This window comes from Salmo salar, chromosome 03 (assembly GCF_965601325.2).
Source record: "Salmo salar chromosome 03, fSalSal1, whole genome shotgun sequence".
In the NCBI taxonomy this organism is placed as follows: domain Eukaryota; kingdom Metazoa; phylum Chordata; class Actinopteri; order Salmoniformes; family Salmonidae; genus Salmo; species Salmo salar.
In genome coordinates, this window is record NC_138293.1 from 38,556,108 (window position 1) to 38,627,086 (window position 70,979).

Here is a 70,979-nt window from a genome sequence, read left to right on the forward strand (position 1 = left end):
GGGCCGGGCCGGGACGGCCGCACAGATTGCCTGCTCCCGAACACAAAACCAGTAATGAAGTGGAAGGCAGAAGGGAGTGGCTGGGGACAGATTTCTTTGGGTTAGCTATACTGGCCCTAAAGTTCCCCTCAGTCTGTGTGGGTGTAAAGAAAGCTGTATTCATGAGGTGTTAACCATTTTGTTTATCTGATGGCTGAATTTATTCAAAGTGTTGCAGCTATGAGTGACAGATGGCTGCGATGTGATGGATCTGAGCAGAAGTTGACACCTCGGTGGAAAAAAACAGGAGAAAAGGAGAGAAACGAGAACCCAGTAGAGAGAAACAATGTTTAATGTGTTGCCCTGCCCCAGTATCTGTGCGTTACCGATATCGATAATGAGAAGGCCTATTATATGTCTCCTACAGGAAGCTCTGATTTAAACTCCCATTACACAGCTCTGAGAGCGCTATAATGTCAAAATATGTTAATTACTCGCCAAATATGGAGTTTCGCTGAACAACTATATTCAGTTACTCCCGTTATGGCCGGTATGTACTTCCAAAAAAAGGCTAAATAAACATGTCAAAACAACCGAAAAAAATGCCGATTCGGCACCTCCACTCATTAGCCCACTGCCACGCACAGGTCAGAAGTCTACAACAGCTCAATACATTGGAGGTGCTGAAGAGGCAATTTTTTTTGGTTTGCTTGTAAATTAGTATTTAGACATTTTTTGGAAGTACATACTGGCGGTAGTGGGAGTAAATGAAGATAGCTGATCAGCTAAACTCCATATTTGGTGAGTAACTAATGTATTTTGACATGATAGCGCTTGCAGAGTTGTCAAATTGCAGTGAATCGGGGGCTTCCTGTGCGTTAAAGAGACATGTCATACGCATCGGTGACATCTCTAATGCACAGATACTGGGGCAGTGTTGCCCATGCTATTTCGATGTTACCAATCTGGTGGTAATTAGAGGCTATCTGAGCTCACCGCTCCAACTGTTTCCCGGATCGTATGCGCATAGGAAATGTGATTGGAAAATAGCTGTGGTGAACACTGATAATACATTTTTCATTCGAACACGTTGTGATTTTATAATTGGTTTCGACCTGCATGAAGGATGGTCTGGAATCGGTCCATGATGTAGCCTAGGCCTAAAACTATTCCATGGTAGAGTTGTCCGTGATGAGATTTGAACTCGCAACCTTTAGGTTACTAGACGATTGTGTTGTAGGCCCACCCTACTTTCCTTTATGCCTTATTAAGTAACCATATGTCTTATGTAAGTATATCAAACATAACGTATCATACTAATTTGAGTGTCCGGACTTACATTCACTATGCTAAGTCTAGTCTAAGAGACCAGGTTGGCCACCCATGGAGGATCATGTTCAAAATATCCCGTGTGGCTTAGTTGGTAGAGCATGGTATTTGCAACGCCAGGGTTGTGGGTTTGATTCCCACGGGGGACCAGTATGGAGCAAAAAAAAAAATGAAATGTATGCATTCACTACTGTAAGTTGCTCTGGATAAGAGTGTCTACTAAAATATATAAAATGTCCCTTTTGATTATTAAATCAAACACTTTAAAAGCCTTCAACAAGGTCCCTGAAACAGTCTCATAATATATATTATTCTCGCATTCTGTGTCCTGATTCCTCAATTCACACGACATCTGAAGCCTAAACAATGTCAATTAGAGAACACGACTCAATACTCTCTAAAATGCCCCTCAATTTATCCTGGTTAAGCCGACTGCTAACTGTTGAGCTTGATGATGTATTCACACATTTATATCTATTAATGGTGGGGAGGTATACATTTTTTTTTAAATGGGCCCTTTGAGTCTCCTCTCTCCATTGGTGAGGCGATAATTGGATAATTAGTGGCGAATTGCATTATGAAATAATTAGTATATGTGCGTGTGATGGCACGTGAGTTAAGCAAAGGTTAGCGGGGTGCGAGAGAGGGGCTCGACTGCCTGCCTCAACAGCTGAGGATCGATTATCTTGGACAGGCCTCTGTACCCCTCCTCTCCTAACCCTCTCACCCCTCCTTTCCTCCTCTGCCTCGATTATCTTGGACAGCCCTCTGTACCCCTCCTCTCCTAAACCTCTCACCCCTCCTTTCCTCCTCTGCCTCCATTCACTACCGCTTATCTGACGGACAATAGATCCTAAATCGCCTCGTTTCCATCTCAATGAGTTAAGCCCAACAAGAGGCGAGGATCAGGAGACCAACTCCACACCACAAATGTCGGGCGATCACTAGAGCAAATGGGACGTCAAGGACAGGAAGAGAGGGAGGAAAGAGAGGGGAGGTGTGGGTCTCCTAAAATATATTTTTTAGGAAAATGCTAATACGTCTCGTGAAGAATAGATGGGATTTGCGAGGCTCGCTCTAATTCTGCTATTGTTGAACTCGCGTGCAGACGGGCGAGATTGACACACCAATCACGTGAGGGAATGAGTTGTGTGTGTGAGTGTGTCAGAGCTGGAGTAGTGAAAGCATGCTCACACAATAGGTAGCTTCGGGTTGGCCGAAAGTCTGGCCAGCAGTTGAAAGAGAATCAAAAGAGGTCTTAAGAGCAAACCTCTCTCTCTCTCACTCTCTCTCTCTCTCTCTCTCTCTCTCACTCATACATAATCGGTAATGCGAGACTACACAGTGTAATTTGCCTTTGATTGCTCTCGCTCTCTCTCTCTCTGTGAGAACACTGAGCTGTATTAGAATATGCAGACCTGTGTATTCACAGCCTAATAGAGAATAAACAGAACAATTCTCACTGCATAGAATAGAATAGCCTGCAGTGAACAGGCTATATAGGCCTAATACAGCTATAGAATCAGTCTATAGAATGTATTGAGTTACATTAGAATGGATTATAAGAGGTATTAAACTGTTTTTTTAAAAGAATGTTTCAGATTAAGGATGTTTCCACAATCGCAGCCTATTTGATGTTGATTGTTGCAAACACTTTGCCCAAGTGTATTTTCTCACAGGCTGTTGCTTATCTGGTAGGCCCCTACTATAGCCAACAGATCGTGTTCACAGGTAGAACTGAGTTCATAGGTCTTAGAATATTTGACATTCTGCGACAGATGGGTCTTTTGAAGGTGCCAACTAATATTAGTTCCTTCTGGAAAGGCAAGTGTTCCCTAAGAGTTGTGTGTGTGTGTGTGTCCGTTTTACTTTCGGAAAGAAGAGAAAATCTCTTAAAGATCTGTGACGAGGCCCAGGCCGCCTTCTAAATGTATTTTAATACCCCGTCCGATTCATCCACCATCTCTTGTTTTATGAAAGGAGTTGTGGCCGGGTCTGGCTGGGGCAGGCTCATTATGCTGCAGTTAGGTAAAGGGCTGTGTGAGAGCAGCGGAGCTTAGGGTCCCTACAGGCCGGCTCACAGGCACAATACACCAGGCGCTGCCTCCAAAGGGAGGCCCTGCCATGCCATTATACTGCCTTTGCTAACGAGCGCTTCATACGCCTTTGATATAATATAACCATTGAAATCTGGATAAATCTCCCCGCGCTAACAGCCAAATCCCATTTGATACGGGTGTGTGTATGTGACTGTGTGTGACTGTGCTGGTGAGTGTGTTGTCTCTTCACCTGGGCAGCTCTGTTCTGGCAGACGAGGTTATGGAGGCGCGCGACGCGCTGACACGCATGTTAAAACGGCCCCGGCACACCGGATTTCATTAACGAATCCCCGCTCACATGACATCTCGTGAGCCGATCCGAGCTGAGTCGGAATTAGAATAAAATCTATGTTTAAGTAGATAAAGTGGATATAGCCGTTTCTATTGAGTCAAATCTGATCTGATAACAGTTATTGGATTAAGCCACACACGGGGGGGATTAGTCAAAATATCTAGACAGGTCTTGGTGAATAGAGTTATGGAATTATGAATGACAATGAAACTGGTGCACTTTTTGGGTTTGTAGTCCAATATCTCATACATTTGTGAAGCATGGCTGTAGGCCGACACAAGATTTGGACAGACCTTTCAAGTTTGTATTGTCACGTGCGCTACTATGGGCGGCAGGTAGCATGTCGCTAAAGAGCGTTGGGCCAGTAACCAAAAGGCCGGTGGTTCGAATCTCCGAGCTGGCAAGGTGGGGGAAAAATCTGCCGTTCTGCCCTTAAGCAAGGCAGTTAACCCCCAACAACTGCTCCCCTGGCTCCGATGAAGTAGACGTCGATTCAGAATGGTTGGGTTGAATGCAGAAGACACATTTCAGTTGGAATGCATTCAGTTGTGCAACTGCCGTTCTGGCTTGCTCTTTCCCAACGGTGGTGTAATCATTATCAGTAGTACTATATATTTTTTTAAGTCAAGGAGAACAAAAACACACGAAAAATAGAAATAAGAAGAACATGAGATAGTAAAGTAAGCTACATACAGGGTCAGTGCCAATACCATATTTACAATGTGAAGGTATACTGGAGTGGTAGGGTTAGATACAGTGCCTTCGGAAAGTATTCAGACCAGTTGACTTTTTCCACATTATGTTACGTTACAGCCTTATTCTAAAATGGATTAAATAATAAAAAATATTCTCAGCAATCTACACACAATACCCCACAATGACAAAACAAAAACAGTTTTTTAGAGATTTTTGCTAATGAATAAACTTTAAAAACCGGAAACATTACATTTACATAAGTATTCAGACCCTTTACTCAGTACTTTGTTGAAGCACATTTGGCAGTGATTACAGCCTTGATTCTTCTTGGGTATGACGCTACAAGCTTGGCACACCTGCATTTGGAAAGCTTCTCCCATTCCTCTCTGCAGATCCTCCCAAGCTCTGTCAGGTTGGATGGGGAGCATCGTTGCACAGCTATTTTCAGGTCTCTCCAGAGATGTTCGATAGGGTTTAGGTCCGGGCTCTGGCTGGGCCACTCAAGGACATTCAGAGACTTGTCCCGAAGCCACTACTGCATTGTCTGGGCTGTGTGCTTAGGGTTGTTGTCCTGTTGTTGTCCTGTTGGAAGGTGAACCTTCACCCCAGTCTGGAGGTCCTGAGCGCTCTGGAGCAGGTTTTCATCAAGGATCTCTCTGTACTTTGCTCCATTTATCTTTCCCTCGATCCTGACTAGTCTCCCAGTTCATGCCACTGAAAAACATTCCCACAGCATGATGCTGCCACCACCATGCTTCACCGTAGAGATGGTGCCAGATTTACTCCAGAGGTGACGGTTGCCATTCAGGCCAAAGAATTCAATCTTGGTTTCATCAGATCAGAGAATCTTGTTTCTCATGGTCTGAGAGTCTTTAGATGCCTTTTGGCAAACTCCAAGCGGGCTGTCATGTGCCTTTTACTGAAGAGTGGCTTCCGTATGGACACTCTACCGTAAAGGCCTGATTGGTGGATGGCTGCAGAGATGGTTGTCCTTCTGAAAGTTTCTCCCATCTCCACAGAGGAATTAGACCTCTGTCAGAATGACCATCAAGTACTTGGTCACCTCCCTGACCAAGGCCCTTCTCCCCCGATTGCTCAGTTTGGCCGGGCGGCCAGCTCTAGGAAGAGTCTTGGTGGTTCCAAACTTCTTCTATTGAAGAATGATGGAGGCCACTGTGTTCTTGTGGACCTTCAATGCTGCAGACATTTTTTCGTACCCTTCCCCAGATCTGTGCCTCAACACAATGCCGTCTCGGAGCTCTATTGACAATTCCTTCGACCTCATGGCTTGGTTTTGGTCTGACATGCACTGTCAACTGTGGGACCTTATATAGACAGGTATGTGCCTTTCCAAATCATGTCCAATCAATTAAATTTACTACAGGTGGACTACAATCAAGTTGTAGAAACATCTCAAGGATGATTAATGGAAACAGGATACACCTGAACTCAACTTCGAGTCTCATAGCAAAGGGTTTGAATGCTTATAAATAAGGTATTTCTGTTTTCTATTTCTAATAAATTCGCAAAAATTCATAACAACCTGTTATCGCTTTGTCATTATGGAGTATTGTGTGCAGATTGCTGAGGATTTTTATTTTATTTCATCCATTTTAGAATAAGGCTGTAACGTAACAAAATGTGGAAAAAGTCAAGGGGTCTAAATACTTTACGAATGCACTGTATATGATGATTGCATGCACGTGTGTGTAGAATGTGCATAGAGTGAGTGTATAAGCATCCTTTACAGTGGTGCCGTGACCCGGATCTACAGTTGCGCTGGGCTTGCTGTTGAGTACATTCGAGGGGTGAATGTAGCACATGGGGATGTGTGAAACTTATTCCTCAGCCTGAAGTATCCCCACTTGCGGCAGCGAGGCGCCAACTGCTAAGATGCTTCAGGAGGGCTGTCACGTGTGCTAGCAGAGGTCCCGAGTTCGTGCCAGGTATTGGCCGAATTGGGAGGAAGTGTTACTCGCTACGCAAGCAACGTCCTTTACACATAGAGAAGATATAAGGTTCAATGCAGATAGTCCGTGTCGCCATTTTGTTCGCTACTTAGCAGTCTTATGGCTTGGGGATAGAAGCTGTTCAGAAGCCTGTTGGTGTCAGACTTAATTCTCCGGTACCACTTGCTGTGCACAAACAGCGAAAAAAGTCTATGGCTTGGGTGGCTGGAGTCTTTCCTTTCACACCACCTGATATGATATGTGGCGTCCTGGATGGCAGGGAGCTTGGCCCCAGTAATGTACTGGGCTGTCCACACCACCCTCTGTAGCGCCATGCAATCGAGGGCGGTGCAGTTGCCATAGCAAGCAGTGCTGCGGCCAGTCAAGGTGCTCTCAATGGTGCAGCTGTATAACTTTTTAGGATTTGAGGGCCCATGCCAAATTATTAAACCTCCTGAGGGGGAAGAGGCGCTGTTGTGCCTTCTTCAAGACTGTTTTTTTGTGTGTGTGTGTGAAGCTCTCGACCCGCTCCACTGCAGCCCCGCCAATGTGGTTGGGGGCGTCCTCACCCTCCTGTTTCCTGTAGTCCACGATCAGTTCCTTAGTCTTACTGACGTTGACGGAGAGGTTGTTGTCCTGGTGTAACAGTGTAGGTTCCGTCCCTCTCTTCGCCCCAACCTGGGCTCGAACCAGGGACCCTTGCACACATCAACAACTGACACCCACGAAGCATCGTTACCCATCGCGCCACAAAAGCCGCGGCCCTTGCGACGCAAGGGGAACAACCACTTCAGGTCTCAGAGCGAGTGACGTCACTGATTGAAACGCTATTAGCGCGCACCACCGCTAACTAACTAGCCATTTCACATCGGTTACACTGGCACCACACTGCAAGGTCCCTGACATCCTCTCTGTAGGCTGTCTCATCGTCACCAGTGATCAGGCCTACGAACTTTGTGTCTCCAGCAAACTTGAAGATGGTGTTGGCGTCGTGCATGGCCATGGAGTCGTGGGTGAACAGGGAGTACAGGAGGGGACTAAACACACACCCTCGTGGGGCCCCCTTGTTGAGGGTCAGCGTGGCGGCAGTAATGTTGCATACCCTCACTACCTGGGGTCGGCCCGCCAGGAAGTCCAAGATCCATTTGCAGAGGGAGGTGTTCAGTCCCAGGTGTTCAGTCCCAGGCATTTTCACTTTTGTTAGCAAAATTTGAATGTATATTACACGTTTTAATTTACAGGATAGCTAGGCTCACAGTGGTAGGCCTACCCTTTCTTCAGGGTTTGGGTTATTGGGGGAAAGAGATGCTGATCTGTCAAGGACAAACAAATGTGCCCTCTTAAAGGGTTGTGGGGCTTTTGGGGTTGGGACAGGGCTACGGAATACAATTTCCCCTCATAATTGGTGCTTTACGAAAGCTTCAAAGCTTCCCAACCAAACATATCAGCCTGATCTCATAGATTAGATGTAACATGGTAAAAGTAAATCCGTAACACTCAAATTAGTATGATATGTTAGGTTTGGTATAGTTACATAAGACAGAAGGTTACTTAAGGCAAAACAAAAGAAGGGTGGTTGGTGGAGGTGGATGGGTAGGCATATAATGAAAATGTTTAGCGACCCAAAAGTTGCGTGTTCAAATCTCTTCACGGACAACTTTAACATTTTAGCTAATTAGAAACTTTTCAACTACTTACTACTTTTTAGCTACTTAGCATGTTAGCAAACCCTTCCCCTAACCCTAACCTTGACCCTTTAACCTAACTCCTAACCTTAACCTTAAACTTAACCCTAACCCATAGCCTAGCTAAAGTTAGCCAGCTAGCTAAAGTTAGACACTTAGCTAAAGTTAGCCACAAAAAAATGAGAATTCGGAGCATGAGTGACGTCACGTAATTGCAAACGCTATTAGCAGCTTGCACCACCTGCAAATTCTAAACATATTGCTCGTTTGGCACATCGGTTACACTGGCACTACGAATTGTAGTACGTAACATATCATCCTTAATGGATGATGGACATCCACAAATGAATACATACCATACGAAACTTAACATATCATACTAAATGGAGTGATTTGGGATTAGGTACAGAATAATACAAAATACTCTGAGACCAGGTTGAACATATCAATCTTCTGGTAAAGAACCTGATATGACCCTGTGGATAATGAATCAATAGCCTAATGATCCAGTAAATTGTAGGCTGCCTGGCATACAGCAGAGAACAATAAAAGTCCCGTAGCCTATACATTGTCCATAATGACCAATATTTGTCTTCATATGCGACTGTAGCTATACTGTCTGTTATCCGAGTGCTTTGTCCTCTAGCTCAGGGGCACTGCGCATCACAGCGCCCCGCGTGTGTTTGTGCGCAGACTCATTTAACAGACCAACACACATAAATAATCAACGGAAACGAAACATATTAAATCAAGCCTTGCCTTTAGACCACATATCTGTGCCAAGTTTTTCCGACACAGTCCAGGAATCTCTAAGCAGGCTTAGAGGTCTTTTAGAAGTCCCCTTTCCGTTTTCAACGCGCGGATTGGTTACGGTGCAGCTCATTTGCATGCACCGCCGTATAAACCCTCCCGCCACTGCAGCCCTCTCGCGCTGGGAGAGCACACCTCAGAGCGAGCACAGCAGAGAGAGTTAGCTTATCACTTCGTCATCCTAAAACGATCACTGTCGTACCCAACGAGACTCGGAAAGTGCTTTTGTTTGAATAAATAGTTGAGCTAAGTGCAGCCAGTTTAGTGGATTTTTTGTTTTTGTTATTTCAATTTGGCAGGATGGGTATGAGAGGGTGGAATTGGTGGGTGCTGGTGTTCACCTCACTGGCTGTCCTGCCCGCTCTCACGGAGGGAAAGACAGTGAAGTATGAGACATTTGAGGAGGACGCCCCGGCGACTGTCATCGGAAACTTGGCCAAGGACATTTCAATCAGCCCCTCCTCGGGCTCCAAGACAAATTTCAGGATGATGAAGCAGTTCAACTCCTCTTTTATCCGTTTGAGGGAGGGCGACGGACAGCTGACTATCGGAGAGAGAATTGACAGAGAGAGAATTTGCAAACACACCCTTCACTGCCTCATCGCATTTGATGTGGTCAGCTTCTCCAAAGAGCAGTTCAAACTCATCCACGTCGAGGTGGAGGTCAAGGACATCAACGACAATTCCCCCGAGTTCCCCCGGAAAGAGTCGAGTCTGGAGATCTCCGAAAACACAGCTGTGGGCACGCGGATCCCGTTAGACTTCGCTGTGGATGAGGACGTGGGTTTGAATTACATCCAGAGCTACCAGATATCCGTTAACAGTCACTTCACCATAGATGTGCTTAGCAGAGCCGACGGGGTTAAATATGCGGAGCTTGTGCTCATGAAGGAGCTGGACCGCGAGACACAGGCTTCCTATGCGCTGGAGCTGGTTGCTATGGATGGTGGCAACCCGTCCCGCACGGGAACGACTCGCATCAACGTCAAGGTGAAAGACTACAATGACAACAGCCCAGTATTCGACAGGAACAATTTCTCAGTGGACCTCCCTGAGGACGCACCGGTAGGGTTTCTCTTACTGGACCTGAACGCAGAAGACCCGGATGAGGGGCTGAATGGGGAGGTGGTGTATGGGTTCGGTAACCAGGTGCCATCAGAGATTCGACAACTTTTCAGAGTGGACCGCAAAACGGGACGCCTCACCCTTGAGAGCCCCATTGACTTTGAAAGCAAAAAAACGTACGAATTCGACGTCCAGGCGACTGACCTGGGTCCAAACCCGAGTCCGGCTATCTGTAAGATAGTGGTGCAGGTGCAGGACGTTAACGACAACGCGCCAGAGATCTCCATCACGCCTATGACCTCCATCACGGCGGGAATCGCCTATATCACGGAGTCTGCGGCACGCGAGAGTTTTGTGGCTCTGGTCAGCACCTCGGACAGGGACTTTGGTGCTAACGGACAGGTGCACTGCACGCTCTACGGCCACGACCACTTCAGGTTGCAGCAGGCGTATGAGGACAGCTTCATGATCGTGAGCACGAGCCCGTTGGACCGGGAGAAAATCCCTGAGTATAATCTAACAGTGGTGGCAGAGGACCTGGGTTCCCCACCATTCAGAACCATCACCCAGTACACCATCCGGTTAACGGATGAGAATGACAATGCCCCTGTGTTCAGTAAGCCGGTGTATGAAGTGGCTGTGGTGGAGAATAATGCCCCGGGTGCTTACATCACCACGGTAGTCGCCAGGGACATGGACTTGGGCCACAACGGTAAGGTGAGCTACAAGCTCGCTGACACCTATGTCATGGGCTCTCCGGTGTCCGCTTTTGTCTCACTGGACCCCGCGAGTGGCTCCCTTTATGCACTCAGGAGCTTCAACTATGAAGTCATGAAACAGCTCGAGCTCCGCATCACAGCCAGCGACGGTGGGTCCCCGCCCCTCACCGGAACCACGACCGTTAACATTAGGATAGTGGACCAAAACGACAACGCACCTGTCATCAACCAGCCCGTGCTCAATAATGGGTCCGCGGAGGTTCTGCTTCCCCGGGATGCGCCCTCGGGCTATGTTATCACCCGGGTGGAGGCGCGAGATGCTGATGAGGGCTTGAATGCAGAGCTGTCCTACAGACTTGCCTTTGGAGAGGCATCTGTGTTCTCCGTTAACAAAGCCACTGGAGAGGTCTACCTCAACCGCGTGCTCAGTCACGGCGTGGACGAGACCCTGCGCGTGACCGTCACGGTGAGTGACAACGGGAGACCTGCGCTCACCACCGCCGCCACGCTTCACTTCCTCATCATTGCGGGCGCCCCTCCGAGCGACAGGACCGTGTACCGGGCAGGCAGCAGGGAGGCAGGGGAGCACGCACAGTGGGACCTGTCAGTGGTGATTATCATCGTCCTCGCGGGGAGCTGCACGCTCCTGCTGTTAGCCATCATCTTCATCGCCACCACCTGCAACCGGCGGAAACGGGAGAAGACTGGAGATGACACCGACTCGTACGGGGAGAAGGAGACTCTGGAAAGAGGCAAAAACAACAGCGACAACCCGCTGCTGCCGCTCCACGGAGTCGTGGGAGGGTTTGAAGCCCACACCTTCTCGAGCCAGCCCGGTTTTGCCGGGGAACACACTGGTAGCAGTGACCTGTGCTCCGCCTCAGAAGACGGGAGCGAGGCCCCGTGCGTCTACGAACCGGACAGCAAACCCAAGGTGAGATTCTGCTCCCTCTCCCCCTTCCCCTCACTCTCTTTCTCTGTATGTGCCCTCAGCCTCACACAGTGATCTTGTAATGTGTTACTGTCCATGGTGCTGAACTGTGCTGTTTCTATCTCTTTTCCGCAGGGCTACTCCACTCTGCCTGGCTACGGAAACGGCTACAATAACGGTAAAGAAGTGGTCAGACCAATCACCATCTGGAAGGGCAACTCCTACACCACCATCTCCGCAAGAGACCCTGCATTCAGCGGGAAGGACAGCGGGAAAGGCGACAGTGACTTTAACGACAGCGATAGTGACATCAGTGGCACCGACCTGAAGAAGGAGGGAGTACCGGTACCCCCCATGGGCGGCCAGAGTGGTAAGAGATACTTCTATTTCTTTATCATAACCATTACAGTCATTCGAAAGAAGTCAATGTGTACGGGGTTTTGCTTTTCTATTTGGTCGCACAAGAAGACTAACCTCAAACCCCTCCCTTCTCTATCTCTCTCTCTCTCTCTCTCTCTCTCTCTCTCTCTCTCAGGTCTATGGGCGTGTACCAGTGAGTGTAAGATTCTGGGTCACTCTGACCGCTGCTGGAGCCCTTCCACCGTCCACGCTAACACCGGTCCCTCGCCCGTCCCCACCCCTACCGGCCAGACCCTCTCCTCCTTCAACAGTCTCTCCAAGACGGCCTCGCTGCCCCGAGACTCGCTCCGACGGGACAATTATTACCAGGCGCACATCCCCAAAACAACCGGCCTGCAGAGTGTGTACGAGAAGGTTCTGCATAGAGAATATGACTATGTCCTGGTCACTCCTCCCTTACCCATGAGAGTTCAGGAGATTAGTGAAATCACTATCCCAGTCTACGGTCCGACCACAACACGGTGTCCCAGCAATGAAGTCTAAAGAATAACCTAAATAACAGCATTCAAAAATGTGTTTCATTTAATTTATAAAACCATGACAAGGAGAATTACATGTTGCTTACAAACGGTTGAGATTATTTGTCATGTAAATGAGTTTGTATATCCTAAAGAATATTTGTGTATTTTGAATTTTTAAGTGTTTCAATGTAAAAGTCACATTTGGACTCTATATCCAATCACTGTTAAGACTTTGTTGGACATATACTGTGTAACTTATGCAAGGATTTGTACATAAAGAGAGTTTATTTTTTATAAAAATCATAATTCAACACCGACGATGTGTACATATGAATTGTAGTTATACTGATTCTAAGGCATGCCTACTATTCAAATGGCCCAGAAACCACGGTTTGATGCCGGAGACCCAATGTATCAAGTTGATAACTATGTATGAATTTATTTAAATGCAATGATGTAATAATTGTTTCGATTTTCTATCACCATATTCGAAAGAAAATAAACGTTGAAATACCGTTTTGAAACCTTAATCTTGTCCCCGACTTATTTCTGTTCACTCACTCCTACATCAACCTATTTAAGACATGCTACTCTTAGTCCTGGAGGAATATGGGAGCGCAATAAAAAGTGCTTCTATGCTATTAAACAGAGGCATAATCCTTAATCAAGGCACTTTGCCCCTTTGACAATGAAATAATAGCCCTAATCTGTTGTACCTATTGGATCCCGAGAGGTGTCACTATTGAAAAAAACTGTGCGCTCTGACAGGGGAGTGAATGATGACATTTCACCTACAACCGAATATAAACGACGAACCTCGTCTCGTCTACATTTGATTGATAATTTAGTTTGACTATTGGCAACAAAACGATCTTGCGGTCTAGTCATTCTCGCTAGAGGCAGCAGTCGGAGCCAATCAAGCTCATCAATAAGATTAACATACTCATCCGTGTATATTATAGTCTCCAGGGGTTTCTGCATGTCTAAAGAGTCTAATACAGTCTGTAGACCGACCTCCTCAAGGCACAGAATAATAAAGAGTTGCGCACACCACTCAATTAAAACGCATATGCCCAATGGGCGCCTATGCGTAAAAGCACGCCTGATACGTTCGGATAGAGAACTGTTTACGCATCGATTGACTATTGCCTTTAACCACAGGATGTAATTAATGTGTTTGGTAATAAAACATGTACTGATAACTCAATCAGCGCACATACAGCTGGGAACTAGATATCCCACGTCTCCACTGAGATAAGCATTTTGGATGGATATTTGTTCCCATGGGGTCTTCACTGAGTGGCGGGGGGCTGTATCGTTAGCTCGAAATAGGAAGCCACACATTCCACAGGATCCACCTCGGACCTTGGGCCGGTTAGAACTGAGGGAGGAAGAGAGAGAGAGAGAGCGAGAGAGAGAGGGAGAGAGAGAGAGAGAGAGGGGGGAAGAGAGAGAGAGAGAGAGAGAGAGAGAGGAAGAGAGAGAGGGAGAGAGAGAGAGAGACTACTGTAAGAGCAGCTCATATCCTCTCTGACTGAACGTATTGTATGTTCTAGGGTGATTTAAGGAAAGGCTTCCTTACTGCCTCTGCATCAGCTGTGCACGTTCACATCATTTGTGTTCCACCTACGGAACAATCCGCGTTCCCGTTTGAATAGGATTCCCAAAGAAATGTTGGAGAAATACATGAATATAAACCAGACTTTCCCATTGCGCATCATATATGCCTGTCAAATGTAAATACACACATTTTGACAAAGGCTTTCTTAGGTTGTGTAGGTCTACGCTGTCTGGACGTGTTTTGCACAGAAGGTAGCGCACTTGCCCTGTTGTTGTTTCAATATCCGAACAGCCTGTTCTCTCTGTCTTCCAAAGCCATAACATCGTTCTACTCTGCATTCCTTGATCGACCCCTGTCCTGAGGCAGGGCGCCAAGCCAACATAGTGACCATTTTAAAAGATTCCCGGTGTGGCACGCCGCACGCGCATACTTTCCACCGGGTTTTTGGGGGATTTATTTCTCCAGGCAGGTAATATAACAATCATCGCGCATGAATAGGCAGTTTGGTTAGCCCTGCCCTGTCCCAGAGAGAGAGAGAGAGAGAGAGAGGGAGAGAGAGAGAGAGAGAGAGAGAGAGGAGAGAGAGAGAGAGAGAGAGAGAGAGAGAGAGAGAGAGAGAGAGAGAGAGAGAGAGAGAGAGAGAGAGAGAGAGAGAGAGAGAGAGAGAGAGTGAAGGAGGATTAGTGGACACCTTTGCTCGGGCTCTCAGACCCACTCGCAGCCATGGCCGAGAGTTCAGATAAAGTGCCCATCGCTTTAGCGGGACCCGAGGACCTGCAACAGTTTATGCCACCTGTAAGTAGACTATCATATATCGTTGCTTGAGTTTCTAAATGATATACCTGTGCCAGATAGCCTAGGCTAGGGTCAGGGACTTTGTGTGGTCATTCCACGAAGACACCTGCTAATTTTTATGGAGGTGTTGATGTTGAGTTGGACTTTATGAAGGCAACGCATTATAAATGCTTTAGAAACCATTTTTACAAACAATTTTCAACTTTCGAACCCAGTATAGGTGGCATTCATGTAAATGATTGATGTGTTCATCACAGGCATACACTGCCGTGGCAGTTAAACCGGTGGCCACCGGCCGCCTGCTGAAGTCCGGGATTGTGGTTTTGATCGCCGGGGCAATACTGCTGCTGTTCGGGGCTATCGGAGCTTTTTACTTCTGGAATAATAACGACAAACATGTAAGAGTTTTAACATGAGTCCTTCTGTAATAATGGACTACAGCGAATTCAAGAGGCATTAGGCCTTGAACCAGCGACTCTTGTCTCTCCATGCTAGGCCTAATGTTAAAATCTGATAAATCATAGCATTGTGTTGAGCTATGCCATTTAGGTGTTGGAGCGCTTGGTAGAAGTCAAGAGCGTATAATGAATGGAAGCCTTGTTGTGTTTCTGAGACTTGGGAGGGGGGTGGAGGGGGGCTCATAGGGTCCTGCTGATGTCCCGGGGACGAGAGGTGTAATCGAGGTAAGCCCAGGCTACTGCCGAATAATAAAACGATGATGTATATGATTTGAATACATTTGGTAGCTATAGGCCTGCATGAGTTCTGAGCGAGAATAGGATAATCATTTGGTTGTTTTTCTAGCTGCTTCTAGGATGGAAGCAGGGCAAGTGCACCCCCCCCCCCCCCCCCCCCCCCCCACAACGCACACACACCTCACTCCTTACAGGTGTGACAACATTCCCTGTGTATGCATGTGTGTGTGGCAGGTCTACAACGTCCACTACAGCATGAGTATTAATGGTAACGTGGAGGAGGGCTCTATGGAGATTGATGCCACCAACAACATGGAGAGGTTCCGTACTGGGAGTGGAAATGAGGAGGCAGTGGAGGTCCACGACTTCCAGATTGTACGTTTGAAACAACAACAAGAATAATTCCAATTCCAATTGGTACATTGGAGGCTAAATCAATTTTGTAACATGTTAGATGCACATTGTTATTTTCTTACAAGCTATTTCCTCTCCTCGCTCTCTCCCCAGGGTATAACTGGTATCCGTTTTGCTGGAGGAGAGAAGTGTTACATTAAGACCCAGGTCAAAGCTCATCTGCCTGACGTGGAAACACTCAACAAAGAGTCTCTTCTGTTCGACCTGGTAGGAATGACCTCCTCTCTCTCTCTCTCTCTCTCTCTCTCTCTCTCTCTCTCTCTGTCTGTCTGTCTGTCTGTCTGTCTGTCTGTCTGTCTGTCTGTCTGTCTGTCTGTCTGTCTGTCTGTCTGTCTGTCTGTCTGTCTGTCTCTCTCTCTCTCTCTCTCTCTCTCTCGCTCTCTCATCTGTGTTTGTCTTTCTGTCTGTGTGTATTTCTGGGTTACCTATGACCGCAACACACCTATGTACTGTCAGACACAGTTAACATTGGTTGTGTGTTGTGGGGGGGTTGGGGTAGATATAGGGACTGAGCTAATTTAAGCGATTACAGGAGAGCTGTATGATGAACTGAGCGGTTTACTAGCTGGGTTGGTTGTGTGTGTGTGTGTGTGTGTGTGTGTGTGTGTGTGTGTGTGTGTGTGTGTGTGTGTGTGTGTGTGTGTGTGTGTGTGTGTGTGTGTGTGTGTGTGTGTGTGTGTGTGGTTAGTTGGCTTGGTTAGTTGGCTTTAGCCCGAGGGTAAGGGCTTGTACAAGTAAATGAAGAGATTGTAGCAGATTGGTATCCAGCCCCAAACATGAGCTCTCTCTGGCTCTGATCTGGAGGATCTCTTCTGCCACAAACTATCCACAAACCAGACCTGTGATCTGGGCTCACCTGACATACATAACTCCCCCACCACCCATACCCAAGTCATGTGTGATAACCCTAACTGTCATGTTGTCCATTTCTCTCAAAGTTAAGTCAGTTTAGAAGTATTCGATGGGACGGTGAGCCGAGAGGACATCCACACACCTACACCCACACACCCACACACGCACACACACACGCACGCGTGCCGCTCAGAGAGAGGGATTGCTTTCACTCGTGAGTCATGTGTTCACACTCTCTCTCTGGCCAAACTGAAACGAGGCGGGTTGGATCAACACGCTGATCTTAACAACATCTGAACAAGCCTGTCAAGCTGTCACAGTGCTGCAAGATGTCTGTGTTTCTGTGTGCGTGTTTGTGAGGGTGTGTAAGCTCTCCCACTGCCGAAATGAGGCTTTCTGCTTATTTAAATCAGTTAGCGCTGTGTATGCTCCATGCACACATCATTAAACATCACGCAGGCCATCGCAGGCCATCGCACGCATGCGCGCGCACACACACACACACACACACACACACACACACACACACACACACACACACACACACACACACACACACACACACACACACACACACACACACACACACACACACACACACACACACACACACACACACACACACACACGCCTCTCTGCCTCGTCAACAGCCGTTTATTTATTCCACGGTGTGTGCTAGACAGTGTATGTTTGTGTGTATGTTGGGCTCAGATAGTGAGATGTGGTTATAATAGTAGCTGCCGGCTGGTCATCCAACAATATCTCAGTATTCAAATTTTGTCCAGGAGGTGGCATAAATGTCTATGGGTGAAGTGAAAGTACAATACATGACCAAAAGTACTTGGACACCTGCTTGTCGAACATCTCATTCCAAAATCAAGGGCATTAATATGGAGTTTGTCCCCCCTTTGCTGCTATTACAGCCCCCACTCTTTTGGGAAGGCTTTCATTTCATGAAGCTCCCGATGAACAGTTATTGTGCTGACGTTGTTTCCAGAGGCAGTGTGGAACTCGGTAGTGAGTGTTGCAACCGAGGACAGACAATTTTTACGTGCATGCGCTTCAGCACTCGGTGGTCCCGTTTTGTGAGCTTGTGTGGCCTACCACTTTGTGGCTGAACCGTTGTTTCTCCTAGACGTTTTCACTTCACAATAACAGCACTTACAGTTAACCGGGGCAGCTCTAGCAGGGCAGAAATTTGACGAAATTTGACAAACTGACTTGTTGGAAAGGTGCCAGGTTGAGTGTCACTGAGCTCTTCAGCAAGGCCATTCTACTGCCAATGTTTGTCTATGGAGATTGCATGGCTGTGTGATCGATTTTATACACCTGTCAGAAATGGGTGTGGATGAAATAACAGAATCCACAAATTTGAAGGGGTGTCCACATACTTTTGTATGTATAGTGTAAGTAAGGGTTAAGGTTGGTAACAGAAAAAACTTGACATTTAAGCATAAAAAAACTTGACTGTTAAGTTTAGGCAATAACTCTGACTTGTTAAGGTAAGGGTTAAGGTTTGTGACAGGGTGAAAACAGAAACAATCAAAACAATTGCCTAGCACTGGGATTGAACCCGCGATCCTCGCCAAGCAAGCCGCTAGAGAGTAATATGTGCTCACGTTGCCCCTATTGGACGGTAATTGAAGGCATCTCCCAACGTCCTCGGGACATGGACAAACGTTGAATACGGAAGTCTATCCGGTGTGATCTTGCTGGGTTATCTGTTGTGATTTAGTGATGGGAAATATGGGTACGATAAACTCTTATCAGTGGCAACACACACACACACACACACACACACACACACACACACACACACACACACACACACACACACACACACACACACACACACACACACACACACACACACACACACACACACACACACACACACACAGACAAACACAGACAAACACAGACAAACACAGACAAACACAGACAGAGAGAATGGGTTAGATAAACTCGTCAGTCCTGCACTGGAGAACGCTTGCTGTTGTTTGTCCCCCAAGCTAATAATTTCAAATGAAAAATAAAAGTGTGCCCATGTAGGTTAGATGATAGCATTCCCCTAACTATCTATTACCTGTTTAGTATCCAGTAACACGGGTATATTACTCTAGTAATACCATGTTATCATTAGTGTTAGCAGTGTGTGTCTGCATGTTTGATCTACACATCAGCAGGGAGACTTTATAAAATGTTGCCCATCCTGCTTTTCCGTCAGCTTGTTGACTTGATGTGAATGATTCTCGACGTTGTTTAATGAAACCCAGCAAAGTACATAACACAAAAGGGATATCCCTCAAGCCTTCTGTAAATATATAGTTCCTGACCTAGTGTTCATTAGACAGACAGATTGGATCTGGGTTAGAAACATACTTTATTAATCCCCAAGGGTAGATTCAGTCGAAGGCACAGTAGCTCTCCTGTCTATGAGAAGCCCTCAGATTCTCTCCAGCGTTTAGGCATTTAAGAAAACATGCAAAGGATTAAAACAGAAAATGAGGAACGAGATAGGAAACCACATCAAAACAAACAAGGGGTCAAAAGAGTCGTAAGAATATTGCAATTATACAGGAAAATAATTACAATATCAGTCAGGTAGTGTAAGCCCAGGGACATTCCTTAAAAGCTTGTCTGTCTGTCTGTATGTCTGTCTGCCAACACTGTCGAGTCGAGAGCTACTTTTTTTGTTTATTTTTGTTTTTATTGTCACATCCACTGGTGCAGTGAAATGGGTTGTTTTAATTGGGCTAGATTCAATCTGTAGTGCTGAAGATCTGCACGGTTGAAATTTAAACACAATGTTCCCGCGTTCGCGGAGACTGCATTCACGCCACGGTCAACTGCATATGTTGGCTCAAATGGAAATGACCTTTAAACTTCAATCGCGCCTCAGCGCAGATTTTCAACGCTGTAGATTGAATATAGGCCTTATAGGATACACATTTTAATCTTCGTCCTGTAATTACATAACCCACCCCCTCCCTATCTCTCTCTCCAGGAGGATGAGGTGATGCCTGCTAAGTTTGAGGAGGACTCTCTGATCTGGGTGGCGGCTGACATGCCTCTCTCTGACCCCACCTTCCTCAGCTCCAAGATCCGCGATTTGTGTGGAGACCTGCCAATCTTCTGGCTCCGCCCTACCTACCCCAACGGTACCCAATTAGCACCTTTATATTCTCACACACAAGTCCTTATATGGGAGTAGTAAAGTGTGTATTTGAAGGTCAACAATAAGTTGCGAAAGTGACTGGTCATCTCGAAACAATGCACATAGCAACATGATGCACTGGAGATAAGCAAAACAGTACGATTAGTATTTTCTTTTCACAATTAGTGTATAAAACATTAAAAACACCTTCCTAATATTGAGTTGCACCCCCTCCCTTTTCCCTCAGAATAGCCTCAATTTGTCGGGGAATGAACTCTACAAGGTGCTGAAAGCGTTCCACAGGGATGCTGGCCCATGTTGACTCCAATGCTTCCCACAGTTGTGTCAAGTTGGCTGGATGTCCTTTGGCTGGTGGACCATTCTTGATACACACAGGAAACTGTTGAGCGTGAAAACAGCAGCGTTGCAGTTCTTGACACAAACCGGTGCGCCTCGCACCTACTACCAAACCCTGTTCAAAGGCACTTCAATCTTTTGTCTTGCCCATTCACCCTCTGAATGGCACACATACACAATCCATGTCTCAATTGTCTCAAGGCTTGAAAATCCTTCTTTAACCCGTCTCCTCCCCTTCATCTACACTGATTTAAGTGGATTTAACAAGTGACATCAATAAGGGATCATAGCTTTCACCTGGTCAGTCTGTCATGGAAAGAGCCGGTGTTCTTAATGTTTTGTACACTCAGCGTAGGCGCGGTGCTTCCAAAGGTGGCTCCAATAATGCCCGGATGTCAACGTATGTTGGCCTAGATAGCATATTGACGGTCTTTGTGCTCTCCCCAGGTGGACAGAGGAAGAGGAGGGCAGCCCCTCGGCAGCGCCGCCAGGCACCCGGGGCAGAGGAGGAAGTGGATCCGGAAGCAGAATTTAACCCTGAGAACCCCTATCATGTGAGTGCCTTCGCACACTCAATCAGTGTGCTGTGTAACTTCAAATTCCAGCAGCCCAGCTCTAATATTTGGCCTTCATAGACAGTGTTTGTTGTGTCACCACAGGCTTGTTCTAACAACCAGACTACATATCCTCTTAGAGATACAGTATAATGTTATGCTCTCACGCCCATGTTGAGCGTCTGACACCGGGTCAAATGGTCCCTGTCCCGTCTCTCTCCCAGCATGCACAGCTGTGTGAGCAGGAACAGACGTTGGGTTCACGGTATCACCCTGAGCGGCCACGCTTGTCACCCCAACTGTGTGTGGGTGTGTGTGTGCACGCCTGTCCCTCAGAGCATGTGTGTGTGTGTGTGTGTGTGTGTGTGTGTGTGAGAGAGATCGCTGTCACCCTGAGTCTGTCTGCGCCTCAGAGACTCCTTTAGAATACCAAACTAAAGTTCCATTGAGGCTCTGTGTGAATAGCTCCACTATGAATCTCCCCACGCCCTGTTCCCCCTCCATGTCTAGGCCTCTAGACTCCCCCTAATCCCAACTGCTCCTCCTCCAGACATCCCCAGACCACCACAGACATAGAACCAGACTCAGTGTTTGCATTTGAGATAAACCATTGAATAAGAAATATATTTCTTAGTTCTTCAGAGATGCATTTCTACATATGCTGCTACTACCAGTATTTAACACGCGACTTCTCCCCTCTGACTCAACATGTAGCGTGGTCTGGAGGGCGAGGAGGGCACGATGACCTTTGATCCCATGCTGGACCACCAGGGCGTGTGCTGTACGGAGTGCCGGAGGAGCCACACCCAGTGCCAGAGGATCTGTGAGCCCCTGGGCGGGTTCCACCCCTGGCCCTACCACTACCGTGGGTGCAGGGTGGCCTGCAGAGTCATCATGCCCTGCCGCTGGTGGGTGGGACGCATCCTGGGCATCCTCTAAACACTCCCTGCCTAGACCTGGAGTGGTAGAATCCAGAGAAAGACAGGTGGTGGAGCGAGAGAGAGAGAGGAAAGAAAAACAGAGGAGAGGGGGAAGGGGGTAGAGAGGGGAGCAGGGAAGAAAGAGAGATAGGTCAACACCAAATTGAGTAATTAGCTTGGCTAGGTATAGTGCAGTTCACTTAGGATTTGGGCAAGGGAGAACGAGATTTATTTGTATTTTTTTTTTTAAAAGGGGAGCGAGCAAACAATCAATCAAGGATATTCAGTTTTCAACCATAACAGAGAAATATGTATGCTGTAACACATACGGTAGGTAGGCTACAATACCATATGACAGAAGTTGTATATCATTATTCATACCATACTCTTAAGAGTACTTGCATACTATATACCCTGTGATGACATCAACCTGTCTGATCTTGTCACCTGAAACCAAACATTAAAGATTTTATATATTTTATATCAATAGTTATCTTATTAATGACTGACATGACGAATAGTGATGTGTAAACTTACCTTTCAGTTTTTCCTTTGCCTTTTGACAGAAATAAACGTAAGAAATAACAAGTATTCTGTAGGCAGAAGTTAAAGTAAATGAGTCGGACTAGACGGTCAACTGTGTGTCTGTAGCTACTCATCATGCTAGTGAGAAATGTTTCTGTCCTCCCGACCGCTGTTACTCATTTCCCAACAGCTTCTCCAGAAATAGGGCCTACTAACATCTACTGTACACTGTCTGGTATTCTCCATCAGCATTAAATAACTATTTCAAAGTGCAAATTCAATGAATAAATGGTATTTTAAGTAATCATATAATGCATCATTTTTTCATCACTATATCGTAGTAGCGCATTAGTTCAGTAATGTACTGACCTCAAAAGATAAGACAATCCATACTGTACAAAGCAAATTAGTCTACTGTAGAATATGGTTCAACAGCAGAGTTCAATGATACTATACATACTGTACGCATGCAGGCACACTTACACAAGCAGCCGTATGTACATGCAAACACACACTGGAGTTTATACCAAACGCAGAAGTTGATCAATAAGGTAAAAAAAACTGGAGCGCAGCAGAGAGTTTGAGAGGTCTGGGAGGCTATAATGAGACTAAAAGACTATGCAGCCGTCACGCTCTGATCTTACCCACGATGCAAAGTGCTTTGCTCCTTTTGATGTCAGGAGAGCAGCTTCAGGCAGGGGTATGGGAGGGGGGCAGCGTGTGTGTGTGTGATGCAGTTATATCCGAAGCCACAAACAGTTTTGGATTGTCACGAGAGATGAAACGATGTGCAATGAATCTAACACAAGTCAGTGAGGAAGGGGTGTGTGAGTGAGTATGAGTTTAAAACTTAACTAGGTGTGAGAGTTGATGATGCGGATAGCAGGCAGGCAGATGCATATTAATGCTCCCCTGCTTCTTTTACGCAACGCCCACTCGTAGCAGAGAGAAGCGGAGCGTGTGTGAGAGGATGAGGTCTATGCCTTCTCTAATACAGTAGATCAAAACGGTACGAGAAGCGTGTTTGGGGATTGGCGATGCTAGCTTTCTTCAGGTCTCAACACTAAACACAGTAAAACTCAAAATTGTGATCCAGAAAATAAACCATTTATTTACATTGAAGTTTGAATCACATTGAGGAAAAGGAAATTAAGACTCCAGACTTCCATTTCATGACTGTATTGCTGCTGATGTGGAAAAAGAAATTATTCTACGAGTGAACAGAAAAAAAAAAAAAAAAGGTTATTCATTTTTCATAAAAGCAGTGAATGAGACGATAGAAACATTTCCAACCTCCAATCCACCCCAGAAAAACGACAGGCTTTGAAAACAAGAACCGGCCATTGCTGAGACACAAGAAGAGGTGAAAAGGGTTTCTGTTTCAACTCATCACCGCCTTTAACCAGGTTAACCATCAAACAGCCAGAACTGACCATGCGGATGATTCCTACTGTTTCTATGAGATCTAGGAAAGACAGATTGATATATCTATGACAGTCTTCATTGAATGTGAGAATGGTTTAATGAGGGTAAATAGTGGTTTCTGGATTGCTGCTGAGAATCACCAAAGCTCTAAAAACCAATATTGACAGACAGACTGGAAGGGGGAGGTGTTGGAAAAGGTGGGTTTTGGCGGCAAAGAGAGAACGGAGAGAGTTGGCCGGGAGAAAGCAATATTGACAGACTGCCTGGGATGAGGAGTGTGTGTGTGTTGGGGTAGAGGAGATATGGGGCAGTCCATGAGGCAGAGAGGGGGAGCGTAGGACTGTGTAGTACAGAGAGAGCGAGAGAGACACCCCTCTGGTTCTTCAGTATTTCTTAAACTCCACGTCGTCTGGAGGGCTCATCTCCACCGTTCTCTTCCCCACGTCCGTCCAGTTGGTGCTCAGGACTGTACCACCTGACTCCATCTACAGGGGGAGGAGTGTAAGTCAGTGATAGTGCAATAAAAAAATAAAATAAAAAAATAAAAAAATAAACTACATTTCTCTCCGTGTGCAAGAGTGTGTATATATAAACACTCACAAAGGACTTGTTCATGGCCCGTTTGACCTCGTCGGTGCCGTCCCCGTAGATCTGTTGGAAGAGTTTGTTGAGCGCTGCGTCTCCCTCCAGTTTCTCCTTCTTCTCCTCCTCACTGATGTCGACCACCACCTTGTCCCAGTTACGGCTGGAGTGGGACGAAGACGGGTACTGGTCTGAACAGGAACACATGTTTAGAGGGAGAGGCGGTTATCATGGGTACTGGTCAACACAGGAGAGGGGGCTTTCAGTAGTACAAACCAAATGCTGTAAAAATAAATATTGTTAAAAATGTATTTATTTAGCGGTATGACTGGTATATGTGTAAAGGAGAGAGAGCAGAGGAAACTGTGTGTGTGTGCACGTGTGAGAGAGAGAGGTACTCACTGGGGGTGAAGTGTTTGACGCTGGGCTCCTGTCCTTCACCCTCCAGTTTCTCCCACCTGATCCCCTCCGTCTTCTTCATTTTAATCTCCACCTGAGAAAAAGAGAAGGGGGAAGAGAGAGGAGAGTGGAGGAAGAGGGCGTGGAGAGCAAGGAGAGAGAGAGAGAGAGCGAAGCCAATGTCTTTAGTTATCGTTACGTCTATATAGGGCTCAACACATGAGATCAGAAGACGCTAGCTCAGCGCTCACCAGTCTCTTTTAATGGTGGGATCAGCTCACGGCAGAGAGAGACAGTGATATGCGGGGGCACAGCTCACTCCCAAATCTTCCTGACAGACAGAGTGCTAACGAGACATCTGTCAGCTCGAGGGGTCGGATAGTGTGTGATCAGATCAGCTCAACGTACGTGTGTGTGTGTGTGTGTGTGTGTGTGTGTGTGTGTGTGTGGGGGTGAGAGCTATCTGTCTGTCGACCAGTGGCAGGAACACACATTTCTGGATGGATCATTACATCGGAGGAGAGGAGACGAGAAGAAGAGAGAGGACAGCCGCCACCACATGCGAGCTGCAGTGACAGGCCTCATACCAGTGGGACACTTAAGCTGCCGAGTTCTCCAGTACCCCCCCCCCCCCCCCATCATCTTGTGTGTGTGTGTGTGTGTATGTATTTAAGTGTGTGTGCGCAGAGAGAGAGAGAGAGAGCATGTGTGTGTGTGTGTGTGTTTAGAGACAGAAGTTTGACAGAGTTATAGCGTGGGGGGGGGGGGGCGCTGGCATGACGCAATTAAAATACAATTTCTGCTCTGTTGCGTTAAGGGATGTTTCATTCATGAACGAATCAGGAGCAGACGCCAGAGCATCAAGAGGCTTGCTCGCTCACACACACACACACACACACACACACACACACACACACACACACACGACTAATAGATGAGCTCAATACTAACCCAAGACTAAACACCTGAAATCTTAGGACTGAATGCTCAACCATGCTTAACTGATGTTCACATGGAGCCCTTCTTCATTGAATATTTAAAACCCAACACCTGCCTGCAGACACCGACCTAGTCAACCTTGGTGTACAGTGTAGGGGAATGGGCTGGGAGACAAGGCAGACACACACAGACCCCTTGCAGTGCCAGGGAGGTTTTTATGCTCTTATGTGCACACAGAGAGTGAGTGAGTGTGGTGATAACTGGTGCAGTCTGTGCCCATGCAGAGTGTGTGCTGGGGGGCTATACAACATTAATCTGCTGCCACATCTGTGTCTCTGCGTGTTAAAGGGACGTGGCAGGCGAGGGGCTGGGTCTTAAAGGGATGTGACAGCACCGTCACATACAGGACCACCACCCACAGCTCCCAGGGGCCATACTGAGCAACACACACACACACACGCCTGTCAGTCTCTCAGAGGGGGAGTTGAGTCCCTGTGTCCCATGTCACCAGTCCCACGTGCTTTTACCCCCACCGAAGTCCCCCCCTGTCCTACACTCACCCGCCCCCGTCTTATACAACATATGCACACACACACACACCCCCTCCCCTCCACATACAAATCCACATACAAAGAGTCTCCCATCTCAGCCCTTCACAAAGTAGCCCCTACTTTAGATTACAGCAGAGAAGATTTTAAAAAGCAACTTAACAAATAAATAAATAAAAATAGGAACAGTCTGGCGAGGGAGGCTGACAGGCATGGAAATTACAGAGGGAGGCTGTATGTTATCTATTCACAGAGAAGAGAGGAGTTCGGAGCAGAGCGAGTGTGCGGGCGCGTGTGTGTTTACCCTTCCGTTCTGATCAAACACTCTGGTGTGTAATTGGCTCCCTGTTGTCATGGCGACCCCGCGGGTTAGAATGCCTCATAGCCGACGACGGGAGGAGGTCAGAGAGGGTAGCACTGACGAGGGCGTGTGTGCACGACACACACACACACACACACACAGAATGAACCAACACACATACAGCACCAAGCATTACCGATACTACGTGAAGACGGCACAACGGCACAAGAGTGTTAAGTGTGTTTCCTGTACGCGCAACTGTGCATAGTACAGCCTAGTATCCCTTCCTAAGTGTCCTCTGAAGAAAGCAGTGAAAGTAAACCACCATTGGGGAAAGGGAAAAAAAACACAGTGAGTACTGCAGTTGGTGTCATTAGTCTGACTAGTGCAAAGCCCTTGGACTCACACAGAGTAGTTAGTTAGGGACAGGTTCGCCCTGGGTCTCTTCTGGTGGGTCTCTGTGACGCTTGCTCATACCAGGATGCTGCATGGCTAAAATGAAGTCAGAGAAGCGTCAAATCATCTCAGCTCACTCGCACACACACACACACACACACACTCGCGCACACACACACACACACACACACACACACACACACACACACACACACACACACACACACACACAGTTCACCTGTTCAGAGACCAGCTAAAGTCTCTCAGTGTGCCTAGTGGAAAGGAATGCAACCATCGACTGATGTGTTTAGTGTGCGCATTTGTCCTCGTGTCATGTCTGAGTGTGAATACTGTGTATAAGAAAAGTTATACATATACAGTAAGTGACATTGTGTTTGACATGTGTACATTCTCTATATTTCTCTGTGTGTGTAGGACCATGAGAGCCTGTGGAGCCCTGTGGACCAGGGAACAGACAGGGCTTTGTGGGAGTGGAGGGGGCCTAAACTCACTTCTCTCCCTCCCCAAACTCCATCCCCTTCTCTTCCTTTAAGACTGACTTGTGTGCGGGGGGGGGGGGGGGGGGGGGTGTGTGTGTGTGTGTGTGTGTGTATTACGCACAAGATTAAGTTTGTGTGCATGTACGACGACCATTTAAAAAAAGACAAGTAGTTGAATTTTGGAATGTATTTGGAAAGAATTTGAAAATGCTCAAACACACCGACTCAAATACACTCCCATGGATATAACCCAGGCATTTGAAAAAAGTATTTTAAAATACTTTCAAACAGTAGGCTATTTATAGGAAATTATTTTTTAAATACTTCCAACAGAAGTAGTTGATTCGGGCCACATTATCAGAATATACTCAAATACACATAAGTTTTAAATAACAAAATAGACATGGATTTGAACCCAGGTCCGATGACAACCGGGGGGGGGTGTGTGTGTGGTGTGTGTGTGTGTGTGTGTGTGTGTGTGTGTGTGTGTGTGTGTCTCTTAGGCAGTCATCTGCCCCTCTTTTCCCCTCCTCTTCCTGTTCTAAGACTGGGTCTTTGTTTGAGCTTCAACACACGTGCACCTCTGGTATGCAGTGCCTGATGTTGCCATGGCGAACTGCGAATGAGCGTATGTATGGGAGTATGGAGAGGGGCTACGTCCTCTCTCGATGGTGGAAACTAGTTTTGGCATTGGGTGGCAGGAACTCTCAGCAATAACCTCTTCTCTTCCTCACCTTACTATATTCTATTCCTCCTCTCCCTCTCTTTCTGTGTCCCTCCATCTCCTTTACTCTCTGCTTAGCTAGAGGCTGCATGTCTTGTCGGACTACCAAATCATCTCCTCTTCACTCGGGTCTCTGTCAACCTCCCCCTGTTGTGCCGTGGGTGGGGCATGTCCCGCCGTCTCGTTAGACTGAGCACCATCTCACGGCCCAAACGAGTCCCAACAGACTGCACCCATGCCCAGATTCCCAACGCACACTAGATGGATGAGTTGAGTGCCTCTCTCACACGCACAGGATGAGTCTCTCTCACACACACGCACAGGATGAGTCTCTCTCACACACACGCACAGGATGAGTCGCTCTCACACACACGCACAGGATGAGTCTCTCACACACACGCACAGGATGAGTCTCTCACACACACGCACAGGATGAGTCTCTCACACACACACACACACACACACACTTCGTTTCAAAACAGCCACACTCACTGTATCCATTTCAAGCTTGTGCCACACATGCAGAGACCTTTTCAAACTTGTCATGAATACACAATAACAATAGTGCATTTTCACATTCTGAAGGATTTGACCACAGGCTTCTGTGTCGCTTCCAACATAATAAAGTGGGAGTGAGTAAGAAAAAGCATGGAGAGATGCCTACGCACTAATTACTATACACTACATACTCCCTAATTTGTGAACAATAAGACGTGCCCTTCCCACTCATTATCAGCCATAATTAGTTACAACTGCAGAGCTTGTTAATTCTCACAGGGCAGAGTTCTAGTGTGTGTGTGTGTTGACCCAGTCAGGGCTGTATTAAAGAGGATTCTCCTCCTCCTAGTCTTTCTGCGCCACTAATGGTTAATTATCACATTCCAGTCTGGTCATTCTCTGGTTAACCTGCTGTGTTTAAATCACATTTCTAAGGGTTCCTGGGGACTGCATAGAACCTTGAGGACTGTGGTTTTACACACATTTCACCTGTGGGAACATTTTCTCAGTTCTTGAGGCAAATGATATGACAGGCTGAGGAGTATGGAGTTTTACCTTAGTGGAGAGGACCTTGAAGGTGCTGTGTTGGGGGACGATGGGATGCAGCAGGTTCACAGTCAGGCTGAAGTCCCCCCCCGACGGAAGCTTCACCACCGCCGACAACTACAGATAGAAACACACGTTACACACACACACACACACACACACACATCCTCCACTGCAGACCATTATAAAGGAGTGGGGATAGGATGTTCAAATTCACCCCGAGGGGGTTTAGTGCTGGTCTTAGATCAGTTGGGCTTTCTTTCTTCGATTGAGGATTTAGACTTGGGGAGGGTAAACTGTTCCTAGATCTGAGCTTACAGGCACCCCTGGGGGCATAGCTGGGCCCAAAGGGAGTGAGTGTGTGTGTGTGTGATACCCCTTACAGCAGTGGTTCTCAAACTTTTTAATAGTCCCGTACACCTTCAAACATTCAACCTTCAGCTGCGTACCCCCTCTAGCACCAGGGTCAGCGCACTCTCAAATGTTTTTTTTTGCCATCATTGTAAGCCTGCCCCACACACACACACACACACACACACACACACACACACACACACACACACACACACACACACACACACACACACACACACACACACACACACACACACACTACATTTATTCAACATAAGAATGAGTGTGTTGTCACAACCAGGCTTGTGGGAAGTGACTAAGAGCTCTTATAGGACCAGGGCACAAATAATAATAATCAATAATTTTACATATAAAACCTTCGTTGTTCATTGAAAATTGTGAATAACTCACAGGAGAAGGGTGTGCTTGAAAGGATGCACATAACTCTGCAATGTTGGTTTGTATTGGAGAGAGTCTGTCTTAAATCATTTTCCACACACAGTCTGTGCCTGTATTTAGTTGTCATGCTAGTGAAGGCCGAGAATCCACTCTGACATAGGTACGTGGTTGCAAAGGGCATCAGTGTCTGAACATGGGCGATTGCCAAGGCAGGATACTCTGAGCGCAGCCCAATCCAGAAATCTGGCAGTGGTTTCTGATTAAATTACATTTTCACAGGACTGCTTGTTTGCAATTTCGATGAGGCTCTCTTGTTCAGATATCGGTAAGTGGACTGGAGGCAGGGCATGAAAGGGATAACCAATCCAGTTGTTTGTCATCCATTTCGGGAAAGTAGCTGCATAAATGGGCACCCAACTCACTCAGGTCCTTCGTTATATCACATTTGACATTGTCCTTAAGCTTGAGTTCATTTGCACACACAAAATCATACAACGATGGAAAGACCTGTGTGTTGTCCTTGTTAATGCAGACAGAGAAGAGCTCCAACTTCTTAATCATAGCCTCAATTTTGTCCCGCACATTGAATATAGTTGGAGTCCCTGTAATCCTAGGTTCAGATCGCCCAGTCGTGTGAGAAACTCGTCATCATGCAAGCGGTCAGACAAGTGAAAATTATGGCCAGTAAAAGAAAACTAAGCTCGTATCTCTCAATTAAAAAAACGTGTCAATACTTTGCCCCTTGATAACCAGCGCACTTCAGTATGTTGTAAAATGGTCGCTGCCCATATTATTGCATAGTGCAGAAAATATACAAGTTCAGGGGCCTTGCTTTAACAAAGATAACAATTTTCACTGTAGTGTCCAAAACGTCTTTCAAGCTGTCAGGCATTCCTTTGGCAGCAAGAGCCTCTCGTGGATGTTGCAGTGTACCCAAGTGGTGTCGGGAGCAACTGCTTGCACGCGATTTACCACTCCAATATGTCTCCCTGTCATGGCTTTTGAGCCATCAGTACAGATACCAACATGAGCAGCAGCTAAGTTTGGCTACATACGGACCGTTAGTGGAATTCCCGTGAGAGAGTAACGGTTAATGTGACTGGATGTTAATTATTTGACTAGGCTACCTGGATTTGACATTGTGTAATTTCGCTGAACACTAGATGGTTTAAATTAGATTTTTTTTTGCCAGTGAAACGAGGCTACTCCGACGAGAAAAAAAAAATCTCACCCAAATGTATAGCCCCGTTGGAAAATATAAAATTGACTGTTTGAAAATGTGAAGAATAATAAAAAAAAGTAAGTGACTCATTTTTATTTGGCGTATCCCTTACAGCATCCCTGCCATACATCCTCTGGAGGGCAAGCCTCCTAGCTATCTCATTAGCCCTAATAACACCTCCCCAACTATTCTCAGAACAGAAAGAGTGGGCGAGGGCAGAGGAAGGGAACAGGATGAGGAACTGGAATCAGGCATCTCTCTGTGTGTATCAGAGAGAGCTGCTCTCCTGTAGGGGGACCTCAGCAGAGAGAACTAGGCTTGGGCGGTATACCGGGGTATTGGAAAGCGCCACAGGATGGCTTTTCAATACTGTCAAAACTATTTTTCAGTACATTTTAATATGTAGCTACTGTTTCAGTTAATACCTGCAGTCAACTTCAGCAATACGTTAGGAGATAAAGCAGATTGCGTTCTTCATTTCACAGGTCACATTATGGAGCTTACCGTAGTTCCCCCAGAACAGTTGAACCAGTGACGTGTTTGTTTGTAAATAGCACAATGGGAGAAAGCGGGAGCTGGTGGGTCCATAGCACATATATCAGCGAGTCTGTTGTGTGGCGCACAGTTGCCATTTTTTCCCCCTGTGCTTCCTACTAGTGTTTTTTCCCCCCTCTGTTCTTCTCCCCTATGTACACATCCTGCACTTCCTTCAGAAAAGCATGCATCACAATTTTGTTCATTTGCACAATTCCTCTCGATCACTGTCGCTTGTAAACGTCCACACTCACCGGAAATGACATTCACTAGCTATTCTTGTATAACTTTATGAGCTGATTTGATTGTCTTTGCAATTAGTTTACGTTTGTTTCCCGCTTATTAGCTTTTAGCATCTATGTGATTTTGCTATTAGTTTGTGCTAATATTGTTAGCATTCTGGTAATAGACTTCTTGCCTTTTTAGCAAGAAAAGTGCTATGCCGGTAATATTGTAAATCATAGGATGAGAAAAAAAATCTGGATACCGCCCAAGCCTAACAACCTTCCATTGTTACTAATCTACCCCCACACCCCACCTCTGGGAAGACGACTCTCCCGCCTTTCCTCTCTGTCATTCCATAATCCTCCTCATCAGCCTTTTTATATGCCACACCTGTCAGTTGGATGGATTATCTTGGCAAAGGAGAAATGCTCACTAACTGGGATGTAAACTCATTAATGCACAACATTTGAGAGAAATAAGCTTTTATGTGCGTACGGAACATTTATTGGATCTATTATTTCAGCTCACGAAACATGGAACCAAGACATTACATGTTGAGTTTATATTTCTAAAGTCGGTGTAAATAAGATGAGAAATAGACATGTCTAGAGTTAGCTTCCTCAGTGACTACAGTACTGGGCAGCTGATACTCTGGCAGCACTTCTGACAGTTTAGAACTGTCATGCTCCCTCTCCTCAAGAGATTCTTACACTGACCTGTGTGTGTGTGTGTGTGTGTGTGTGTGTGTGTGTGTGTGTGTGTGTGTGTGTGTGTGTGTGTGTGTGTGTGTACCTGTCTCTCGTCGAAGTTGATGTTGACCCCATCCTTAGGCACATTTTTCACCATGATGGTGACGATGACCTGAGACTCTGTCTGGTACCAGTCATGCCTGAGGACATAAACACTTAGTACAGGTTGGCCCTGAAGAGTAGGAACAAGTTATCCACCTTCCTGCACACGTAGCGTGCATCCCAAATGGCCCCCTATTCCCAATATAGTACACTACTTTTGACCAGGGTCATAGGTATTCCAAATGTAGTGCACTATGTAGAGAATATGGTGCCATTTGCGACTCAGCATGAACTGTACTTACTTAATGTGTGGCGTCGGTGTCTGCTGGGGAATCCAGTCATCCCAGGAAGAGAGAGAAAGTTTAAACAAAACACACAAAACAAGCGAGAGAGAGAAGAAAAAAAAAAGAGGGTTTAATGATGAGCTTTAGCCGTTAGACCAGACGGAATACGGTCTGAAATACTGAGTGTAACACTGCCCCCATGAGGCGGAGAGTGGAACTGAAAGCCAGAAGGCAGGGGGGTGTCAACCTTTTTCCATGGAGGGCCTAGTGTCTGTGGGTTTTTGGTTTTACCTTTCAATTAAGACAGACAACCAGGTGAGGGGAGTCCCTTACTAATTAGTGACCTTATTTCGTCGAATTAAGTACAAGGGAGGAGCGAAAACCAGCAGACACTCAGCCCCCCCCCCATGGAATGAGTTTGGCACATGTGGTCTAAAGGTATGTGGACATTAGAGAGAATGATAGAGGCCTCTAGTGGCCAAAAGGGTGTTTTGGCATTGGGCAGCGCAACTGAGGGCTTCCACCATTTGAATGTCGTGAACTGGGTGGGACTTCCAACTTCATTGGCTGATCCCTCCTGGTGACCCTGTTGGGAGTCATGTCCAACGGGTCATCAGGACGGATCAGCCAATCGTGAAGAAGAAAAATGTACTACCTCAAAATGGAGATCGCTTGGGCAGTGCCATTGAGGCTGTCACAGATGGCATAATGGAACAGATATAGAATAATGGTAGCAACGTCCAAAGTCGTCATTAGCACTTACCTTGTTCTCCTTTCCATTCTGATTGGCCACTGCAAAGGAGAGGAAAAGGAATAGTATAGTCAGCCAGTTTCCACTTACTCATAGATTAACAGGCCAGAAAAAACACACACATCTCCCTGTGAGATCTCAGAGGCAGTTTGTTTACCCTCTGAGGCTAAACAGGCCTGATCTGTATTTACCAGTTATGTCTGTTACATTATGCACTGCTTTCATTAGAGGGAGGTGGCAGAGGGAGGCCAGTAGAGGGGGAGGGAGAAAAATAAATAGCGAGAGAGGGAGAAGGAGAGAAAAGGAAAGAGGAGATAAAAGGGGAAGAGGGCAGGGATGAGACGGAGCATTAATGTTGTCTAAATGAGGTCGCGTTTGAAAAGGGAACAGGGAGGGGGGGGGGGTGTGTGTGTGTGTGTGATATCACCAGATGCACACCCCGTTTTGATGTGTGGGGGCGTCAAGCTGAAGCGCCTAGCGGTAAACACTGTCACTTCACACATGAAAGAGACATGAGAGAACTCACAGGGTAAGGCCAGGGTATGGCAACGGAGGACTGAGGTGTGTTGGTGCACTTGTGCAACAATGTGCGTGAATTGAATGTGCTTTTGAATCTGTATTATACATCTGTATGTGCGTGCGTCTGTATTTTGGTATGCATGGGTGGGGTGGGGGGGGGTCACATGGGCTGTTTAGAATGAGAGCCCAACACGCAATGGATGCGTGTGTGTTTGGATGTTTACTGGGGTTGATCCGAGGCAAGGCCTCCCCCCCCACCCCAGAGAGACCTAAATTATTCATGCGATTCAAACAGGTTCAATTTAAACCCTCAGACGATGACAACCACACACACATTCGCTAACGAAGAGTTTGGCTAGTACAGGGTTAGAGTTTTGATGTTGGAGATGCATTCCCCTCCCTCTCTATTTGAACAGTGAAGCTGAAATCACCAGCATTTTGGATTTAGATAAAATGTTTCACGAGGTGACAGTACATAAACCCCCCCCCCCATTTTTACCAATAACAGGGGAGGTCAGCAATTTGAGGGGTATGATCTTTAACTTTCTCATTATTCACAACTCATTCATGATTATTCATAATCGAGGTAGCACCCACATTAATGAAGTGTTCAGAAACATCTCTATTCTTATGTACAATAAAAGTGACTCCAAAATAACAATACATTTTCTAGTTTGTATTAGGCGAAAACCTAATCGAACAACGAAAACAACCTGCACATGCATCCGACAAGGCCATAGAGTCACAAGTGTGATGTAGTCATTGCGTACTAGGAATATGGGACCAAATACTAAATGTTTGACTACTTTAAAGCTGCAATATGTAACTTTTTGGGCGACTCGACCAAATTCATATAGAAATGTTATAGATCTGTCAGTCTCACTGAAAGCAAGTCTAAGAAGCAGTAGATCTATTCTATGTGCAATATTTCTATGCATCCAGTTCTACTCCAGAATTTTGGATTTGAGATCAGATGTTTCATGAGGCGACACTACAGAATGTCTGTCACCTTTTATTTGAGGGTATTGTCAAACTTATGTTGTACTGTTTTGAAATGAGAATTATTTATGCATCTTGTACCCCTATTTGAATTCTTAAAAAAGAAAATTGGGGAACAAATTTAGCAGAAATTTCTCTGCCATTTCCCAGATGCTAAAATTCTGATACTATGCATTATTTCAGTTTGACAAAACAAGCAAGTATAGTGTAGAGAATCATTGTACCGTCTAAATTTCTGTGAAATATCCTTTCCATAACCAAAAATATTGTTTTCTCAGCTGTTTGAAGTTAATGTACCGAAAGAAAAAACAAAACTGGAGTAGAGCCAAATCCACAAATGTTTGCTTCGCTGTCCAATTCATTGATTATATTTGTCAGCTCAGACGTTTACATACACTTAGGTTGGAGTCATTCAAAGTCATTTTTCAACCACTCCACAAAATGTCGTTAACAAATTATAGTTTTGGCAAGTCGGTTAGTACATCTACTTTGTGCATGACAAGTAATTTTTCCAACAATTGTTTACAGACAGATTATTTCACTGTATCAATTCCAGTGGGTCAGAAGTTTACATACACTAAGTTGACTGTGCCTTTTAACAGCTTGGAAAATTCCAGAAAATGATGTCATGGCTCTTGAAGCTTCTGATAGGCCAATTGACATCATTTGAGTCAATTGGAGGTGTACCTGTGGATGTATTTCAAGGCCTACCTTCAAACTCAGTGCCTCTTTGCTTGACATCATGGGAAAATCAAAAGAAATCAGCCAAGACCTCAGAAAATAAATTGTAGACCTCCACAAGTCTGGTTCATTTTTGGGAGCAATTTCCAAATGCCTGAAGGTCTTCTGACCCACTGGGAATGTGATGAAAGAAATAAAAGCTGAAATAAATAATTCTCTACTATTATTCTGACATTTCACATTCTTAAAATAAAGTGGTGATCCTAACTGACCTAAGACAGGGAATTGTTACTAGGATTAAATGTCTGGAATTGTGAAAAACTGAGTTTAAATGTGTTTGGCTAAGGTGTATGTAAAACTTCCGACTTCAACTGCATACACAGTACTTAGATTTAAAAAAAAACGTTTTTATAAAACGTGACCCGGATTGCACAAAGTCAGGGACTTATTTTCATTATGGCGGTTGAGGTACGAAAGCAGATCCTACTTACTCTCCATCATCTCCTCACAGCGTTTGATCCACATTTGGAAAGTGTTATCGGAGCCTGTGGAGCACAGGGAGAACAAACACACTGTTAGGGTTCAGACAATCTCAACCAGTTTGAACACAACTGCACTGAGGAATTACAAATACCCATAGCCACATAGACTTCTGTAGATTCAAACAGACAAGAAGATAAGCAATACAGCTAATATTTCACCTAACCCAGAAGTATTTAAGAAAGTATAATTTTGGTGACCCCAATCGAATAAATATTTAATAGTACAAATTAAAAGCACAGATTGTTTTTATATATAAAAATAATTAGAAATTAAATATTGAGTAATGCCTCGATCACACCGACAGTGTCATGGTACACCAGAAGTACATTCATTTCCAATGGAACGCTGCGTTTGCCTTGCAGTGTGGTGCATACGTTGGATAAATCGAACGTATGCATCAAACTGTATGCGTAGACTGCTTGACAGAAATGGTAGCAGAAGGTGAATGTTGAACTTTTGTTGCACACAAATCCAGATGATGCTGCGTACCATTTTACGCAAAAAAACACTGTAGGTGTGTTCAAGGTATGAATGTATGTATTGATTTATTTTCATTTTGATAAGATATGAAAATGAAAATGTATCGATTTGAAGGTTGTCATTAGATTTGGGCTGGGGTCACAAGAAATTCTTGCATAAAAAAAAAAAACTTTGGGCTAAAAGAAAATGGGGTCCCCGCTGAAATAAAAAATTGAATACCACTGACCTAACATATCAGAGGCCAAGAGCTGTTACTATATTTCTATTACCAATAATATATTTAGCTTTTAGATATACATAAAATGTCTAAGGATATGGGCTAGCAGTCGATTTGGGATTAAGTGGGTAAGGAGGTGTCTAGGTGGTAGGTGCTTCACAGGTCCCCTCAGCAGACCTCACCGTCCAGGCTGTGTCCCTGACTGAAGGCAGCATGTGCCGACTCGAAGTGGTTCAGGTGGAACTCTGCCATTCTGCAGGGAGGGGAGACAGGGATGTTATCAGAAGCAGACCAACAACAACAAAAAACCTGGGGAAAACTGACAACCAATTTAAGTTTGACATATAAGGCAGTGGTTTTCAAATCGGTGGTCCGTGGCCAGGTACTGCACGGGGTCAGCGAAAAAATTAAAATATATACAGTGCATTCGGAAAGTATTCAGACTGACATTTTCTACATTGTTATGTTACAGCCTTATTCTAAAATTGATGACATCGTTCCCCCCCCCCCCCCCATCTATCTACACACAATAGCCCATAATAACAAAAGCAAAAACAAGCTTGAATATTTTTCAAATGTATTAAAAATTAAAAAAAACGGAAATATCACATTTACATAAGTATTCAGATCCTTTACTCAGTTGAAGTACCTTTGGCAGCAATTACAGCCTTGTGTCTTCTTGGGTATGACGCTACAAGCTTGGCACACCTGTATTTGGGGAGTTTCTCCCCTTCTTCTCAGCAGATCCTCTCCAGCTCTGTCAGGTTGGATGGGGAGCATCGCTGTACAGCTAGTTTCAGGTCTCTCCCGAAGCCACTCCTGCGTTGCCTTGGCAGTGTACTTAGGGTTGTTGTCCTGTTGGAAGGTGAACCTTCGCCCCAGTCTGAGGTCCTGAGCGCTCTGGAGCAGGTTTTCATCAAGGATCTCTCTGTACTTTGCTCTGTTCATCTTTCCCTCGATCCTGACTAGTCTCCCAGTTCCTGCCGCTGAAAAACATGCCCACAGCATGATGCTACCACCACCATGCTTCATCGTAGGGATGGTGCCACGTTTCCTCCAGGCGTGATGCTTGGCATTCAGGCCAAAGAGTTCAATCTTGGTTTCATCAGACCAGAGAATCTTGTTTCTTGTTTATTTTGGCAAACTCCAAGCGGGCTGTCATGTGCCTTTTACTGAGGAGTGACTTCCGTCTGGCCCCTCTACCATAAAGGTCTGATTGGTGGAGTGCTGCAGAGATGGTGGTCCTTCTGGAAGGTTCTCCCATCTCCACAGAGGAACTATGGAGCTCTGTCAAAGTGACCATCGGATTCTTGGTCACCCCCCTGACCAAGGCCCTTCTTCCCCGATTGCTCAGTTTGGACGTGTGGCCAGCTCTAGGAAGAGTCTTGGTGGTTCTAAACTTCTTCCATTTTAGAATGATAAAGCCACTGTGTTCTTAGGGACCTTCAATGGTACATACATGTTTTGGTACACTTCGCCAGATCTGTGCCTCGACACAATCCTGTCTCGAAGCTCTACGGACAATTCCTTCGACCTCGTGGCTTGGTATTTGCTCTGACATGCACTGTCAACTGTGGGACCTTATATAGACAGGTGTGTGCCTTTCCAAATCATGTTCAATAAATTCAATTTAGTACAGATGGACTCCAAGAAACATCAAGGACAATCAATGGAAACAGGATGCACCTGAGCTCAATTGAGTACATACATATACAGTTGTAAAAATTTCTAAAAAACATGCTTTTGCTTTGCCATTACGGGGTATTGTGTGTAGATTGATGAATGTGTATTTATTTAAAACATGTTAGAATACGGCTGTAACATAACAAAATGTGGAAGAAGTCAAGGGGTTTGAATACTTTCCAAATGCACTGTATAAAAAGTCATTTTTACTTTCATGTTTTTATGAATATCCCTAGCAATAGAATAAAATATTACATTATTTCTCAAAGATGAATACTGAGCCAACTACACTCACTGGAGTATCTGACACAGGCCTTGAAAAAGCATCCGCGAATAGGCTACCACTGCGGCCGCTGGCAAGCTTTCTTGACTTTGACATACATTTTTGCCAACACACGGCTAAACTTTAACCAGCGAAACAGCTGCGCTTTGGGAAAATGTGTTTGGAGTTACCTTTCTAGCTAATAGGCTATATTAGAGTTTACACACTCATTCAATTATAATGTGGGGAGGTCTAAATAACAAAAAACTATGTAGCAAATCTATTCATTTTAGAATGTTGATCACCATTCACCTGATAAGACAAGACTTGAAAAAAATAGGTTTTTGCTAAAGTATGATGGGGTCCCTGGTCAAGAAAAGTTTGAAGACCCCTGATATAAGGGAGAGGTGGAGTTGAGTTTAACCAAATGGATTTTCTGACTCATTAGGAAAAACGCATCACATTTCTGTACAAGGTTCAACAACAGTGCTTAGTGTTCTGAAAACATCTTTAAGCAGTCATCCTCGTAGTCATTTAAATCAACAGTGACAGAAATAAAGTTAGACCTTCCCCCCAGAAAACACAAGCTGCCAAAATAAATGCATGTCAATTCAGATCGATTGACATTGTTTGACAGGTGTCATGGGCTAGACTTTGGGCTGGGTGATCTCATATTAATTTGAATTCATGTTTTAGCGCAATATTCCAAAATGCTGCAAGAATCAAGGTTTTAATATTTTTTGTTTGTTTCTATGAGCGTGTCTTTTTGGTCTCGTCTACTTTGCTCCTTCTGTGCACCTTGCCCCTCGCACACAGACAAGCCCCTCCCCCACCACTCACAACAAACGAAAGATCACCTTCTTCCTCTATGATAACAGTTTCCCAACTAGTTATTTGCATTTGAGGTTTGGTCCAACATACATTTTTTTATTTGATTATTATTATTATTATTTTTTTTAAATATATATAATTTTTTTTTATTTTTTTTTTTATTTTTTTTTTTTTTTTTTTTTTTAAATCGGTCATATGGACACCAAAACACATTGAGACATTTTACTGTAAGGAGAACTTTTGTAACGATACCCCTTTTGTCTCAACTCCCAATTTTAGAACAGAGCAGACCCTACTAAGACAGGAGTATCAATGAACATGATTGTGGAAAATGAATCCTTTCTTTGATGCGCACAGAATTGCAGTACCGCTACCAGCATTTTAGCCAGAGTGTTATGTGCTGTCTAGTCTGTGTTTTATAAATGTGCATTGAGCATAAGAAGACACATTTATATAAGGAATTAGCAATTAATTCTCATTCTGAGAAATAAGCATATTTACATTTTAGTCATTTAGCAGACGCTCTTATCCAGAGCGACTTACAGTAGTGAATGCATACATTTCATTTAATGCATTTTCTTTTTTTTTGTACTGGCCCCCCGTGGGAATCGAACCCACAACCCTGGCGTTGCACACACCATGCTCTACCAACTGAGCCACAGGGATGGCCATATATTTATCTTGGTAATCCACTTGATTTCAACATCTAAACAAAGTGTTCAAACAGTTTGAGACGGACAGGAGGCTGTCCGCCACAGTTCAATTGTTCTTCCTTGTTAGCAAGCAAATAGATTCAAGTTGGAGACTTTAAATATCAAAATTGCTGGCTACTCACTAGCAGGTGGTCTTATGCGTGAGACATTGCTGTCATTATTAGTGGATGTGCATTATGCATGGTTCTGGTTAAATTTGTTACAAAAAGGGCATTTTCATAGACTTGAAAGCCAGGCCAGTGATTACTGCAAAATAGCTGGTTAAACCATTTTGATAACATAAATGATATATACAGTACCAGTCAAAAGTTTGGATACACCTACTCATTCAAGGGTTTTTCTTTATTTTTACTATTTTCTACAGAACTATGAAATAACACATATGGAATTATGTAGTAACCAAAAAAAGTGTTAAACAAATTGAACACATTAAGAAGAAAATGTATTCAACAAATTAAAAAAGGCCCACCTGTTAATTGAAATGCATTCCAGGTGACTACCTCATGAAGCTGGTTGAGAGAATGCCAAGCGTGTGCAAAGCTGTCATCAAGGCAAAGGGTGGCTACTTAGATTCTAAAATATATTTTGATTTGTATAACACTTTTTTGGTTACTACATGATTTCATGTGTTAATTCATATGTTTATTCATATGTTAATTCATAGGCTACCTGCCGCCCTGGTAGTGGGTCTTACAGTTATCCTAGGCATCATTTTACAAGCCCTGAATTCATTTGATTATTTCTGACTGTCTGAAATGCAGTGTATTGATCTTTAAGTTGCGCAACAAAGCTTATTTAGAGAACAAATAAAATGGAAATATATATATATACACGTTTGACAAAAAATTATATTATATGATTTTAAAGCCATAGCGACAGCCCTAGCTAGACTCCTTCTGCACACATACCCTGTTCTCATGAAGGCAAGAGCAAGACTGGGGTTGAGCTGCTGGGCTTTCTTGGCATCATCGACAGCACCTGTAGAAACAGATATACTCAGATGAGAAACATAGCTCAAGTTTCTGTAGCAAAGACAAAATGAGGGAACTAACATGTCAGTCACTTGAATTAAAATCATTCTACAAATCACCAATTTCAGAAAATCAGTAAAGCTAGGTAGGTTAGTCAAGGGTTAGAGTTTTAGTTTGTCAATGGAGGATTAAGGGTTGTCTGACTGATATCAGTTTTTCAGTACTTGGGGGGGGTATTAGGATAAGAGACTTACAGCTGTAGTTTTTCAGTTGGAGGTGGGCATAGGCTCGTTGGCAGAACCATTCTGAATTGTCCGAGTTTACTTCCAATGCTTCATTAAGTTCCTGTGGGGAAATGACGGTGACATCAAATGGGCAAACTTGGGGTCAATTGAATTGACATTGAAAAAAACATGTTTATGACCACTAGCTAAAGTTGACTATTGTTTAGATACATTTTTATGTTCCCAAGTATTTAACTTGGCTTTCTGCACACAATCTTCTTAGTCCCACATTAGTAAGGTGGTTAGCTACAATCAAGACATGTCTGATGTACAGTACAGCAGGTGGTTAGCCAGTTAGCTAGCTATGCTAACATTAGCTTAACTGGCTAGCTAGTACAACAAGATACAACCAAGAAGCTAACTAGCTCCTGTGACGGTACACATATACTAGTAGCTAGCTATATCACTACTGCTGGAGTTCAGTAACTACTGAGAGTACGTCGTTTCAGACCAAAATAGTTCGATAGTGTGGCTAACTTAACTGGCTCTCTCGTTAGATTAGTTTCTAAAGTTAGCACAAGATTAGCTAGTTAGCTAACTATACACTTTTCGACGCTGGCTATCTAGTTAACTATCTAGTTAGAGTTAATGAAAACATTTCCAAACCCATGACAACTTTAGCTAGCAAGAATGATGCAATTTACTTTCAATAAAACGAGTTCATATTTTCTTTCTAGTTTGACAGCCAGCTAGCCGTTGTTTACCTCGATAGCTTTCTGTGGGTTGTCGTCTATGAAGCTATCGGGGAAACTGCTAAAATGAGAAAACAAAGCTAACGTTAGCCTCTTGAATAAGTAAACATTTATGACAAAATACTCGAAAATGTGGCTTATATACTTGCCGTTCGGATGCCATGGGGCAAGAAGTGTTGTCCGTGGGAGAAAGAGCAGAGACTAGCTAGCTGGAAAGTTCTAGATGGGAATCAGAAAACGAAACTATGCTGGAGAATGGAGCCTAAACTCTTGCGCTATAGTTCAGTCAAAGATGTGTATAAGTAAACCAAGATAGACCACTGCCTGTCATTTCCAATGGTAACAAATGAGCCCCAGTGGGCAGAACAAGCAGAGCCAAGCACGAACTAGCGAGATCCTATTGGTGCGTTCTAGCATCATCTGCATATTTCCGTTAGGGAACACATGCTATGTGAAGCGCGCGTGTGCAATAACTATTCCCCATTGCACTCCTTCTAAACAACGCGATTTTTAAAAACTTTTGCAAAGGGTAAAGTTGGCTAAACTTAATCCACTCTGTTCATAACAGATTCTAGTTTTGGGAACATAAACCTGTATTGAGACCAAATGTTTAATCGATGAGAACATTTGCTGAATGTCGACCAAAATCTTCTCCCACTGCTCGCCAGTGGGCTTCCTGTCACTACCATATTGGTAGTGAGTGGAAAGGCCAAGCGGATGCTTCACATTTAAACATCCAGTGAAATATCTGTCTCATTGTTCTATCTGTGGTGCAGTGAGTGGATTGGAGCACAGTGTAGCAGGCATGCGCAGTGCGGGCCTGTCAACGGTCAGCTGGGTAGTCGCAGTTGCTGCTGATGTTGCCCTTCTTCTTCTTCTTCTTCTTCTTCTTCTCTCTTCTTCTTCTTCTTCTTCTTCTTCTTCGGTATTATGGCGTTCGCACATTTTGTTTGTGCATGCCGCCACCTATTGTGCGGTAGTGTGTGGTCAGTCACGTTACATTTTGTGATATAAACTTGTGATATAAACTTTAAAAAACTAACCCTACACCCAATACACCACTATTTCATAAAGATACAAATCACCACCCCATTTCACCTATATTATTTTTTATTATTTATTATTTTACAATGACAGCCTACGCCGGCCAAACCCTAATCCGGACGACGCTGGGCCAATTGTGCGCCGCCCTATGGGACTCAAAATCACGGCCAGTTTTGATACAACCTGGAATCAAACCAGGGTCCGTAGTGACACATCTAGCACTAAGATGCAGTGCCTTAGACTGCTGCGCCACTCGGGAGCCCTATATACATCACCCCATTCCCCATTCCACGGCGTACACATCACTGACAATCTGAAATGGTCCACCCACACAGACAGTGTGGTGAAGTAGGCGCTTGTCTGTACAGTATGTAGGCGCAACAGGAGGCTGAAGAAATGTGGCTTGGTCCCTAAGACCCTCAGAAACCTTTACAGATGCACAATTGAGAGCATTTTGTCGGGATGTATCACCACCTGGTACGGCAACTGCACCGCCCGCAACCACAGGGCTCTCCAGAGGGTGGTACGGTCTGCCCAACGCATCACTAGGGCACACTGCCTGCCCTCCAGGACACCTATAGCACCCGATGTCACAGGAAGGCCAAAAAGATCATCAAGGACATCAACCACCCGAGCCACAGCCTGATCACCCCGCTCTCATCCAGAAGGTGAGGTCAGTACAGGTGCATCAAAGCTAGGACAGAGAGACTGAAAAACAGCTTCTATCTCAAGGCCATCAGACTGCTAAATAGCCATCACTAGCCAGGTACCATCCAACTACTCAACCCTGCACATTAGAGGCTGCTGCCCTATATATATATATATATATATATATATATATATATATATATATACATAAAATCACTGGCCACTTTAATAATGGAGCACTAGTCACTTTAATAATGCTTACATACTGCTTTACTCATCTCATAATGTTACATACTGATTTACTCATCTCTTATGTATATACTGTATTCTATTCTACTGTATTTCAGTCAATGCCACTATGACATTGCTCGTCCTGATATTTATATATTTCTTAATTCCATTCTTTTACTTTTAGACTTGTGTATTGTTGTGAATGATTAGATACTGCTGCACTGTTGGAGCTAGGAACACAAGCATTTCGCTACACCCGCAATAACATCTTCTAAATAAACTCAGCAAAAAAGAAACGTCCTCTTACTGTCAACTGCGTTTATTTTCAGCAAACTTAACATGTGTAAATATTTGTATGAACAAAACAAGATTTAACAACTGAGACATACACTGAGCAAGTTCCACAGACATGTGACTAACAGAAATTGAATAATGTGTCCGTGAACAAAGGGGGGGTCAAAATCAAAAGTAACAGTCAGTATCTGGTGTGACCACCAGCTGCATTAAGTTACTGCAGTGCATCTCCTCCTCATGGACTGCACCAGATTTGCCAGTTCTTGCTGTGAGATGTTACCTCACTCTTTCACCAAGGCACCTGCAAGTTCCCGGACATTTCTGGGGGGAATGGCCCTAGCCCTCATCCTCTGATCCAACAGGTCCCAGACGTGCTCATTGGGATTGAGATCCGGGCTCTTTGCTGGCCATGGCAGAACACTGACATTCCTGTCTTGCAGGAAATCACGCACAGAACAAGCAGTAAGGCTGGTGGCATTGTCATGCTGGTCATGTCAGGATGAGCCTGCAGGAAGGGTACCACATGAGGGAGGAGGATGTCTTCCCTGTAACGCACAGAGTTGAGATTGCCTGCAATGATAACAAGCTCAGTCCGATGATGCTGTGACACACCGCCCCAGATCATGACGACCCTCCACCTCCAAATCGATCTCACTCCAGAGTACAGGCCTCGATGTAACGCTCATTCCTTCGACGATAAACACAAATCCGACCATCACCCTTTGTGAGACAAAACCACTGCTCGTCAGTGAAGAGCACTTTTTGCCAGTCTTGTCTGGTCCAGTGACGGCGACATTGTTGCCGGTGATGTCTGGTGAGGACCTGCCTTACAACAGGCCTACAAGCCCTCAGTCCAGCCTCTCTCAGCCTATTGCAGACAGTCTGAGCACTGATGGAGGGATTGTGCGTTTCTGGTGTAACTTGGGCAGTTGTTGTTGCCATCCTGTACCTGACCCGCAGATGTGATGTTTGGATGTACCGATCCTGTGCAGGTGTTGTTACACGTGGTCTGCCACTGTGAGGACGATCAGCTGTCCTTCCTGTCTCCCTTTAGCGCTGTCTTAAGTGTCTCACAGTACGAACATTGCAATTTATTGCTCTGGACACATCTGCAGTCCTCATGCCTCCTTGCAGCATGCCTATGGCACATTCACACAGATGAGCAGGGACCCTGGGCATCTTTCTTTTGGTGTTTTTCAGAGTCAGTAGAAAGGCCTCTTTAGTGTCCTAAGTTTTCATAACAGTGACCTTAATTGCCTACCGTCTGTAAGCTGTTAGTGTCTTAACGACTGTTCCACAGGCGCATTCATTAATTGTTTATGGTTCATTGAACAAGCATGGGAAACAGTGTTTAAACCCTTTACAATGAAGATCTGTGAAGTTATTTGGATTTTTACGAATTATCGTTGAAAGACAGGGTCCTGAAATAGGGATGTTTCTTTTTTTGCTGAGTTTATGTGTATGTGACCAAAACTATTTGATTTGATTTTGACCCTAACTGATCCTTCACCAGGTTGATGGCCTGTGAGGACGGGACCCTTTTGTTCAACACACCTTGTAACTCTGCAGTAAAACCTCGTACACCCAAGTGCTTCTCTGCAGCTGCCACCACATCTATTTTCTGTCCCGGCACCCCAATGGTGGAACCAGCTTCCCCCTGAAGATAGGACAGCAGAGTCCCTGCCCATCTTCCTCCTGAAGATAGGACAGCAGAGTCCCTGCCCATCTTCCCCCTGAAGATAGGACAGCAGAGTCCCTGCCCATCTTCCCCCTGAAGACAGGACAGCAGAGTCTCACTAACTGTAAGTCGCTCGGGATAAGAGTGTCTGCTAAATTACTAAAATATAAATAGACATTCCATTTCTGCGGTACAGTTTATAACCATGGCAATGAATGCTAACAAGTCAACCTTACCGAAGCACAAATTCATAATATTGGCATAGGCCTATTATTCACACCTGACTCATCACCCTCTACTCTCTTCACTGCCTCAGCATATGACACCTTCTGTTCTTCTCCGACCCTGGCAACCTCAACCGGTCTCTCTCGCACTGGGCACTTCTGATCCCCAGCAACATTGGCACCCCCACAATTGACACGCACTTTTTTTCCCCACCGATGCTACACAGTCCTTTGTCCCATGCCATCCTGCACACTTCTCACATCTCGGAACCTCCCTCCAACAAACTGCAGCAACATGACCATAAGCTTGGCATCTGAAACGCCTTAGTGGGTTCAGCACAAACACTTTCACTGGATAACATGACTATCAGGTAAAGACTCTGCTTCAAACTCAAAAGGACGTCTTCTCAGTTTCCCCATGCTCGCGTCGCACCAAACGGTAGGCGTCACAGACACAGGTAATTTTGTGCGGGTGAGGAACATTTAAGGTTTGCCAAAAAACTACCAGGATTCATTTAAAATGAAAACTTTTATTTAATGAAAACAATAATTCCTCTTTTATCAACTACTTCTGTATAATAAATTGCATGAAAACATCAGAATGAACATCAATAAATTGATTGGTAGTATAAAAGCCTAGTACAGCATTTCCACAATTACATTTTAACCAAGTTTCTTCACACAATATAACAATAACAAATATATCAAAGCCTTCCAGCTAGATCAGAGAAGCATAAGGCAATATTATCAAAGGAAAAGATTGCATATGAAAAATCAGCTTTTTAGTAGGAGCCAAGGTCTTACGGCTTTGCAAGGCATTAGATAGAGGATCCTCTTAGGAACAGCAAAACGAACCATAGATCAGAGTCTAGGCCAAAAGAGCAACAACATCTTACCTCTTTACAGATGAGTTCGAGCGTTTGGGAACTGAGACCATATATACTGTGTGCAGAAATAAAAATGCATACAAACCTGAGACAACTGACGGAAAAACAAAACACACACCAAGAATTCAAGGCATATGGTCCAAGAAAGCACAGTCATAGCTACTACAGCATATCAGGAATTCATATCTGGAATGCTAACAGGACTGTCTGTCAGAAGGGCACTGGGTAGAAGTTGCCCATAGGGGCAAATCTAGGATCAGTTTACCATCCCCAAATAATAACCAGGGAACACCACAAAACTGACTTTAGATCAGTGTCAATAGAACATTACTGACTCGGGCAGAAGTACTTTCACGCTCTCCAAAAAGCCGGAGAGAAGTTATCAGGCAACGTGTCAACATTAATGCTTCTTAATCTCAAAGCCAACAGTACTGCTGCAAAAATTACACAGAAAATCCTTTTTGATTTCGATTTGTATTATTTCCTGAAAACATGAAGGTAAAGCCTGTAGCCATTATTGGAAAGTTAACAGTCGTAATAATCTCTATGGAATGTATCCCCTGAACAGATCAGCTACAACACGTTTACCACAAGCACTGATGGTGCGTCTTCTACTGTGGTGGGTGACAGTGTGAGTGTGTGATTGCGTTGAAGATCATCAAGTGGCACAGACATAAAACAATGTTTAGGCGCAATATGCAGTAGCTAGCGTGTTACAGATCAAGGCTGTCTTTCGTGAAATCTGGAACAGAATTGTTTGAAGATTTTAGGCACTTTTGGTGGGCGAGAGTAAGAGTGGGGACAAATAAAATGGTACATGAAGAGTTAACATTCGTGCAAAGCTTTGATCATGGCAGAGGAAAGAAAATGGAGAGAAAAAAAGCACAGTGTGCAAGCTCCCATGCATACAGTGGAGCTGAAGTGCAAACAGAGAGAGTAGCGCAGGATATCCTGCAGAGTGGCTGTAGATTCCAGTGCACGTCTATCGTCTTTGGTGGAGAATTCGAATGGCCACCATGTTGGTACCAAGAGTTTTAAGACAATGACATTCTACTCAGAATGCCTATTAGAATGTTATCGTCATGGAGTGTTTGGTGCCAACATGGAAGACAGTTTGGTTAACTCTCTGTAAAAATGGCTCTGGTGCATAAGGGAATGTAAGAGTGAGAGACAAAGACTATTCAGATCTGTCACATCTGTAAAATATATCAAATTTACATCACATCTGTCCATCATCGTTCTCAGAGGTCTCCCTTTTCAATCACTGTCCTCTATAGTCGTCTTGACTAGGAGGAGATGACAGCGACCGACACTGACCAGATATCTCGGGGCATCCTACTCCCTGGTCAGTCCTGAGTCTGGGTCCTCCTCTGTCTTAACCTCCAGCTTCCCCTGCTTGACAGGGCAGGTCACGGGCAGTAACTGCAGAGTCACTATCTGACCGGTGGTCTGTTCTGCAGTAGCAGCCTGTCTCTCACACATACTCCCCAGCAGCTGAGCGGTTCTGAAGACCGACCCGTGCTGACCGGTCTGCAGAGACTGCACGTTCTGCAGGGTGCGCAGCATCTCAGCTGAGACTATAGGCAGGTGCTGCTGCTGGATCAGACTGCCTCCCAGTGGTCGAAGAACTGTTCTGCGCTGGGCTGGGGATCGGGACTCGGATTTTGGGCCGGGTTGGTGCCGCTGGGCTGTTGCCGGAGTACTGCTGGTCTGCCTGGACCTTTGGTAACCTGGTCTAGAGGAGGGGGGAGGAGGAGGGAAAGAATGCTCGTAGGACGCTAAATCGTCCAGGGATTGGTCACTGGAGGGCGGGCTTTCCTCTGGAACGTCTTCATCATCCTCATGATTGCCTTGGTCCTCCTGGTCTTCATCACCACTGATGAAGACCATGTCCTTGGGCAGGGAAGCAAACTGGTACACCAGCCTCTGGCCCTCCACCTTGTTCAGGATCCCACGCTGGTAGTAGTACCTGTTAGGGACAGAGAGAGGTCAGCTTTGATACACACCTGCAGGGCCACAGATAGAAAGTTAAGTTTTGTTAAAATTAATAATAATAATAATAATAATAGTATGTCAGTTAACTACAGCGTACCTGAGAGCTCGGCCCATGGTCTCATAGTTCATGTCTGGTTTGTTTTTGTGTTTTCCCCAGAGTCGGGCCACAGCCTTAGAGTTGACCAGCTTAAAAATCCCTGCATTCCGATTGGTCCATTTGATATAGCGGGGGCAGGCCTGACGGTCTTGAAGAAGCTCAATCAGGAACTGCCACAGATACAGAGTGTTACCTGAAACACAGGCGAATGAGAGGTGAGATTGAGTGTTCTGTTGTGTGTGTGTGTGTGTGTGTGTGTGTGTGTGTGTGTGGTGTGTGTGTGTGTGTACCTTTGCTGTATTTTCCCCTCTTGAATGTGATGTCCGGTGTGGGAGATTCAGGCCTTTTGGATTTCTTACCTGAAACACATAATAGCTTTTATTTTACTGTGACAATGACATAATTTACATTGTAAATTACAGCAGTCCATAAATAGAAATGTGAGAAAGCACAAAATAAGTAATATTGTCAGAACTGATGAGCAGACATATGAGCTAAGGTTATGATTACATTTATAGTTTGAAAACATGGCCAGATAATGACATAAGTAAAATTACAGTCTGACCTCTCTTCTTCTTCTTTGGTTGCTCGGCAACCGACTCCCTCTGCAGCGTGACCCACTGGGGCTGGCTCAGAGCTCCCACAATGTCCTCTACTGACACCATCAACTGGTGGGTAACGGGCGATGTGATGGCATCACCCAGGGAGGGAACGTACAGCTGGGCTAGAGGGGAGACAAACACACACTGTTAGGGCTTACGGCATAATGAATGGGTCTACAAGGAGACCATTAGATGAGGTCCATTAGATTACAGGATGTATACATCTGCTCCAAATCTGTGCAGAAATATGGATGTTTGCTTGCCCTAGACAAGAAACATGGTGATGGTAGACAACAAGCTAAACGTTCAGCGACATCTGAGAAGTTCACGCAAAGACTGAGTCGAGACAAGTTACTCACTGAGCTACTAGCTAAGACTAGCTGTGTGTGTGTGTGTGTGTGTGTGTGTGTGTGTGTGTGTGTGTGTGTGTGTGTGTGTGTCTCACTGTAGTGCTGTTGGTCCAGAGAGAGGGAGTCGGGGGAGTCCATGTTGAGGAGAGTCTCAGCTGCCACCAATGTTTCCATGGTTTCCTCATCTCCACTCTCACTGCCCTCCACTGGATGGATAGATAGATAGATAGAGAGAGAGGGGTAAAGGGAAGAGATGGAGAGAGACGAGGGGACCTCAATATCGAGAGAAACGGTGTGATGCGTCAGCATGACCTAATGGCTCTGTCTGTAGGCCAACCCCTAGTGATGGGACAGCGGGAATAAACAAGGTGGCTAGCGAACTAATACACCTGCCTTTCCCAAACTCGCTCCATGGGATCCAAAGGACCCAAAGGGGACCCAACGGGATGCACGTCCCCCCCCCCCCCCCCCATACTTCACAGCTGATAAAAATGATCCAAGCTTGATGATTAGTTGATTATTTGAATCAGCTATGTAGTGTTAGGGCAAAAATGTGCACAGAGTTTGGGAAACCCTGTACTACACTGTTCGTAAGCCCATCTTTCTTCCACAACGACAGTCTAACTGTCTATAAACAGAGATGATGCTAATGTTGTAACATGCCACGGTAAACGATTGACAGTGAGCTATCTAAAAGTAGAAAATAAAAAAGAGGCTAACGTTGTTAGTTGCTAAATTAGGTAGTTCAAAGTTAGGTTAGCTAACTAGCTAGACAGTTACAGGAGTAGACAAGTAACGTTACAAAACCAATTTGCCACAAACTTACTTGCTAAGATCTAAGATACTCGCTGCTCAATAATTACTTCCACGAACTGTTTCACTGCAGAGAGCTACATGATAATCAACTTTACCAAATCTGCAGCATCCACAAGAAGACGTGTTTTCTTCCACTTCCTGGATTTGAGAACATCTCTGATTGGGCCAAATGCGAAGGGCACAGTACGCATGTGCACAGACAGTTTACAGTCCCTCATCAACATGAGTAGAGATAGCCAGCTAGGGTATTTATTTATGCTTTGTTAGAAACAAGGTTTGGACCTTTTCCCCCCCAATTTTCACATAAAATGACATACTCAAATATAACTGCCCGTAACTCAGGACCTGAAGAAAGGATACGCATATTCTTGATACCATTTGAAAAGAAACACTTTGAAGTTTGTGGAAATGTGAAATTAATGTAGGAGATATAACACATTAGATCTGGTAAAGGATAATACAATGAAAAACATGCATTTTTTTACCATCATCTTTGAAATACAAGAGAAAGGCCATAATTTATTATTCCAGCCCAGGTGCAATTTAGATTTTGGCCACTAGATGGAAGCAGTGTATGTGCAACGTTTTAGACTGATCCAATGAACCATTTCATATCTGTTCAAAATGTTGTATCAAGACTGCCCAAATGTGCCTAATTGGTTAATTAATAATAATTGTGCACTCTCCTCAAACAATAGCATACTGTAAATTGGACAGTGCAGTTAGATGAACAAGAATTTAAGCTTTCTGCCCATTCCAGATATGTCTATGTCCTGGGAAATATTCTTGTTACTTACAACTTCATGCTAATCACATTAGCCTACGTTAGCTCAACCATCCTGCGGGGGGACACAGATCCCATAGAGGTTAAGTTAGGTTAAACTATTTTGATTTGAAACTGCTCTGTTGTTAAATTCCAGTAGTGATACATGTGCTATAAACACAGCAACTAGCTTCATAGCGATCTGTTTGTAGTGTGGTAGCTAAACTATCTACCATAGCTAGCTAGCTAGCTAACTGGCTAACCACCTTCCATACATCACACTGAATGTACAATGTCTTCATCAGCGATTTATTTTTGCCCAGCACCGGTACTTATGTGCATATTACACTCCTGTTTTACACTGACAGTTTCTCTCAGGAGCTGAATGAAGCCGTGGAGCCTAAACCCACATCCTAAAAAACACCAGACCCCTTACCTGAACATAGACCTCCTAAAGTACTACAAAATGATGTTAAGTCCTCTGTGCCTGTTTCTGTCTCTGCAGGTGCTGTTGATGATGCCAAGAAAGCCCAGCAGCTTAATCCCAGCCCTTCCCTTTCCCTTCATGAGAACAGGGTAAGTGTGTGCATGTGTTGTTACCTGTTGTTAGCAAGTGGTCTTCTGTGTGTGTCTGCTCACAGGCCAGGCCTGAGTAGGAGAGCAGGTGGGAGTGTGGGACCTGCTCCACTATCACTGCAGGAGAGGCCAAGTGCTCATCCAGCTGCAACACAGAGGGACAAATGATCTGTCATTCACTTTAATTCCGTTCTAATTCATTCTATCCAACGCTTTATGGGCATATAAATTCCAATATTTTCAAAGTGTTTGATATTGTAAATCAATTCAGGAGTATTGGGGAGGGCTTGAACCAGAAACTCTGCAGTTAAAGGGAAAGTGTACTAACATCTGTGCCTTAAGGTTCCAACCTCTAGGCAGAGGTTGTTGTACACAGACATACAGTGAAACAAGACTAGATGTTATGGTGATAGAGAAGTGTAAGTGAGAAGACTACTTTTGCTGTTCCTTTAAAAAAAAATAAAAAAATAGGTCAGTGTGTTCCTAATGGACATTAGTGTGGATGCTTCAATAGCTACGGCTGACGTCGTCATCATGTCATCCTTGGCTACTGTATGTCTTGACTCTACCTCTGCATTCAATACAGCTCGTCTGCACTTTGATATTTGATTCACCAAGTGGTTCTACATTGACGCATGATTCTAGAGGAGGCGTTGATGCTTTATCTGTTGGCGTGCACACACACACTCATGCACGCACACATGGTCGTTCCCACCTGTAGTCCATTATTCACGCGGTCGCTGGCATACTCAAAGATGAGTTCCGTCTGCTGCAGCATGGCAGACATCCCAGAAGACTCCGATGGCAGCTCTACGATGTCTTCATCCTAGCATTCCACGTTAGATGTCCAACAGTTTCACACCACACGCTCTAAGTTTTTAGGTCCCGGAGCACCAGATATGGGTTATAAGTGTCAAATCACAGGTTCTGTGTTTCATAAGTTCCAGAGCAGAGTAAGTTGTATCCGAAGCTTCCCCCCGTCCTCTTCTGTGTCCGTGGCCTTTCACAGGTCCTTCTGAGGAAGAGTGACTTCCAACCGCATGGCTGAATAACAGCACAGTGACTAAACTGGCTAAATTAAATAGCTGGCTAGCTAATTAGTTGCTCACTCCAGCTCAGTGGCTAGACCCCTCAGAAGAGTGAGTGTTGGCTTAGCTTGGCTACTTGATAAAATTGTTGAGATAAAATCCCGCAGGCCTCCTCAGTAGACGGTCCGTAGATTAAATGCTGAACAAGAGCATAGTTACTTGTTTTCTCTTCTTCACGGTTTCTACTCTCGATGAGGAAGTGTAGGCCGCCAACGGTCCTGTGGTCTTAACCTGCGAAAAGGGAACAGAGACAGAGGGGTGGGGGACGGAAATAGAAAAATATATGAATAACATTAGCGAAGGTTCTTCAGGGCATGATAACTCTACATGTACTCTACGTGTGCCACACTCTTTCTGATCAAACACACACCTTGAGCAAAGTGCAAACAATGAACAGAATCACATGATCGGGGCTTTCTAAACAAAGTTAGGAAGACCCAGGGAAAAAACAATGTCTGCCAAGCTGAGCCAAGGCCCCTTACAACCAGCAACTATTTATATTCCTTCCTCTTATCACATTCTTTATTCTGTTCTGTCTTATTCTCTCTGTCTCTCTCTCTCTCTCTCTCTCACGCGCTGCTTTCTTATCTCCCCTTCTAAAGGAGCCAAAGCAGCAACAGGAAAGAAGCTTCCGGAGTGAGTCATGAGTGTGTGTTATATGAGCGTGCTGTATGTGTGGAAGGGAGGTAGGGGAGGCAAAAACGAGCAGCTGTGTCTGCTCAGAGGTCCTAATGCTCAGGTCACACAATGGGCATCTGCGTTAGGGTGTGTCTGTGTCGTGTGTCTGCGAAAGGAAACTTCTCATTTCAAGATGTAGTGTTTTTCCTCTGGTTTGGTATGCCTGGAATGTGTTTGGAATAGCGCCTATGAGAGATAAGCACAGAGCTAACAGACAGACAGACAGGGTTAGATTACTACAGAGAGAAGGGTGGAGGAATCACAAAAGGGGCTAGGTAATGATTGACTGTGCATTTGACGTCTGTTTAATCTCATTAGGATTTCTTCCACATCGTCACATCCCCACACATACGGGATTAGTTGTTAAACAACAAACAAGTTTGACAAACCTGCATCTGACAAATTGACATCTTCGTCCTACATCATTAGGTTACATTAGATTAGATATACTTTGTCTGTTGTTCACAGAAATGTGCTTATACAACCATCATCACTGTGTCTGAAAGACACAACCGCCAACCATAACCCAGCCCTGGCCTGTCCTCTCTGCATTCATGCCAGGCATTGTCCATGGTGTCAGTTAGATACGATCCCACACACACACATTCCTGTATGCCTCTGGTTTCTTTCTCGCTCTCCTCCACTCATTCACCTCCCTATTTGTTCACTCACTCACTCAGTCACTCACTCATTTTCTCCACTCGTTTACTCACCTGTCCTCTTCTCTTCAGGCAGTTACTGACTGCTGTTAGCACCAGAAAATCTTGTTGCTGGTCTACCATGTCCCCTTGCTCCCTCCTTCTCTCTTTCTCCCTCCCTCTTTCCCTCTTACTTTCCCTCTCTCCTTCTCTCCTTCTCTCTCTCTCTCTCTCTCTCTCTCTCTCTCTCTCTCTCTCTCTCTCTCTCTCTCTCTCTCTCTCTCTCTCTCTCTCTCAGGTGTCAGGTTGCAGTAGGTAAGCAAGCTCGGTGACAGGCACCATGACGACAGTTGTTACGCTACACACCTGCGTTTACCTGATCTCCTCCCACTCTACCCTTAACCCTTTAGAGAAAGAAAGAGAGAGGAGACTTCCCTAGAGAGACAAAGAGCTGCTCACAGGGCAGATATGCATGCTATAGTCATGCCTATGCATTTTGAATGCCAATATGTTTTCACAGGAGACTTCTGGGAATGCCAATCAAAAAATGTCTTAATTTGCTGTTCTGTTTTGCTTGTGTTCAGCAGATATTGTTGCTATATGTGTTGTTGCTTGCATAGCATAGGGTATAATGTGATATTTGACACTTCTGGCAGCACTGGTCACAATGGAGAGGAATTTTGAATTGAATGGGCCAAGGAAAGGACAGGAGGTTGATTAAGACTGTTGGTAGTCAACCTGGTTTCAACCCCCTCCTCCATACTGTCCAATGTGGGTTTCCTGTTCTAAGCTGACAGCGTGTGCGTGTATGCCTGCGTGTATGTGCATGACGGCTAAGAGAGCAAGATGCAACTGAGGCTGTTATCGCACAGGAAGCACAACCCTTTCTGTGGGCTCCACTTCCTCCTGAGAGAAAGGGAGGGAGCGGGGGAGGCCTATTATAACACTGGAAAAGCTGTCACCACGGAGACCACTGTTCCGTTGTACGTCTGCCAGACTGCCGTCTTGTATTATGGTTGTTTAGAATGTTGGGTTACCGGTGACGCTTCTCCATGTTTTCTGTGTCTCTCTCTGTATGTCCCAATATTGTTCAATGGCTCCTGCACTTGTCTCCTCCCCTACACAATGGTGACAAAAGGTGGTTTTTAAGACTATTTGGGACATGACACAGTCCATCCCAAGGTTCCTCTATTACGCACACGTCTGTGTCTGTGGCTTCAGTCATATCTGAGCCTGTGATGTTGCTGCCAGGCCCTTAGGGACAGTGATAAGCTTCATAACACACTCAATGCCCTGTGTGTGTGTGTGTGTGTGTGTGTGTGTGTGTGTGTGTGTGTGTGTGTGTGTGTGTGTGTGTGTGTGTAACGAAAGCGTATTGTGAACTAGGCCAGGCAGATAGAGGAACAGGGAAAGGAGCTGATAAGCTTCCTCTTTTGCCCCGGGTGACCAAGCCTAGCCAATCTAACATGGAGAAATTATGGGGAGACTGAATAACATTACATGTTTTGGTGAGCTACAAATCTTAAAGAGATACTTTGGGATTTTGGCAATGAGGCCCTTTATCTACTTCTGAGTGGAAGGCCTCCTGAGTGGCGCAGCGGTCTAAGGCACTGCATCTCAGTGCAAGAGGCATCACTGCAGTCCCTGGTTCCAATCCAGGCTGTATTTCATCTGGCTGTAATTGGGAGTCCCATAGGGCAGCGCACAATTAGCCCAGCATCGTCAAGGGTAGGCTGTCATTGTAAAAAATGATTTGTTCTTAACTGACTTTCCTAGTAAATAAAGGTTAAATTAAAAAAGAAATTCCCCAGAGCCAGGTGAACTCATGGATATAATTCTTATGTCTCTGCGTGCAGTTTGATGGAAGTTGCTAACTAGCGCTAGCGCAATGACTGAAAGTCAATGTGTACATGCTAGCAGATACACATAGACTTCCAGTCATTGAAGTCTATGGGTACATGCTAGCATGTTAGCAGATGCCCATAGACTTCCAGTCATTGCACTAATGCTAGTTAGCATTGGCTCGCAAAACCACCTCTAACTTACTTCATACTGGACACAGAGACTTAAAAATCTGATTTCATCTGACTCTAGGGAAGTAGATAAAAGGCCTCTTTGCCAAAATCCTGAATAATCTCTTTAACCCCCTTGTGTGTGTGTGTGTGTGTGTGTGTGTGTGTGTGTGCGTGTGCGTGTGCGGTGTGTGTGTGTGTGTGTGTGTGTGTGTGTGTGTGTGTGCGTGTGCGTGTGTGTGTGTGTGCATGTTGGACTATTTATCTTTATCATCTGCAAAGCCACAGGTGCCTGGATACTTTATGTAAATACCCTAAAGCCCTAAACAAACTGACATGCACACAGATACAACATGAAGGGATAAGAACTCTAAAATACAACACACATATAACCTTAAGCCTCCTTGAATTGGCTTTTCCTCACATGGATGCCAAACTCACAACCTCAGTTCTAGGATTGCTGCAATGTTCAACTGCAGAGCACAAAACACTTTCACTTCAATCTCGAGCTACTACACAGACCCACCCACCTCCTTCTTATCACAATACCATTGTTTTTGTCAAGTAAATCATTAACAGTCACACTCGTGTTTGGGTTTTTGAATATAAACCCAATGTAAGTCTTATGATACAGAGTGTTTTAAAACAGAATAGAAGTACTCTGAAACACCCAAAGTGGTTCTTCAATCTGAATATTGGTGTTTTTAAGAGTGTTGTGAAAGGGGGACAGGTGACTTCTGGGGCAGTAAGATGGTACATTTCATTTAAAAAAATAATAATGTTACACACATTCACACAGCCACTGTGAAAAAATATTCTTGACTTTTAATTGACACAAAAACAACCAACATACTTAATAAAAATGAACGTAAGTAATATCAATGATTTATTAATTTCCTTTTACCCCCCAAAATAATAATACATACAACTTAATATGTTGCTCAAAATGTAAGTATATTATGATGATAACCAAAGAGAGAGAATTGGTTGATTGAATGCCTTTGAAGTCTGGTTTTAATCTCCTTGCACTTCCTATCTTGCCGTTTGACTCTGTTTTTAGAGTATTGTGGTTAATTCAAAATGTTTATTTATAATTTTTTGTTGTTATTATTATTTTACACAATGTTGTATTCACCTTTGAAAAAAGAAAAGTATACTTCTATATGAGTATTAATTAACCCTTTACACTCGTGGGAATTGGCCTGTATGGATAGGGCTAAATTGAAATGTTTCTTACAGAAGTAATATGAAATGCATAAGCATGGTAGCAATTGAAAGGGAACAGTTTGAAGATTATGGGAGCCACACACCTCTCCGAAATGTGCACAGTACCTCAGTAATTTCATTATAGTCTTCAACTAGAAGGTGCTTTGAGCTCTCCTAGCTGTGCCATTGAGGGACTAGAGCAAGCACACTTGTAGTTGTCTTGTTTGTTGTTGCGTTGTTGTTTACGCAATCCAAAAATGGCCCGTTATACATCGCAATCTGGCTCAGGTTGGCATCATTTGAAAGCTTGTTCTATTGCCAACATGACTAGCTAAGGTATAAAATATGATCTTACCAGTGGAGGCTGCTGAGGGGAGGACGGCTCATAATAATGGCTGGAATGGAGCAAATGGAATGGCATCAAACACCTGGAAAATATGTGTTTGATGTATTTGATACCGTTCCACCTATTCCGCTCCAGCCAATACCACGAGCCCGTCCTCCCCGATTAAGTCGCCACCCGCCTCCCGTGGATCTTAGTGTTAGGCTTTCACAAGGCAATTCAGAGAAACCGATTGTAATTTTTGGTGCTTATAGAAAGGAGTCATGAAGTGCATTCAGGTGCTTATTCTGCAGTGGATTTTCTTCACAATAGACAAACATAAGCTCTGTTCTGTTCAGAACAACCCAGGGTATGAGGCCATGTCATCTTGTAACTGTACACTAAACATATTGATAAAAAAAAAACTTGACACTGTATATGACATTCATTTTATGATATGGAAATGTGAAGTGCAAATTTGGACTCGGGTGTTTGGCTTGCTTGTATGACATCAAGGCAGTCCCACTGGGCACAGACGTCAATTCAGCATCTATTCCACGTTGGTGTAACGTAATGTCATTGAAATGATGTGGAAACAACGTTGATTCAGTTCAGTGTGTGCCCAGTGGGGTATTTATTAGAATCCTTAACGTCTCCTCTTTCAAAATACATTGAGCACTGTTAATTTATAGCATTTCCCTCACTCAGACAAAACATTTGCAAAACGTTGCCCAATTAACGGAAGGGATGGAGTCAACTTCTTGTCTCCTGCGGTGCTAAAGTTCAGAGCGGCTGTGAGTCAAAACCCATACAGTGATGTGAAGCGGAGCTCTGACGTCATTTATAGCATGTTTATTTATAGCCAAAATAAATGTTCAACCCGTATACGGGTACGAGTGTAAAGGGCCATGAGTTATAATAGTATATGAATATGAATGGATATTGAAACCGTCAGGCTAAATGACATTCTGTAATGAAACGACCCATTCCCACATGTTCATGTTAAGACTTTAGAGGCAGATACAGTATCCTGCAATGCCTGCCAAAATGGGTTAAACTGGCAAATGATCAGATACATAAATCAATGTTACAGTGCATTCGGAAAGTATTCAGACCCCTTGACTTTGTCCACATTTTGTTACTTTACAGCCTTATTCTAAAATTGATTAAATAAAATGTTTTCCTCAACAATCTACACACAATACCCCATAATGACAAAGCTTAAACAGTTTATTTTGTGCAAATTTATTACAAATGAAAAGCAAAAAAGTATTCAGACCCTTTGCTATGAGACTCAAAATTGAGCTCAGTTTCATCCTGTTTCCATTGATCATCCTTGAGACATTTCTAAAACTTGATTGGAGTCCACCTGTGGTAAATTCAATTGATTGGACATGATTTGGAAAAGGCACACAACGGTCTATTTAAGGTCCCACAGTTGACAGTGCATGTCAGAGCAAAAACCAAGCCATGAGGTCGAAGGAATTGTCCATAGAGTTCGGAGACAGGATTGTGTCGAGGCACAGATCTGGGGAAGAGTACCTAAAAATGTCAGCAGCATCGAAGGTCCCCAAGAACACAGTGGCCTCCATAATTCTTAAATGGAAGAAGTTTGTAACCCCCAAGACTCTTCCTAGAGCTGGCCGCCCGGCCAACCTGAGCAACCTGGGGGAGAGGGGCCTTGGTCAGTGAGGTGACCAAGAACCCTATGGTCACTCTGACAGAGCTCCATAGTTCCTCTGTTGAGATGGGAGAACCTTCCAGAAGGACAACCGCGTCTGCAGCACTTCACCAATCAGGCCTTTATGGTAGAGTGGCCAGACGGAAGCCACTCCTCAGTAGAAGGCACATGACAGCCTGCTTGGAGTTTGCCAAAAGGCACCTAAAGAACTCTCAGATCATGAGAAACAAGATTCTCTGGTCCGATGAAACCAAGAATAAACTCTTTGGCCTGAATGCCAAGCTTCATGCCTGGAGGAAACCTGGCACCATCCCTACGGCGAAGCATGTTTTTCAGCGGCAGGGACTGAGAGACAAGACAAGATCGAGGGAAAGATGACAGAGCAAAGTACAGAGAGATCCTTGATGAAAACCTTGATGAAAACCTGCTCCAGAGCGCTCAGACTCCTCCAGACTGGGACGAAGGTTCACCTTCCAACAGGACAACAGGACAACAACCCTAAGCACACAGCAACTTAGGAGTGGCATTGGGACAAGTCTCTGAATGTCCTTGAGAGGCCCAGCCTGAGCCCGGTCTTGAACACATCCGAACATCTCTGGAGAGACCTGAAAATAGCTGCGCAACGACGCTCCCCATCCAACCTGAAAGAGCTAGAGAGGATCTGCACAGAAGAATGGGAGAAACTCCCCAAATACCGGTGTGCCATGCCTATGCGTCATACCCAAGACTCTACGCTGTAATCACTGCAAAAGGTGCTTCAACAAAGTGCTGAGTAAAGAGTCTCAGTACTTACATAAATGTGATGTTTTTAAAATATTTTTAATACATTTGCAAAAATGTCTAAACCTGTTTTTTCTCTGTCATTATGGGGTATTGTGTGTAGATTGATAATGATTTTTTTTTTTTTAATCCATTTTAGAATAATGTAACAAAGTGAAAAAAGTTAAAGGGTCTGAATACTTTACGAAGGCACTGTAAATATTAAAATACTCTAGAAGAAGTTATCTAATTCTGCACTAGACAGGATTTGAAACACCAAAATAGTGTTTTCAACCTTTTCCGGAAGTCTCCGGCAGGGTGTTGCACAAAACTTGAATAAGTGGTGTTCCAATTCACCATGTAATCTTTCAAAGCATCTCATGATGATGTGCTTCAATACTCCAGCAAAGTTAAGGCCTCGTCTCCTTCACATTGGTGGCAGCTCAGTTGCGACTAGTTTTTGTGTTACAAAGCGCTTCATTTTAACAGGGCATGTTAATTGTCTCCTCTGTATAGACTATGATAGTGACAGTGAGCTTACCTTGTTTTTGTTTTGTGCCTTTCGTGCTATGTCTACGTGTAGCAGCTGGCTGGTACGACCAAAGCTAAGAACACGAAACAGTTTTTTTCTCCTGTGACACAAAAACTCTGGGATGAGGCTGCCCTTTGGCACAGATTTAGGATCAGCTTACCGTCACAAACTTCTAACAATAACTAGTCAGAGGAAAACACCAAACTGACCTCCGATCAGTATCCAAGGGGTGACTTCATCCTACTCCGCAAACTACTGCTCTGCTTCCTCTTTCCCCTAAGGGCCCGGTCTGTGCTATCCCTGGGATGTCCCTACCCCATTGGTTGAAATGTTAAATGTTTAAGGCAAGGGTTAAAGGGATACTTCAGGATTTTGGCAATGAAGCCCTTTATCTACCATCGCGGAATCAGATTAACTCATGGATACCATTTTTATCTCTCTGCGTGCAGTTTGAAGGAAGTTACTAACTAGTGTTAGCACAATGACAGGCAGTCTATGGTAACTGCTAGCGTGCTAGTAGATACCATAGACTTCCAGTCGATGCGCTAATGCTATTTAACATTGGCTCGCGAAACTACCTCTAACTTTCTTCAAGCTGGATGCAGAGACATTAAAATAGTATCCATGAGCTCATCTGACTCTGGGGAAGTAAACTCCCGAAGAATCCCTATAAGGTTAGGGTAAGGGTAGAGTGGTTAGGGTTTAGGGTTTAGGGTTTAGGGTAGGGATGTCCCAAGGATCCCAAAAAGCACTGACCCTACGGGCCCTTCCCACCGTGAATTCTGATTGGCCACATGTCCTGTGGTAGGTAACCCCTGGCAAAGACCATTGTCAGCAAGAAGCAAAGGTAAACACAGGTATATTTGCAATGCAAATGTACAGAGGGTAGAGCAAGCATACCGTACATGCACAGTGTACACAAACAACACTCGGGCAAGTGGCGCAGCAGTTTAAGGCACTGCATCTCAGTGCTAGAGGTGTCACTACAGACCCTGGTTTGATCCCGGGCTGTTTCACAACCGGCCGTGATCGGGAGTCCCATAGGGCGGTGCACAATTGGCCCAGCGTCATCCGAGTTAGGGGAGTTTTTTCCCCGGGTTAGGCCATCATTGTAAAAATGTGAATTTGTTCTTAACTGACTTGGCTAGTTAAATAAAGGTTAAATCAAATAAAATAAAAGTATGTGAGATGAACACTGTTTCTCAATTACATAGTCACTAGCACTCCCTATTGGCCAGTGTGCACAGGACACTTTTTATTCCAAGGACTGTAGACCTGTAGGCCCTCTGCTAATACAGTTATGCATAATTCAACATAAGCCTTTCCTTCCTTCCTCTTTTTAAAGACACGCTAATCTGACTTGACTGGAACTAGGTTAACTGCAATGTACACAAACTGAGTTTACATTTATCCGATATGCTCATGTCAGACTTTCAAGCAGGTCCCTAATCTCTCAAAAGAGAACACCACTACATGCTAAAGCATCTATTCCCTCTGGCCTGTATAAGGCATTCTTCTCCCTTGAGTCATGTCTGCTGTTGTGTGTGTGTATGGTAGGGTAGCATAGGGCCACCATGCCACATAGAAAAGAGAATGTGATGCCAGTTAGCATACAATACTTTGTTTTAAATTGAACTCTTATCGAGATATATGAAAATAATACTGTGTGGGGTAGCTTTTTCCAGTGCCAGTAAAGGCAATATTCTGCTTTAATCTCTCTTTTCATCCCCATCTTCCTCCCCCTCCCCCTTTATCTGTTGAGCACAGGAGGTTGATGGTACGTTAACTGGGGAGGACGGGCTCGTGTTAATGGCTGGAGTGGTATGAGTGGAACGGTATCAAGAATATCGAACTCATGGTTTCCATGTGTTCGATGCCATTCCATTTACTTCTTTCTAGCCATTATAATGAGCCGTCCTCCCCACAACAGCCTCCACCGCTGCTGAGTATAAACTGGGGTCCAAGAATTTGTTGGTTTGGCCCAAAAAGATAGGTACACTCCCCTACTGTTAATATATAGTAGCAGAGGACATATTGTAGTCGCACAATCTGATAGAGCGCGTGCATGTGTACGTGCGCGTGACTACCTTCTGTAGACATTCTCCCTTTCCATGATAACTCCTGGAGCCACTCCTGTTCCGCCCTCTGAAATTACACACTTCAGGATTTTGTCAGGTCATTTTTTTTTCTTCAGATTTAGGAAACACATACAGGTATAGATATACACAGATATAGATCATCTGAGGAGTTCATTCAAAGAGACAGATCGTTAGTGAAGATATCTTTATTTCAGTCATTACATAGATATAATATCAAATTTGGGATATTTGCAAATTGTGTTATATTTTATGGCAAAATTTGATATCATATCCTTTGACAATTACATTTGAGTCATTTTATCCAGATCAACTTACAGGAGCAATTAAGGTTAAGTGCCTTGCTCAATGGCACACAGACCGATTTGTCACCTAGTCGGCTCTGGGATTCAAACCAGCAACCTTTCGGTTACTGCCCCACCGCTCTTAACCGCTAGGCTACCTCGCACCTCCAATAAAAAGGTGTAAATGGAGATGACAGGCTTTTGGACACAGAAAGACAGAAACTGTCAGAGGGGTCTGACCATTACCCTTATAACGGAGAATACAGGGAGAAAACCCAGAAGGAATTTTTCAATAAATCATTAAACCAAACGGATCAATCCCCTCTGTTGGCATGAACACTTGACTTGACCCTCTACTAGTTCTTTAGAACTCAGCCAGGGTCGTTTTTCCTGGATTTACCGTATGTATCCACATAAGACACACTCTCCCCTTCGCACTCTTAGCACAATGTGTGTCTGTGCACGTGCATACCTGTGTCCTGATCGTACTATAGATTCATATAAACCTGGCTTTAATCATCTAAAAAAAACTCAGTGTCACATGATAAATTGATGATATGGGCTCAATAGTCTGACGGTGTGAGACATCACAGTGTGGATGTCTTGTGTGAAGAGAGAGAGAGCGAGAGAGAACGACAGAGACGCGGACAGATCAGAGTGTGGCAATTGAGGCTAAGGGAGAGACACGTAAGATCTCTCTTTTCTTTATCAACAGGAGAGTAAACTGAAGAGCATTACAGGGGCAGAGTGCAGCTGTGTGGGTAATGACAAACAGAAGGGCTGAGATGGGCTTGGATGATACTCGGGACGTTTGGTTCAAACTCTCTCTACTGTGAGCTACAGAGTCAAGATGAACATGTATTCATCTAACAGAGCCACATATGTGTTCTTTCCCCACCCATTATCCTATCCCACAGTGTGACCCCTCACACACACACACACACACACACACACACACACACACACACACACACACACACACACACACACACACACACACACACACACACACACACACACACACACACACACACACACACACACACACACACACACACACACACATAAGGCTAGTCTGTTGATCTTCTAATGCTGCCATCAATGTAGGGTTCATTGCTGGGCACTGATTCGACAAGGAGCTGTGAAAGCACACTGTTTTCCAAACATCAGAACTCATCACTGGCACCGTTGTTAATAATGACAGCAGATAGGGAGGAATAGAGCGAGAGAAAGATAGGGGTGAAGGGACAGTGAGTATCTTTCATGGGTAATGTGACATGCGTTACACTGCATTAGCCCGAAGGGACATTCCCAGGTCAAAGAAGCGCTCTGTCTCACATGATGGGTGCCTTTGGTCACACTCTGTACTGAGAGAGGGCAGCGAAACAGCTTTGAAGAAAAGGGTTGTGGAGTAAACAATAATTTAAAAAAAATTCCCCCGAAGGGTTTGGGGTGGTGAGGTTCAAGTTTACGTTACAGTAGTTTGTCTTTAGGGAGATTTGACTCATTGACTTCAATGAAGTACAGTCAACTCCTGATGAGCGCACGCTGTGGTCACCAGTCCTAATTCAAGTACTGTATATGATTTGTACTGGCTCAGGATTTGGTTGAATGCAGTTTTGCATCTGGAGTCAACTGTAGTGATAGGTTGATGTCTAGGATGTCTACTTCTAGTGTCTTTCTCCTTCCTAATATTTTTTGGGGACAAATTAAAAAGATAGAGGTAAGCAAAGGGTAGGAAAGAGGCAGACACATCATCACAACCACAGGACTTCTATCTACACTATATACACTGTGTACAAAACATTAGGAACACCTTCCCAATATTGAGTTGCAACCCCTTTTCCTCTCAGAACAGCCTCAATTCGTCAGGGAATTGACTCTACAAGGTGTCGAAAGCGTTCCACAGGGATGCCGGCCCTTGTTGACTCCAATGCTTCCCACAGTGTCAAGTTGGCTGTATGTCTTTTGGGTGGTGGACCATTCTTGATACACATACAAAACTGTTGTCTTGCCCATTCACCCTCTGAATGGCACAAATACACAATCCATGTCTCAATTGTCTCAAGGCTTAAAATTCCTTCTTTAACCTGTCTCCTCCCTTCATCTACACTGATTTGAAGTGGATTCATCAATAAGGGATCATAGCTTTCACCTGGACTCGCCTGGTCAGTCTATGTCATGGAAAGAACAGGTGTTCCTAATGTTTTGTACACTCAGTGTACAACAGCATCAATACAGTGCTCCACATTCAATCACAGCATCAGATTCCTTACTATATAAGACAGAAAAACACAGAACTGCAAAGGCATATGAAGAGAAAAATGACTTCAAATGTATCATCTCCTCCCTCTCATCCAAGTCCCCAATAACCATCTCTGGCTTGTTTTTACAATTGGGTGGCAGTCCACAAAGCTACAGAATACTAACATAATCATACATGAGACAAACTCTGAACTGTTTTTGCCATAAACCTATTGCGAAAATGTTTGGCAAGTGCTGCCATTTATGATTGCCTCACACGAAGACAGACCCAATCAGATCAGCAGTTTAATGAGAAACAGACCAATCCTAGTAGCAATACAGAACATGAAGTCAAACAATCAAAGATGCCATAGCAAACTATCCAAGTCAAATCCTAGCAATATCAAATAGCAATATCAAACAGTGTAAAAGCAATTTAGCGAAGGCGTGAAAATGAATTCATTCTTAAGTCCTTGAATTCAGAGTAGTATACGGGATATGTTAAAAAAGCCACACATATATTATACAGTACAATATTTCAACCTTCTTTCAATGTTCATATAACGTTCCCTATGTCTCAACCTCAGGCATTTTCACTATGACGCCTCTGCCACAGCCCCTTTGGGTTTGCCTTATGTCGTGTACCTTATGGACATTCCTATAGAGGTTATAACCAGGGGGAGTCACACCCGGCAGTGTCATTTCTCCACAATATGACAACCCTATGTTTTGTCATTCATCATCAATAATACTCATATCTGATTGTATGCATTGAACCTCTATCCCTCCACTCATCTTTCCCCAAAGTATCCTCTTCTCCATCAACACTCTCCCAGCTAAACATTCTAGACCTAGGGGTAGACAACTAGATTCAGCCGCGGGATGATTTTTGTCGTAGCGGATGGTAGGGGGGCTGGAACATAATTTGTACACTGCAAACTGACCACAACTAAGCCCTTAAGAGAGAAAAAAAAACCTGTAATTTCATTTCTTGAATTACATTTAGACACGATCACGTCTCTTTTTTAAATTTATTTGTGGGAATACTTGGGAACAGATTTCCTAAATTAACAGATTTTCATAAATTAAACTAATTTCTAGCTGAATTTCCGGCGATTTGACAGTTTATTCTGAACCAAAACTTTGAGGGACCCTGTCCGCAACACTTGTGGGTTTAAGTACATTTGAGTACTTCTTCCTCCAGTCAGAGGAGACTTTGCCGAATCAGTCCTTTAGGGCACTTATTTTCTCTAGGTGGTTTAAAACTACATCAACTGAGTAAGGGCACTTCTTAGGACACATCTTATGGCCGTCTCATAATGGTTTCAGTCAGGATCAGGTTACATGACTGATCTTCAATTAGTCCTTTAGAGCACATCATGTGATACTTGATTGAGTGCGCAGGGCCCCTCTCATGCTGAAGTGTACTTGTTAGTAGCACGTGAGTTGCTCTGGTCGGAGGCCCGGTCTGTGATTTTGAGCTTCATACAGGACTGCTTCTCATCAATCAACATCTCCGCTGGCAGACACCAGCAACACAGGCATGACTAGAGATAGATAGATAGATAGATAGATAGATAGATAGATAGATAGATAGATAGATAGATAGATAGATAGATAGATAGATAGATAGATAGATAGATAGATAGATAGATAGATAGATAGATAGATAGATAGATAGATAGATAGATAGATAGATAGTGAGAGCGAGAGATAAATAGTGAGAGCGAGAGATAAATAGAGAGAGAGAGAGAGAGAGAGAGAGAGAGAGAGAGAGAGAGAGAGAGAGAGAGAATGAGCTCTTTGTACATACATAAAAGCCCATTAGGGGTTAACTCTATTTGGCACGCTGTATAGATGCTGTGTGTGTGTCTGTCTTACCCTGAAGCAGCTCTTGAAACGCTTGCTGACCATGTAGAGAGCGATGGGGTTGATGCAGGAGTTAAGAGACGCCATGTTGATCCCTATGTAGTCTAGAACCAGGAAGAAACTGGAGAAACACACACACACACACACACACACACACACACACACACACACACACACACACACACACACACACACACACACACACACACACACACACACACACACACACACACACACACACACACACACCCACACCCAACATGCTATTTCATCTCCTATTTACGATATTAAGGTCAGTGTAGCGGCTGTGGAGCACAAATGATATTTCTCACCTGAGCAGTTCGCAGCGGTTAGGGTCCTTCTCGTCATAGATGGTGAGCTTGAGGATGCGGCTGAGATGGAGGGGCAGCCAGCATAGAGCAAACACCAGTACCAGGCAGAACACGGTCTTGGCCACCTCACGCCTCTACACACACAGAGATCAATCAATCAGCCAACTAATCCAACTATCTGGCTACAGTGGCCTTCATAAGTAAAAGAGACCAATCGAAATGATTTAGGTTGAAGATAAAGGGCGAAGAGAGAGGTTACCTGTTTGAGATGGTCACTCAGGGTGATCTGGACTCCGTTCTTCTTCCTCAGCATCTCACAAGTCATCAGGGTGTAGAAGACGGCGGTAACGGCCAGAGGCAGGCAGAAATACACACTGAACAGCCACCAGTCCTTAGCCGACTTATAGAACTGGACGAACACAAAGACAACACCAATAAATACAGGGCACACCTGCAGTTCACAACGCAAAATACCCACTAGAAAGAGCCGCGGACTGTAGAGGAAATCTGACTGGTTCTATAGGCTTGGGAGTTAGTTGGGACGTCAACTCCTAATGCTGCAGTGTGACGGAAGTGAAGAAGCGTGCGAAGGAGTAACCTCAAGCAGACCAAAAGGGTCTGTGTGACGTAGTTCACCTCCGGCAACACATCGCTTCATCTAAAACCTCTTTGGGACGACAACTACTAAAGCTCAAACCTATCATCTGTTGGGCTCTCTGAGACGCGCGCCCCCCCCCCCCCCCCCCCCCCCCCCCCCCCCCCCCCACACACACACACCGGGGGCCTCAAAAGTCAAACGATAGATTTAAAAAAAAAATCAAGGTGAGCACAAGGGGAGAGTCGGCACACAATGGCAGCTTTCCCCGCACCCGGCCCCGACCAGGGACACTCCCTATAGCCTACTGTTGTTTGTCTGCGTGCGTGCGTTCAATGCGTGTGCGTGCGGTTCTTGCTTGTGTGCGTACTGCATGTGTGTGTATTCCCGTGTGTGTCTACGCACGCTCATAAAGCCTGATTTCTGCATGGGGTGTAGCAGACAGATGCGGAGGTGCTCTCCCTTGTAGTCCATGGCGAGCATGTCGAAGGCTATCGCCTCGGGGACCGCCAGCAGTATGGACAGCAGCCAGATGAGTGCGATCTCTATAGCCGTCCACTTGGGGACACCGATCCCCTTAATACGGTTCCACGAGGCTACCGCGCGGTACCTGGGTGTAAGAGCAGAGGGGGAGAAACATTAGGGCAACGTTTTCTGTGTAGTCGATAAATACAACTGTGTGTGTGTGTGTGTGTGTGTGTGTGTGTGTGTGTGTGTTAGCATACCTGTCGATGCTCAGAGCACACAAGCTCAGCACAGTAATGCCCACTGAAGCTTTCTGGACAAACGGCACTAGTTTACACAGACCTACACCAAACGGCCAATCCTCGGCTAGGAGCTAGGGGTAAAGACAGGGGGATAGAGAAATCAGGGTTACTCCCAATGATCTGTCATGTAATTATATTAACCATATGGTATTTAATGATTACCATGTAATTTCTATGTAAATATTTTGTAAATAGGCTAGCGGGCCAAAACATAAAGCACAACACAAAATGTCGCACTATGCATTTCACACTATGAATCTACTTTATGATATTGTATAAACAATGAAAGTTTAGATGCTTTTACCAGTCATGAGTAAAAGACAAGAATCTCTAATTGCTAACCTTTTTAATGCCTGCTTATGAGGCCTATTGTAATCACATGTGGAGGTTAACACCAAGCTTACCCTAGATCAGCATTGAGGGTCAATCTCACCCTACTGTATTGGAATCATATGTGGTGGTCATATCTCGACAGCACACAGATAGATTCTTCTGGTATGCATTTCATCATTTAAAGTTTGGCCTCCCATTACCCAAATATCTGTAATACTCTATCCAGGGTCGTTTCACCTCAAAAAGAACAAGAAAGAGGACTTCGACACGAAATTGTTTACGTGGTTAGAAACAGATAAGATTAGCATTCCTGCAACATTTATTTGATCTCTGCGCAATTAAGCTAATCGATTGCACCCAAATTGACCATTTTAATTTAGATTCATATATTATTCAATAAATATAGTACCTAACATCCAATTTGAACCATTTTTTTTATATATATAATGCGTAAGACATGAGAAATTGTCAAAAGACATCAACGGACCCCACACATCCCACACCAATCCTAACCCAACAACGAGTGTATAAAACATTAAGGACACCTGCTCTTTCCATGACAGACTGACCAGGTGAATCCAGGTGAAAGCTATGATCCCTTATTGACGTCACTTGTTAAATCCACTTCAATCAGTGTAGATGAAGGGGAGGAGACAGGTTAAATAAGGATTTTTAAGCTTTGAGACAGTTGAGACATGGATTGTGTGTGTGTGCCATTCAGAGGGTGAATGGGCAAGACAAAAGATTTAAGTGCCTTTGAACGGGGTGTGTTAGCGGGTG

General features: G+C 44.6%; 5 protein-coding genes across 12 annotated transcripts in view; 2 read left to right on the plus strand and 3 right to left on the minus strand.

The window, feature by feature from the left end:
* The first annotated feature begins 8,334 nt into the window (after positions 1-8,334).
* Positions 8,335-12,965, plus strand: LOC106600184 (protocadherin-8). Its single transcript, XM_014191512.3, has 3 exons — positions 8,335-11,557; positions 11,690-11,924; positions 12,090-12,965. The coding sequence occupies exons 1-3, from the start codon at positions 9,140-9,142 to the stop codon at positions 12,455-12,457; spliced, it is 3,021 nt and encodes a 1,006-aa protein (XP_014046987.1). The 5' UTR covers positions 8,335-9,139; the 3' UTR covers positions 12,458-12,965.
* A 1,669-nt stretch (positions 12,966-14,634) lies between these two features.
* Positions 14,635-22,221, plus strand: LOC106600181 (chondromodulin). Its single transcript, XM_014191511.3, has 7 exons — positions 14,635-14,791; positions 15,049-15,189; positions 15,721-15,861; positions 15,994-16,107; positions 19,760-19,913; positions 20,714-20,820; positions 21,535-22,221. Exons 1-7 carry the CDS (start codon positions 14,720-14,722, stop codon positions 21,757-21,759), a joined length of 954 nt encoding a protein of 317 aa, XP_014046986.1. The 5' UTR covers positions 14,635-14,719; the 3' UTR covers positions 21,760-22,221.
* A 1,129-nt stretch (positions 22,222-23,350) lies between these two features.
* Positions 23,351-42,938, minus strand: sugt1 (SGT1 homolog, MIS12 kinetochore complex assembly cochaperone). Of its 3 annotated transcripts, none has more exons than XM_014191508.3 (13): positions 42,708-42,938; positions 42,571-42,619; positions 41,837-41,927; positions 41,520-41,589; positions 37,305-37,375; positions 36,374-36,427; positions 33,696-33,724; positions 32,951-32,970; positions 32,650-32,746; positions 29,133-29,240; positions 24,675-24,765; positions 24,291-24,463; positions 23,351-24,175 (listed from the first exon to the last, which is right to left on the minus strand). In XM_014191508.3, the coding sequence occupies exons 1-13, from the start codon at positions 42,719-42,721 to the stop codon at positions 24,074-24,076; spliced, it is 969 nt and encodes a 322-aa protein (XP_014046983.1). In that variant the 5' UTR covers positions 42,722-42,938; the 3' UTR covers positions 23,351-24,073. The 3 variants fall into 3 exon arrangements, with proteins under 3 accessions (XP_014046983.1, XP_014046980.1, XP_014046984.1); XM_014191505.3 differs by having other exon boundaries at positions 32,951-32,973; XM_014191509.3 differs by having other exon boundaries at positions 32,951-32,973; positions 42,571-42,616; positions 42,708-42,853.
* Positions 42,939-47,191: 4,253 nt separating this feature from the next.
* Positions 47,192-55,381, minus strand: LOC106600169 (ETS-related transcription factor Elf-1). Of its 6 annotated transcripts, none has more exons than XM_014191502.3 (8): positions 55,243-55,381; positions 53,479-54,082; positions 52,788-52,908; positions 50,704-50,814; positions 50,222-50,380; positions 49,947-50,015; positions 49,657-49,849; positions 47,192-49,533 (listed from the first exon to the last, which is right to left on the minus strand). In XM_014191502.3, the coding sequence occupies exons 2-8, from the start codon at positions 53,548-53,550 to the stop codon at positions 48,900-48,902; spliced, it is 1,359 nt and encodes a 452-aa protein (XP_014046977.3). In that variant the 5' UTR covers positions 53,551-54,082; positions 55,243-55,381; the 3' UTR covers positions 47,192-48,899. The 6 variants fall into 6 exon arrangements, with proteins under 6 accessions (XP_014046977.3, XP_014046974.3, XP_082829613.1 ...); XM_014191499.3 differs by having other exon boundaries at positions 54,011-54,082; positions 55,243-55,377; XM_082973487.1 differs by lacking the exon at positions 55,243-55,381 and adding an exon at positions 54,222-54,511 and having other exon boundaries at positions 54,011-54,082.
* An 8,566-nt stretch (positions 55,382-63,947) lies between these two features.
* LOC106600156 (endothelin receptor type B-like) overlaps positions 63,948-70,979 on the minus strand; it is a 19,009-nt gene continuing 11,977 nt past the window's right edge. Inside the window, exons 3-8 of the mRNA XM_014191488.3 lie at positions 69,825-69,937; positions 69,505-69,709; positions 68,764-68,913; positions 68,505-68,638; positions 68,185-68,293; positions 63,948-67,850 (exon numbers count right to left, since the gene is read on the minus strand). Coding sequence (XP_014046963.1) covers positions 67,716-67,850; positions 68,185-68,293; positions 68,505-68,638; positions 68,764-68,913; positions 69,505-69,709; positions 69,825-69,937 — 846 coding nt within the window. The 3' untranslated portion in view covers positions 63,948-67,715. The remainder of the gene's footprint in view (positions 67,851-68,184; positions 68,294-68,504; positions 68,639-68,763; positions 68,914-69,504; positions 69,710-69,824; positions 69,938-70,979) is intronic.

Bases quoted from the DNA above. Each gene is read 5' to 3' on its own strand.
- LOC106600184 (XM_014191512.3), top strand. From the start codon at position 9,140: ATGGGTATGAGAGGGTGGAATTGGTGGGTGCTGGTGTTCACCTCACTG. The intron at 11,558-11,689 runs GTGAGATTCTGC...TCTTTTCCGCAG, and splicing joins AACCGGACAGCAAACCCAAG to GGCTACTCCACTCTGCCTGG. The intron at 11,925-12,089 runs GTAAGAGATACT...TCTCTCTCTCAG, and splicing joins CCCCATGGGCGGCCAGAGTG to GTCTATGGGCGTGTACCAGT.
- LOC106600181 (XM_014191511.3), top strand. From the start codon at position 14,720: ATGGCCGAGAGTTCAGATAAAGTGCCCATCGCTTTAGCGGGACCCGAG. The intron at 14,792-15,048 runs GTAAGTAGACTA...TGTTCATCACAG, and splicing joins TGCAACAGTTTATGCCACCT to GCATACACTGCCGTGGCAGT. The intron at 16,108-19,759 runs GTAGGAATGACC...CTCTCTCTCCAG, and splicing joins AGTCTCTTCTGTTCGACCTG to GAGGATGAGGTGATGCCTGC.
- sugt1 (XM_014191505.3), bottom strand. The intron at 36,428-37,304 runs GTGAGGTCTGCT...TGTGCTCCACAG, and splicing joins TCAGGGACACAGCCTGGACG to GCTCCGATAACACTTTCCAA. The intron at 32,974-33,695 runs GTAAGTGCTAAT...TGGATTCCCCAG, and splicing joins AGAATGGAAAGGAGAACAAG to CAGACACCGACGCCACACAT.
- LOC106600169 (XM_014191499.3), bottom strand. From the start codon at position 55,311: ATGGTAGACCAGCAACAAGATTTTCTGGTGCTAACAGCAGTCAGTAAC. The intron at 50,815-52,787 runs GTAACAACACAT...CTATCCATCCAG, and splicing joins AGACCACTTGCTAACAACAG to TGGAGGGCAGTGAGAGTGGA. The intron at 50,381-50,703 runs GTGAGACACACA...TCTCCCCTCTAG, and splicing joins TCTGGACCAACAGCACTACA to CCCAGCTGTACGTTCCCTCC.